Here is a 72089-nt window from a genome sequence, read left to right as displayed (position 1 = left end):
CAAGTAGGAAAAAATGCAAGATTTGGAACGCTTATAACTCGAGCATTTCTCAATAGATCGCAAAGGTTTTTGCATCAATTGATAGGAAATATATCTACGCATCTATCATAACGAATAACATTTCATTTTTCTTGAGATAAATAATTGAATAATTGTGGAATATCAAGCATTGTCAAAATGCACTATGTGCCCATTTTTGATTGGTCCATTTTGTGCTCCTCAAATCGTACCGACCAAAACGGGCAACCAGAGCAGCAGCGAAATAGAATGAAGCACGATTGGAAAGTAAAAAGAAAAAAAATGAACGAAACATTGGTCGCAGTCTCACACATACGTAATTCTCGAGCCAGCCAGTCAGCTTAAAAATCCCCGCTCCGCTGCCGCAACGATCATTCTCATCCAAACCGTACACCACATCGGTTCGCATCACAACACATCAACAAACCAACCCAAGCAGCCATGTCTGGACATGGCAAAGGAGGAAAAGTGAAGGGAAAGGCAAAATCCGGCAACGGCAACGCGATTCGAGCGCGTTGGTCTGGAGTTCCCCGCAAGGGTAGCTAGGCCGAGCGCGTTAGTACCAGTGCACCAGTCCACCTAGCCGGCGTTATATAGTTTCGGTGATCGAGTTAGCTGGCAAAGCTGCTCGCGACGATAAGAAAACCCGCATTCGGAACAGAACACATTCGGTTCGGTGGACATCAAGACAACAGGCAGTTGCAGCGAGTGGCGAGTGGCAAACGCAATCGCAAAACGGCATCAGGTAGCAGAAGAAAAAACAGGAAGTGGGTTATATCTATGGTATAACCGCAATGGTGACGTAGGACTATCGTTGATTTAGTGATCATTTGTTTGAAGTTGAATCTGAATCCATTCTGAATGAAAGAATAAATGAACAGTTGCGGGACTTCGAAAACGAGAGCGTTACGTTGGAGGTACAAGGTTTTATGCATCCAATATTGGATATGAAAATATCCTACTGATGGGGAAAAATAATCTTCAGAAGCTTTCCTGCTAATTGCACTTGATTGAAAAATAACAGAACCAAATGTATTTGGTCGCAAAAAAACAAAAAAAAACATTAAAATAAACTCTTCCGCTTGAATGTTATTTTCAATCCCAAGGGGAACTGGCAGATTGATTTGCAGTAACGATGACATCTTTCTGGATTCTTCTCGAAATCCACAACCAGTGGTTAATGTTAACTTGATAACCACCTGTTAATTGCACTTGATTGAAAAATCACAAAACCAAATGTATTTAGTCGCAGTGTTATATGGTTAGAAAACATTTAAATAAACTCTTTCGCATGAATGTATTTTTCAATTCTCATAGGAACTGGCAGATTATTTTTCAGCAACGATAATATTCTTCCGGAATCTTCTCGATGCTGGATGGCATTTAAACGAAAGAAGTTCCGTACGTATATATGTGTGTGTGTGTGTGTGTATGTGTGTGGCCAGGTAATGAATCTCTTGATCCCTCACCATCCAGCTCGTCCAGCTCGTTCAACTCGTTCAGTAACGATGTTGTCTTGTCGATGTCCTCACGAAAAATGAATGCGTTTCACCACCAGAATATCGCTTAAGTATGCTTTTTGTCCGTGATTGAATCGAGAGGTGTGGTTTACGATGGCAATTTGGAAGGCAAACTAGAGGGGAATGAACTCTCTGAGTTTGAAACTTTCGGCGACTGAGCAATAATCAATTGAAAATTATATAATTTCCGCGATGCGAAACATTTTCCGTTGAGCGCGCATACAATATTGGATACGAAAATTTTCTACTGATGGGGAAGAATAATTTCAGAAGCTTTCCTGTTAATTGCCATTGATTGAAAAATCACAAAACCAAATGTATTTGGTTGCAGTGTCATATGGATAGGAAACATTAGAATAAAGGTGTAGTTTACGATGGTAATTTGAAAGGCAAACTAGAGGGGAATGAGCTCTCTGAGTTTGAAACTTTCAGCGACTGAGCAATAATCGATTGAGAATTATGTTTTTCACGATGCGAAACATTTTCCGTTGCGCGCGCATCCAATATTGGAAACGAACATATCCTACTGATGGGGAAGAATCCTCTTCAGAACCTTTCCTGCCAATCACACTTGATTGAAAAATCCCAAAACCAAATGTATTTGGTTGCAGTGTTATATGGATAGAAAACATTAAAATAAACTCTTTCGCATGAATGTATTTTTCAATTCCCAGGGGAACTGGCAGATTATTTTTCAGCAACAATAACATCTTCCCAGATAATCTCCGATACTCGAAGCCCACCAGTGGTTGATGCTAACTCCATAAGCACCTGTTAATTGCACTTGATTGAAAAATCACAGGACCAAATGTATTTGATCGCAGTGTTATATATTAGAAAACATTTAAAAAAAACTCTTTCTCATGGATGTATTTTTCAATTCCCAGGGGAACTGGCAGATTATTTTTCAGCAACGATAATAATTTTCCGGAATCTTCTCGATGCTGGATGGCATTTAAACGGAAGAAGTTCCGCACGTATATATATATATATATATATATATATATATGTGTGTTGTGGCGGCCGCTTCGATATCTCAAATGGAATCGTTTTTCGGTGCTGATAATTTCTCGGTCGTCTTCTCTTCTTCTGATGGTTCGGCTTTTCTGCGCTCCCTCACAGTTCCAAACAAACTGTATGTGTTTTAAGTCAGGTTAGGCCAGGTAATGAATCTCTTGATCCCTCGCCGTCCAGCTCGTTCAGCTCGTTCAATAACGATGTTGCCTTGTCGATGTCGTCACGAAAAATGAATGCGTTTCACCACCAGAATATCGCTTAAGTATGCTTTTTGTGCGTGATTGAATCGAGAGAAGGTGTGGTTTACGATGGCAATTTGGAAGGCAAACTAGAGGGGAATGAACTCTCTGAGTTTGGCGACTGAGCAATAATCAATTGAAAATTATATAATTTTCGCGATGCGAAACATTTTCCGTTGAGCGCGCATACAATATTGGATACGAAAATTTTCTACTGATGGGGAAGAATAATTTCAGAAGCTTTCCTGTTAATTGCCATTGATTGAAAAATCACAAAACCAAATGTATTTGGTTGCAGTGTCATATGGATAGAAAACATTAGAATAAACTCTTTCGCATCAATGTATTTTTTCAATTCCCAGGGGAACTGGCAGATTATTTTTCAGCAACGATTAGATTTTTCCCGATTTTCCTCGATACTCGAAGCCCACCAGTGGTTAATGTCACTCGATAACCACCTGTTAATGGCACTTAATTGAAAAATATTTGGTCGCAGTGTTACATGGATAAAAAACATTAAAATTAACTCTTTCGCATGAATGTATTTTTCAGTACCCAGGGGAACTGGCAGATTATTTTGCTGAATGGCATCCAAACGAAGAGTTCCGCGCGTGTATGTGTGTGTGGCGGCTGCGGTTCGAAATGGTTTTTTTTTCAAAACCACGAGTACTAAGTTTTCTAAATTGGAACCATTCCATAAAACAAGGCGCTTTTCAGGGCCATTAAACCTTCCAAAAAAGAGTTTAGGAAATACAGTTCAATGCTTTCTAAAACATTATCCAAAATAATAATAAAACACAAATTGATTTTTTCATAATTTGTTTGCTAGGATCTGATGAATATGTGAATTTGGCAGTTGTTCTGAGCTTATTGATAGTTGGGGACTTTCCTGATTATTCAATTTTCACCAATTCTTAAATTGTTTCCAGATTGAAAGTACAGTAATTTACAATTAGTTCGACATTTAGCTAATTGGACGGACATGTAATGCGACTTATTTAGTTGGACATTTTTGTAAACATAGAGATCGGGGTCCAAATTATGACCCCACATTGAAAGTCGACACTGTACCACTGTCATCGCAAATGTTCAATTACAGGTTAAAATCGCCTCCAATGCGACACTGAGGGGCGCTTCGGCACGTCGCATTGAATGTAATTTACTGTACAACATGTCACAAAGCTGGATGGGAAGAAATTTTCCAACTGTGAAAGCTGTGGCGAGTGGCAACAAATCGCTAAACAGGAAGGTTTAGCCGAACAAGATGAGGATATCGAGTGATAACAAAACAATAAACTCCTTAGATTGAAGATAATTTTGTGATCCTGAAAAGGACCCTTTTTAGCCTGCATGTGAATCCAACGAGCGAACAAATCGTAATGAATGTATTTTTCTTTCTTTCTTTCTTTGTTTTTAAGAGGCTTTAAACTTTGCAGTTCATTCGCCTCTAGTGTATGTTTTTGCCATCGCTCCCTTTTAACGCTCATTCGTTCGTCTCGTTGGACTCGCCCCTCTGGCTGAGTCTGCCGATTTGTCTCTATCCTGTGAGTGTGTACCGCTAGAGTATAAAACATTAAACCTTTCAAAAAAGAGTTTATGAAATACAGTTCAATGCTTTCTAAAATAATATCCAAAATAATAATAAAACACAAATTGATTTTTTCATAATTTGTTTGCCAGGATATGATGAGTATGAGAATTTGGCAGTTGTGCTGAGCTTATTGAAGATTGGGGATTTTCCCGATTATTCAATTTTCACCAATTCTTAAATTGCTTCTAGATTGAAAGTACAGTAATTTATATTTAGCTCGACAGTTAGATAATTGGATGGACCTGTAATGCGACATTTTTGTGACCATAGAGTTCGGGGTCCAAATTATGACCCCACATTGAAAGTCGACACTGTACCACTGTCATCGGAAATGTTCAATTACAGGTTAAAATCGCCTCCAATGCGACACTGAGTGTTTCTCCGGCACGTCGCATTAAATGTAATTTACTGAACAACATGTCACAAGCTGGATGGGAAGAAATTTTCCAACTGTGAAAGCTGTAGCGAATGGCAAACGCAATAGCTAAACAGGAAGGTTTAACCGAACAAGATGGGAATATCGAGTGATAACAAAAACACAACACCAAAGGTTCTTTTTAGAACCATCAACATGTTCATAAAGAGTAAACAGTAAACTAATCCATTTTTCAGGTAGATAGGAAAATAAAACGATATATTTAAAATATATATTTAACAAAAGCTGTCCCCTTTGTATAGTCCTACGTCACTCCGATTATGTCGCCGACATTACCCACCCGTCTTTTTGACGTGGGACTACGTCTAACCGGAGTATATGGGGGGTAAAATGAAAACCTAAACACAGATCATGCAGGAAAAAATGAAAGATTCCAAATGCTTATAACTCGAACATTTCTTAATGGATCGGAATAATGTTTGCATCAATTTATAGGGAATATTTCTACGCTTCTATCACAATTAATTAAATGTTATTTTTCATTAGATAAACAATTGAATAACTGTAAAATGTTAAGCGTCATCTAAACGCCGTAACTGCCTCATTTTGATTTGTCCGATCTATGGTTTCCCAAACACAGACTTCAAAACCAAGCAGCGTTGAAGAGATCGGCATCGCAAATACATGTAAGTTGGGAGTCTTTTTGTTCCGACTGAAATGTGTTTCCCTAACACAGACTTCAAATACATGGAGCTTAGGGAAATTGGCATTGCAAATACATGCAAGTCGGGGGTGTTTTTGTTCCGACTGAAATGTGTTTCCCTAACACAGACATCTAATCCAAGGAGCGTGGTGAAATTGGCGTTCCAAATACATGAAAGTCGGGGGTATTTTTGTTCCGACTGAAATGTGTTTCCCCAACACAGACTTTAGAACCAAGATGTCTGGGGAAATCGGCTCACCAAATAAATGCAAACTGCGATTACTTTTGTATTCGCTTGCCTTTGTGCAAACTAGAATATGTTTCCTCAAAAGGTCTTCCGGGGGTACTTCTGCACGCGCATGTTTTTTTACACTCCGAATAGTGTTTTCCTAACACGGATTACAAAAGCGGGTACGAACACCACGCGTTGGCTCGGTATTCCAAGATTGCATTGAAGGATATGCCTTCATATCTTCTGCTCACTGAATTCCTACGCATACCATTTGATGATTATGCAGGATGTTGATAACCAATTGCTGCGATGACGCCTATTGATTAAACAATATGCTTTCGACGTACATGTCAAAATCGAAACTGAGTGCCTGAAGTTCATCAAATCAAGCAAATTCGCGGTTCGAGAAATACGTACACTTGAGAGGTGCAATCTTCAGAAGGAAACGTAAAATAAAATAATCGTTTGATAATTCTTCCGTTCACATATTTTGTCCTAGGTATCATACCAAACGTAAAAGGACTGTCATTCAATTTACTTGTTACGAAGAGCATAATCTATCACAATGCATGAATTGACCTTACATGGCATTTGTTCAATCTTTTCACTCACAAAGCAAATATATTCAATTCAATTGAATACGGGAATTGTTTCATTCAATTGAAAATTCAATCAATACAAACAAATGATTGCTACGCTAAGGTAGTCCCACGTCAACCTTGCGGTTATATCATAGATATAACCCACCCATATTTTTATGAAATAAAGTTAACGTTAATAACTATTTTCGCCGCGAAAGGATTTTGGCGATTTGCATACTAAACGAATCGGAAATTCCGTAAGATTTGTTTAATATGCTATACATTAGAATTCCCTGGTTTGTAAATGGTTAAAAATCATTTTTCCCATACATTTGCTTGTACATTTGTGTGCTTTCCCGAACAGAGCAGTCAGTAACGAGCAACTTATCGATGACCAACGGAGGGGAAGTCGTAGGATTTGAAGTCTCCGTGAACAAAGAAAAAGTAGAAGAATGAAGGGGAATTTTTGCTTAGAGTATAAACAGTGGATCTCGCTGAGGCAAACTTTCATTCGGCATCGGACTGTTGAGCAATCCAGTTCATTTTGCTTTCGCTGCGCTTCGATCTAAGATTGGACCCCACCAGTGGTAATCCAACTTGGATATCGTCGTGTGGTTTTTTCAGTTCGTTTTTGGCGTTATTCGTATCGTGTAAACACGATCTTTCCGCGTCATAAATTGGACACTTCGCGTAGTCTGTGATGAGCAAGAAGAAGAGGAAGGCAGGCTCGAGCCCTGCAAAAAAACGAACGCATTGCCAGGAGCAATAAAATTTCGAGGTAAGCGTCATCTAATGATGCACGCGATGTTGGTGCAGTGAAAAGCGCTCGCACTGAACGAGCCTTCGCGAGTGTGACACCGCATCGAACAACAGCGAAGTAGGCGATTTCGGCGCGTCGGTCGAAAATGTAAACGCCGTTACCCAGGCAGCAACCAAATCAAGCTCTCCCCGCTGGTGGTGAAGGCGGTCGCTCTTGACAAACCCATCAGCGAATTCGCATCGAAGGGTGTTACAGCAGGGAACAAGCTGTGTGGCATAATTCAGTCTTTTTCCAAGCAGTTAACATTGTTTGTTTTCCGTCATCATAAGGGCTTCGTTGGTGCCTTTGAGGATGCATCAAGGCATTAAACTGACGTTATGGCGAAGCAGACGTTAAGATTGTGCGCCAAAGCGTTATAGAATGATATCCGAAGATATAAACAAGCGACTTATATAAAATAACAGCGTAGTTCTACGTCTACAATGCGGTCGTATCTTGGACACAATCTCCTGTAATTTTTTTTTTAAATCCTGCGATTTCCTCTTCGTTGATCGTCGATTAGTTGCTCGTTATTGACAGATCTGTTCGGGAAAGCACACAAATGGACATAGCAAATGTATGAGAAAATGGAAATGCTTAAACTTTTCATGAAATTTAACAATTTACAAACCATGGGATTCTAATGTATAGCATATTAAACAAATCTTAGGGAATTTCCGATTCGTTTAGTGTGTAAATCGCCAAAATCCGTTCGCAGCAAAAATAGTTATTAACATTAACTTTATTTCATAAAAACGTGACCTGTTTCCTGATTTGGCACCCTTAATGAAAGACGTAGTTCTACGTCAAAAATGGACTTTTTTTCGGATGGTGATAGAAAAACTAAGACAGATAATTGAGTTTGATAAATTTCCCATGGAATGTAATATTATCTTACTTGCAAAAAATTATAGGAGGTTGTGTCCAAGATACGACCGCATTGTTGACGTAGAACAACACTGTTATTTTATATAAGTCGCTTATTTATACCTTCGGATATTATTCTAAAATGCTGTGAAATTTTAGAAACAACTGGTGCGTTGTTGTTGAAAGTTGCATTACTTTCTCATGCTCGAGAGAAGCGCAGCTGTCACCCTTAGTGGAGAAGTTTTGCTACTGGCAATCGAAACCTAATCACATACAAAATTCCAGAACGACATTTACTTTCTTGGTGACTAAACAAGCGGAATAAACTCTTTTTGTTAATAACAACCTCGAAAACAGTAGCAATGCTTCATTATGATCAATATTAGCGCAAATGCAATCCTAGTTGAAGGCAGTTTTGCGACTGACACGCGAACCCATTCAAGATGCTTGGTATTCCCCAAATATTTTTTTGGCACACAACCTTAACGCCTGCTTCGCCATAACATCAGTTTAATGCATTGATCCATTCTCAAAGGCACCAACGAAGCCCTTATGATGACAGAAAACAAACAATGTTAACTGCTTGGAAAAAGACTGAATTATGCCGAGATGCAGAATAGAAGGTGGGAAAATTCACGGGTTTTGGTTGTGTTAAACCTTGATTGTATTAGTAGCCAGGAAGATAGGAAGTTCACATACCTGGCATACCAGTCAGTTACTGAAATGGTACAAAATTGAATGTGTCAATGAATAACGGTGAAAGACGATATGCAGAAACTAATTACATGTTTCCAAAACAAATTTTTCGCATTATGCAGAAACATATCACGAACTAAAATGTTTAATTTTTTCTTTGATTTCTTCTTATATCAGAAGTAGTATTATAATGTCTACTATGTTCGGATTTTAGAGCAACTTCATGGAAGTTTATCTCTTGTCAGCAATTGTAATTACTTTTTTCACAATTAGGGTGCTGAAAACTTCATTCGTCTAAAACTAAGATGCGAGCGGAAAACTTTTCGTCTCAATCTAGGTCAAACGGAGTCAATTGAATTCAATTTTCATGTGCGTTTTACATGAATAAAACATGCAACTCTTTTTTCCATGCACTGTTAAATGTTTATCCGTCAAAGGAACAAAATATTCTGTGACTCTGTCTTTGTTCATTTACGTTTTTGGTCGACGTAACGAGAAGTAAAATTGAATTAAAATTAAGTTTAGAACATCTCAAAAATACTGAAATTTCAGTTTCTGCTAAAATGTAAGTTGGGCCCTTATGATTTTGAGCGCTACCTTTGATTTAAGAAAAAAAAAACTAGTTCGTTCATTTCATATGCTTATTTTTACTTTTCATAACAACACTTTTCCTATGTAGTGGACTATTATAAGAAAAGTAACACAAATAAACAAAATCTGTGACGTCACAGATTTAAAAATCTTCCCACATTTCATTTTGCATCTCGGAATTGTGCCACATAGCTTGTACTCTGCCCATCGATGCCGAAATCGCCTACTTCGCTGTTGTTCGATGCGGTGTCACACTCGCGAAGGCTCGGTTCAGTGCGAGCGCTTTTCACTGCATCAACATCGCGTGCATCATTAGATGACGCTTGCGTCGAAATTTTATTGCTACTGGCAATGCGTTCGTTCGTTCAGGCTCGAGCCTGCCTTCTTCTTCGTGCTCATCACACACTACGCGAAGCGTCCAATTTATGACGCGGAAAGAAAAACACAATACGAATAACGCGAAAAACGAACAGAAAACCCAAACGACGATATCCAAGTTGGATTACCACTGGTGGGGTCCAATCTTAGATCGAAACGCAGCGAAAGCAAAGTGAACTGGATTGCTCAACAGTTCGATGCCGAATGAAAGTTTGCCTCAGCGAGATCCACTGTTTATATTCTAGGCAAGTATTCCCCTTCATTCTTCTACTTTTCCTTTGTTCACGGAGACTTAAAATCCTATGATTTCCCCTCCGTTAGTCGTCGATAAGTTGCTCGTTATTGAGCTCTGTTCGGGAAAGCACACAAATGGGCAGAACAAATGTATGGGAAAATGGAAACACTTAAAGTTTTCATGAATTTTAACAATTTACAATCCAGGGGATTCTAATGTATAGCATAATAAATAAATCTTACGGAATTTTCGATTCATTTAGTGTGTAAATCGTCAAAATCCGTTCGCGGCAAAAATAGTTATTAACGTTAACTTTATTTCATAAAAACGTGACCTGTTTTCTGATTTGGCACCCTTAATGAAAGACGTAGTTCTACATCAAAAAATCCTACGCCCTTGCGAGTGGCCTTCCGACAGTTAACTAGAACATTCGCCTTGACGGACGAAAACATGCGTGGAGGCATGTTTTTGGAGTTCGTTCTTCGTTTTATTTATTAATTCCTTCTCAGTTCTCGCGAAAAAAATATTGGAGTAGATCTTACGCTTCAGGTTAGCCCAAAAATTCTCGATGGGACGCAGCTGGGGACGTTGGACGGGTTCGCCAACTTGGGTACCACATCGATATTCAGCCGCTCCATCTCCTCTAACAATCGCTTCGAGTAGTGGGCCGAAGCCAGGTCCGGCCAGAACACCAAGAGTCTCGTCGTCCATCACCACCGCCACGTCGCGATTCGCCGAGAAAATCGACTTGACCATTTTATTCAGCCGCTGCCGCAGCGTCTTTACCTGCAGCTATGAGACCAGTGGACGGGACTTCCGCTTCCTAACATGTATGTCCACGTTCGTCAGGTATTTTTTCACTGCTTGGCCGGCTGCACCGACCTTCCGGCCAAGCGCACCCAGCGATGTAGCCACTTTTCGCTCGATCTTCCTCTTCAGCATCCTTTGGGGCTTCTTATCGCTCAGGGTCGTCTGCCGTCCGGAACCGGGCTTTCTTTCGATGCTCTGATTGTTGTCCAATAGTGTCAAGATGTGTAGATGCCGGAATGGGCGTATCCGGCGTCCACAAAGTACGCGCACACTTCTGAACGGAGTAGCTTCACTGTTTTCGCCATCACGTCTAGAGTTCGACTGATAGAGCAGTGATTTTTTTCTGTTGACTCATGGGTTACTATGATTGATGCTGCATGGGTAGTTACGTCAGTGCGTGTGAAGGTAAACCCATGAAAAATCGGCAATATTCGTCCGTTTTTTTTAATGCAAACGTTACTGTGCTCTGGTGCGCTCTATTTACGAATACATAGTATGATTACCCTTCCACTGAAATGGTGTCTAGCGAATTGGGATCCAGCGGATATTCGTTCATTTCACTCTGCGTGATTTTCGCTTGGATATTATTTCAAATCTACCTAGCTACGAGGATCGCTCGATTTACTGAGCTTACGTAGCGAAGGCAACTTTCATATCAGGTCTGATATCCTCAAAAATTTACTATTCTTACCTTCTTCAGTCGTTCAACTTCAGCTTTCGTAACCTGCTACTCGGGTAACGTCCACATTGAACTACTATTGAAGGACGGGACGGGCGAAACATTCCACACGATTGTGTGTGTGTGTGTGTATGTTTGTGTTTATTGTATCCATCGTATGCGTGAGAAAGCCACTGCGTGAAAGATCTAAAAATGTTCGTGCTTAAGCTTGTACTTGTACATCGCCTTATTTTCGGTGTTGTATAGTTATTTCTGTAGGGATTGTAGGGGTTTTATTAGATGAGTTTACAGGTTTTGTTTCAGTTCATTGTTATTATAATAAACCAGCGAAATGAATTCAATGATTTCGACGTTTTACGCTAATAAAACGGCTATGTCTAGAACACAACTACAACTATATATTTTTCTATTTATTGTTTTATTTCTAAACAAATTTAGCCGCACACAATACAACTGATTTGCATTTTAAACTATTCACACTTGAGAAAAAGAATACATATACAAGACTTATTTTTCATATACACGTCAATTTCAACATGACAGTTGCTATCCTCGTAGTATATTCCGTTACCTACAAAGAAAATATAAATTTACTTATTATTCAGTATTATTTATTTTACAAAATTACGTTACATTAACTCAACGGGAAAGATACGATTTTGATACAAGTTCAAGATATATAGTCCCGTATTTTAACGGCTGTCAAATTTGGATGCGATACAACTTTTGATTTGTTTAATTTGATTTCATAATGAATAATTCTGCCATGGTAACGTTTCGCACTTTATGACCGTATCTGGGCTCATTGCTTGAAAAGTTTAAAAAATTGAGACCATGTGATTTGGAGCGGCAACCTTTTCTTTTTGGAGCTGCCCAGAAGGTCGTACTCACGCTCTGCACAAACCTATCAGCATCTGAGAACCAACGTCAAGTATGGCAGAATTATCTTAAAAGGATTGAGACTTGCAAGCGGTCACATGAAAATTTTTTGAAAAAAAAACCATTTTTTTGCATTTGTGCCAAAAATGGCTTTTTTAAAAAATTCATAACTTTTGAACTACTAGACCGATTCAGATGATCAAATAAAGGCAATCAGCTGGCCTTTTTTTAAAAAATACTATACTTGCAGAAAATTTTAATTCTGCTCTCGTTATTATTGATTGTATTCGTTTTTTATTGATTTCATGGTCTCTGGACCAAAGGCGCTATAGTTTTTTTTTATATTTTTTTCTGGATAGCTGAGGATTTTTCACACAAAATATCTCGAAACCAGGGAAGCGTTTTCTTTTAATTTTTGAGTTATGATTTTTTAACGTTAGCCGATGGTCCAGAAAATATTTTTTTCTCATTTTTTCCACTACAAAAAACCATAACTTTTGATCTACTGGACCGATTCAGATGATCGATATATCAAATTAAAGTCAATGAGCTAGTCTTGTTTGAAAAATATTACACTCTGAATAAAAATGGATTTTGTTTTTGTAATTATTAATTATTGATATTTGTTTTTTTTAGCTTACATCGTTTCGGGTCCAAGGGCGCCATATTTTTTAATATTTTTTCCTGAAACCTGAGGTTTTTGCACATAATATATCCGAATACCAGAGAAGTGTTATTTTTCGTTTTTTAGTTATGATTTTTCAAAGTTAACATGTTTTCAGTTTTCGTTCAACATTTCTATGCGACTAGACTGGATTTATGTGATAAGAATCCAATTAATTGGCAAATGTGTATTTTTTTCAAAAAAAGCTAGCTAGTACGATTTAAGTTGATATGTCGATCATCTGAATCGGTCCAGTAGTTCAAAAGTAATAAATTTTTGAAGGAAGTCATTTTTTGTTTTTTATAGTTTTCATGGTCTCGGGGCCAAAGGCGCTATATATTTTTTATATTTTTACTGGAAAGCTGAGGATTTTTCACATAACATATCTCGAAACCAGGGAGGCGTTTTTTTCGTTTTTGAGTTATGATTTTTTCAAAGTTAAGCGATGGTCCAAAAAATAATTTTTTTCCCCATTTTTTTCACTACAAAAAAAATCATAACCTTTGATCTACTTGATCGATTCAGATAATCGACATATCAAATTAAAGCCAATGAGATAGTCTTGTTTGAACAAATATTACACTCTGAATAAAAATGGATTTTGTTTTTGTAATTATTGATTATATTTGTTTTTTTTATAGCTTACATCGTTTCGGGACCAAGGGCGCCATATTTTTTTATATATTTTTCCTGAAAGCTGAGGTTTTTTCACATAATATATCCGAATACCAGAGAGGTGTTATTTTTCCTTTTTAAGTTATGATTTTTCAAAGTTAACACGTTTTCAGTTTTCGTTGAATATTTCTATGTGACTAGACTGGATGTATGTAATTATAGTCCAATTAATTGTTATTTTTTTCAAAAAAGGCTAGCTAGTAGGCTTATATTTGACATGCCGATCATCTAAATCAGTCCAGTAGTTCAAAAGTAATAAATTTTTGGCAAAAGACATTTTTGGGAAAAAAAAAGGAAAAATGATTTTTGGACCATCTGGTAACTTTGAAAAATTATAACTCAAAAACGAAAAAAAAACCCTCCCCGATTTCGAGATATATTATGTGAAAAATCCTCAGCTTTCCAAAAAAATATAAAAAAATATAGCGCCCTTGGTACCGAGACCATGAAAACTATAAAAAACTAATACAATCAATAATGACAAAACCAAAACATCAAGCTCACACAATAGAGGCAATCCGCTCAATGAAAGTTGATAAACGCTCATCTTATTTCCTAACAAGAATAAGACATCTATTGAGTGTTTTGGTCGAAAAATTATTCAAGATTACCTTAGCATGGGTTCCCTCTCATTGCTCGATTCCGGGGAATCGGACTCGCTAGCTAAGGTGGGCGCTTCAGAAGGCACACTTTTTGAAAGGCAAAATGCCTATAATGAATTTTTTCACATTCCTCGTCAGGACACACTCGTTAGTTGGCAGCGCATGTGGAGTGAAGATGAGTTCGGTCGTTGGTTACACACGATTATCCCTAAGGTCTCGACGAGTGCATGGTTCAAGGGATTGAATGTAGGTCGTGATTTCATTCGCGTGATATCTCGGCTTATGTCCAATCACTACAACCTAAACGCGCATCTCTATCGCATTGGGCTCGCAGCAAACAATCTTTGTGATTGTGGCGATGGCTACCATTCTATCCTGGATTCCTCGAGTCGAGAAAGACGCACCACGCTAGATATGGGGTACAGACTAGGGAGCGTTGCTGATTAATGGTCAGCTGCATCCCAATAGGAAGTAGCCCGTGTCGGGCACACGTACAGAGCATCGAAGACTGCAACATACCAATTACGAAAACACTTGTAATACTAACCTCGAGCCAACCGCGAGTAATCGGTTACATATTACTAACATAGTTGTAAGACAAAAATTATCAAAATATTGGACTCCCGGCCCCGTCAGGCTAACGCCACATGTGCCTTAATAAAAAATATATTTTGGGAAAAAACCAAAACATGGAATTTTTGCAAGCGTAGCATTTTTCCAAGAATGATTAGCTAATTAGCTTTAGTTTGATATGTCGACCGTCTAAATCGGTTCAGTAGTTCACAAGTTATGAATTTTTGAAAAATGTCATTTTTGGAAAAAGGGGAAAAGTCGACATTTCGGTTCAGCCTAAAATAAAAATGGGCACCCTAACAAAAAAATAAAAAAAATACGAGTCCAATGTTTTGCGATAAAGATCAAAACTACCGATTTTCACGAAAATCTAAGAACCACTATATCGGTTTGGCATATATATATATATATATATATATATATATATATATATATATATATATATATATATATATATATATATATATATATATATATATAAGTTATAAGCGAAACCAGGTTTAACCTTCAAAACCATCAACACAGAGCACGTGTTGTCGAGCGGGTAGTCATTGAACGAGGGTAATGATTTAAAGCAGGGTAGTTGAAAGTGTAGTCAACGGGTAGATTAGTCAAGTTCTCGCTGGATATAAAATTTGGAGCAATGTCAAAATAAAGTAGTTCTAGCCTAGAGCTCAACCATCTAACATGTTCTTATTCAACCATCTTTCAGAACCTTTGGTGATTATAACTTTTGGCATCAAAAAATTTTTTTCGAAAACCCCGATTTCATTTGGGTGACAGAGGGATTTCAGTTTTTATGAAAAAGTACCCCTTCGTCTTTGATGATGAATAATAATTCAATAAACAACCATCACATCGCAAATCGAAAGACAGTTTTGAAAACTTCAATAAATTCAGCATAAGGAAAATTAGTTACTTTAAGGAAAAAAATATTGAAATTTTTTGCATCGACTTCAAAAAAGTGCCAAAAACATAATTTTTATAGTGCTTTACAAAATCCACTGTAATTCTGCAAAAATCGCAGTATGTTCTAATGTTTGCAGGCAAATTTTCAGCATAGTGTATTCCCTGAACATCTGTCAACGTTTCATATTGATACGTTCAGCCGTTTTTTCTTGCCGATTTTTCAAAATTTGGAGTAAATTAGAAGAGCATTTAAGCGCAAATCGTATCAGAAGTAAAAAATCCTACGCGACTCTCAGAATGAACGATTCGCAATTTTCGTCTTTATGAGTTTGTGGGTGAAGAGTGCGTGTATGTGTGGAAATGCGTACGTATATGTACAAGTATCATCACTCCTTACAATATTTGTTCCCATCTCATCCGTTCCCACCAAAATTTCTCATCGGCTATTTTCCAATTTTTGATACCCTGTTCTGAAATAAAGCGTGTTCCACTTGAAGCGTTGTGCATCGATCGAAACAAATGGCAGTTAAAAAGGGCAAGGTCTGCTCTATAAGGCGGTTAAACCAGGATTTCCCATCTGATGTTTCCCAATAGTTGTTAACTCAGACAGCAACACGAACCCAAGCGTTGTAATGATTGAAAACTATCGATTCATGTCTTGTCGCATAATATGAACGTTTTTCGGCCATAGCTCGCTTTACACGGATCGAGTGTTGTCTGTAGAAGTCTTCATTGATCTGAACGATGTTATGATGTTCATATTGAATCACACTCTTTTAATCCCACTATATACAGATCATTACTTAGGCACGGTGGATACTCGGCTTCGGCGTTGATGTTCCTGGTTGGTCGGGCTTTACATACGATCTTTTGCATTTTGAATTGTCATGATGAATCCATTTTTCGTCTCCGGTAACGTTTCGATGCAAAAAAGACTTCATTTTGTCCCGTTCAAACAAAATTTCGGGCATGCAAAATCGCCGTTCGACATCTCTTACTTTCAAATTGCATGGATCACAATTTCCTTGCTTTTGGATATATCCTGCGGTTTTGAGCCGTTTAGAAATAGTTTCTCTAGTTACTCTCAGTGATTCTGCAAGTTTGTTTGCGTTTGACACGAATCTTGATCGAGTAATGTCTCCAATTCTTCGTCTTTTGTCTTTAACACCAAAATCACCAGTTTTAAATCGTCCAAACCATCCCCTACAAAATATATTCGATGGTCCATAGTCACCATAAACTTTCACAAGCATTAGATGTGCTTCAACTGCAACTTTCTTCCAATGAAAACAGAAAATCTAAACTTCCCACAAATGGTGCTTATTTGCAACGAAACTCGACATTTTCAAAACAGTAAAAATTGTACTAATTGTGCAAAACTCAAAGACTTGTAAACAATATGTGATTGACAGATGTCAACACTTCACGATTCAGTAAAATCAGCTATCACCGTCGATAGCACCAGCCGGGTGCTATGATTGATGCTAGGATCGTTAGCAAAGTCTCAAGCAGAACTGTCAGTGGGATACCCAATTCATATGAAAACAAAGGGAAAATGTCAGTGGGATACCCGATATGTTGGCTCCTGTCAGTTCAATGGGAGTTCTCTAAAGACGTCACCCGGCTGGATAGCACATTGAACCATATTGGTGAGGGGGAACGAATTAAGTTGCAGACCAGCGCTCGGCATAGTCATAGTCAACTGAGGATAGTCAGCTGACTATCTGACTGACTATATCCGTATTCCACCAGTTCCTCCACCAAAACGACTAAACAGTCAGTCGGGCGTTTAGTCGCTATCTCCCTCTACCGACTCGACTATATCATTTCATTCTTCCCAGTCAAATTGTCCTCATTGCATTTTGAAGTGACTTACCCCAAAACGAATTCGTTCCTCTCTTTCTCTCTTTCATGTACGTGTGCATGCATCGATGTTTGAGTTGAACGTGGTTTGACATACACTACAGGTGAGCTAGCTTTTTTTTTTGTATCGTAAACAAAAATTACTCACACTAATACTAAAGCGAGGACCTTTATAGCATACTTGATAAATGTCTAAGTTCGTTGGTTTGAGTTCACGATGGGTAGAAAATAAACCGTCCATTGATGGGATAACTACATTGTTGCATCAGAAATCATGTTCTAGTTACTCATTATATGGACGTAAAATAATATTGCGTACGTGGGTCAGGGTCAAATGGAAGTGTGGATTGAAGTCAGTTGAATGATGAGGCAGATTTGTATTCATTAGTCGCGTCAGTTAAAATAACCACTGGCTGGACTAGTTCACCAGTCATCCTCGCTAGTCAACACTAGTTAATTTATTTTCTAGGCAAGTCACTTTTTGTTGCCGGCGGCTGCTGAAGCAGTTCTAGTCGAAGCGAAACTGCTGAGAGTAGAGTCGATAAATTCAAGAAAGAATTAAAGTGAGAGCTACTCCGAAATTTAAAGTAAAAGTGCGAGGGAAAACAGGGGTTGGAGAAGTCGCAGTTCCTACGAATCGTTTCGTGTTATGGCGGGTTTACATTAGGGAGATTTATAGCTATACATGGATTTATTCACGTGAAAATAGGTGTAAACGGATGAGAATAAATATGATACACTTATTCGAGGTATATATAACTTGAATAAATTCAGCATATGTAAACGCTTGTGAATTTCTCACTGGTGAGAAATCACTAAAGTTGGATGCAGTTCTACTTCAGGTGAATAAATTCACCGAAGATATGAATATATTCATTATAGAAGTTCACGCTAGTGTAAACGGATGATGCGATTTCTATAAATCTCATCATATTTCTTCACATGAATATATCCCTAGTCTAAACCCACCCTTATCAATCCTGAGCTCAAAATAACCTTTGAGCCAACCGCTACTTACAAAACAACGATACTAGCGAATTTGTGATAGATGATGAAACCTACGCCAAGGCAGCCTTCAAACAACTTCCTAACCAGGAGTCCTGTACGGCATCCGGAAATGGGAATGTGGCCTATTGTGTACAAATGCAATTTCACCGTAAAGTGGCGTTCGTGATCAGGTCCATATATGTATCATAGTTTTAACCTAAATTGGTGTAGACCAGTCTTCGGAATTGAACGCAGTTCTGATGTGCAACACTTTTTTTGCACCCAGTTGAACTCTCTCTCCATGCGCACACCTGCGCCCGGACGAATTAACGCACACCGAAACAAAGTTCAAATGTTCTGTTGTCAACACGGTTCGCTTCTGAGTTCGAACATCCTCACTCACCGTATCCATACACCGGCTTATATTCCCAATTTTAAACCGAGCTCGAATCTAGTCTTTCTGCGTTGCTTTCTCTGTTGATGCGGATTGTATGAGGGTGCGCTGTTGCTTAGCTTAGAACAAGCGAAGACAAAACGGGCGCTAGAATTTTATGTGTTTGTGTGGGTATAGAATGAGGGGGAATTTAGTATGTGAATTCTGCACCGTGCTGATTTTGGGCTCACTTGTTTTGAGCTCGGTGCGCTTCGTGCCAAGAATGAAGTTTGTTTTCAGCGTGCGTTTGTTTTCAACGCACGCTGATTAAAATTGAATTCGAGCGCAACACAGCGTAGGCTTTCTGAAGACTGGTGTAGACTAAGTGAACCGTAGAATTAAAAAAATTAAAGTTTTCTCTCTATAGGGCATTAATCTACTCACAATGAGACATGAAAACTGACGGAACATGAGTCATCGAAATATCTCTCAAAATTTTACATGTACGGTTAGAAAATAACTTACCAATCAAAGCTTCAGTCGAACGACATATGAAAAGAACTTCTAAACAGAGAAGACTATACTCTTCCCTTGCCTGGTTTTTTAACCACCGAAACAGTTTCTTCGATATCTGTATCTTTTTTGTAGCCTTTTGGATGTTTAACCTGCAATGAAAAGATTGAATATATTAAACTGATATAGATATATACGGGGGTGCAAATCGACTCTTTCTCCCGGGTGCGACGCAGATCCTTCCCTGGGGGCAAATGTTTCTACTTTTCTGGCGGAAGAGGGGGTGCAAATCAACTCTTCCGCCTGTGTGCAAAAGCTTTACTCGACGGCACTGTATATATGGCCACGCAATTTTGAAACTCGTTTTTGGAACAACTGTTAGTAGACAAGGTTTGCAATTCTGTGTGCTCATGCAGGGTTACTCCCAGAACAACTGAGCAGATCGGAAATGTTTCGAGCATTTTTTAACTACAAGCATCATGCGAGTCAGAAACTTCATTGACCTTGTGGAGAGAAGGTTTGTGTTGCAAGATACTTCATGGAGCACAGTGACAAAATCTTTCGAAGTCAGAATAGGGCCCGGTCCCGATGAAATCCCCAATGTAGCTTTGAAAGAGGCGATCCAAGCGACCGAGGACATGTTTAGAATACTACTGCAGAAATGTCAGAACGGAAGTCGTTTACCAGAAAAATGAACGATTCAGAAGTTGGCGCTGTACAAACCCATATGTTTCCTGGATACGCTACTTTCTTTAATCTGCCATCCAAAGTTCAGGCAAGGCATTCAATGCGGTAACTATAAAATCATATAAAAAATACTGTTTGGTAAGTAGTTATCGGTATTGAGATATGAAAACCCAAATCCCAAAAGAAAATCACATTGAACCATATTGGTGAACCATCGCTATATCGCTGTTTCCGAGTTCCGAGTTCATGTTCCTTTGAGTCGTATATAGAACAATGTGTAGTATGTATTATTACAAATATGATCTCCATCGCCATCATCCCAGCAGGGGTCACCGAAAAATAATGCTCTTCCTCTGTGCAGAAAACAGCCATTTTTCTCTCAATAATGACACTCATTTTCCAAAATAAAGAACACGTGAAAAATAAATTGGATATAAGTTCAAAAAATAACTAATAATGAAAATATAAATTACCGCAATTTTCGTGAAACAACGATCAATTCCATATCGATTCCTGGCAACAATGAAATACGCTCCTTCATCTGTTGGTAATGCTTCCTTGATTGAAAACCGAATAAAATCGCCGTGCACCTCTTTTACGGTTCGTGCTGCGTTCGTGATATCCTTCGTTCCCTTCATCCATTGTACTGCAACATCCAAATGTTAATGATATCATATGTGAATCGTATATTACTTACTTTTCGGCTTGGGATCTCCAATGATCTTGAATGCCATTGAGATTTCTTGTCCTTGTCGTATTTTTATTTCTGGTTGAGGCCTAGCCATAAATATTGGTGGTTTAGCTCCCTTTATCGCGTTTGGATTGATCACATCTACATTTGAAGATGATTCAGTCTTGCCAAAAGCATTAGTTGCTCTACATGTATATCGACCGGAAGCATCCATTGTAGCAGCTGCTATGCATAGCGCGTGCACACCCGTGCCATCACCGTAAAATCTGAACTTGGGCGGCCTTCCTTTGACTTCATACCTGTCTTTGAACCACTGTACTTCACAGTTGCCCTGTACTTCCACTACCAAGCATATATTACCGCCCGAGGGAATAGAATAATCTGCTAAAGATTGATAGAAGGTAGGTAGGTTTGGATTACGATGATAATAACTGTGTGTTCGCTCAAGCATAATTTTTTCCTTTCCAACAAATTGTACGTTGTGGCTGATGGCATCACTACATCCGCCACTTTCAGCCTCACACGTGTATGTGCCAGAGTCTGCTTCGCCAGGCTTCGTAATGATGAGCTTACATGTTCCGTCCGCATGATCATATTGTTCATATTTATCACCAGGAATCAAATACTCTCCATCCTTGATCCAGGCAATATTAGGACGTGGAGAACCTCGAACGCGACATTCGAGAATGATTTCATCCGAATGTAATGAATACGTCTCTAAATATAAATACAAAAATCAAGCAGATAATTAATATAAAACGATTATATCGAATGAATAATTGTTCCTGCAGTAATTCAGCAATGTAATAGTCATGTTTGTAAACTTGTGTAATATATAGATTTTTGAATCTTTAGCCAAACAAAATTTTCAATCTATTCTTGAAGGCACGACTATTTAAACATAGCCAAAACACACGAAACATCTGAAACAAAACGGAATATTAGGCTGTCAAAAAAGTCCTGCGGTATTTTTTTTTTTTGAATTTTCATTTGTTCATAAAATTAGTTACAATCATCTGTTTTAAGTCAAATATGCGCCGTTTTGTTCGATGACTTGTTCCCAACGAGATGCCAACTTCATAATACCCCTGTTATAGAAGCTAGCTTCCTTATTGGCAAAAAACTCGGATAGCCAATTTTCACAGGCCTCTTTTGTGGCTAACTTCTGACTACCTAGCTCGTTCGCCATGGACAAAAACAGGTGGTAGTCACTTGGTGCAAGGTCCGGACTATACGGCGGATGCAAAAGAACTTCCCATCCGAGCTCCCGGAGCTTCTGGCGCGCCACCAAAGAAGTGTGTGGCCTGGCGTTGTCCTGATGGAAGACAATGCGGCCTCTGTTTATCAAAGATGGCCTCTTCTTCATGAGTGCTACCTTCAAGCGGTCTAGTTGTTGGCAGTTCAGGTCCGAATTGAGCGTTTGGCCATAGGGAAGCAGCTCATAATAGATTATTCCTTGACAATCCCACCAAACACACAGAACCTTCCTGGCCGTTAATGAGGGCTTGGCCACCGTCTGAGCCGCTTCAGCGGGTCGACCACGACCGTTTGCGCTTCACGTTGTCGTAAGTGACCCACTTTTCATCGCCAGTCACCATCCGCTTCAGAAACGGGTCGATTTTGTTGCGATTCAGCAGCGATTCACATGCATCGATACGGTCAAAGATGTTTTTTTGCGTCAACGTGTGTGGCACCCATACATCGAGCTTCTTTGTGAATCCAAGCTTCTTCAAATGGTTAATAACGGTTTGATGACTTATCCCCAGCTCTTGGCCGATGCTACGGCTGCTACTTTGCCGGTCTTTCACGGCTAATTCAGCGATTTTGTCGCAATTTTCGACGACAGGCCTTCCGGAGCGTGGCGCATCTTCGACGACCTCTACACCAGAACGAAAACGTTGAAACCATCGTTGTGCGGTGGAAATGGAAACTGTATCGGGTCCATAAACTGCACAAATTTTATTGGCAGCTTGAGATGCATTTTTGCCTTTGTCATAGTAGTACTGTATAATATGTCGGATTTTCTCTTTATTTTGCTCCATATTTGCGACACTATAACTCACGAACGACTTAACCAAACAAAACACTGTCAAGGACTATATTATAGCGCGCAAAAATACCTTTCCAACAAGCTATAGTATGAATCGATACAATGAATACAACTAGAACTACGCGCTTACAACGACACCTCGCGGAAACACCGCAAGACTTTTTTGACAGCCTAATATATGATTAAAGTGAGAAACTGATTGTTGGAAGTGTGATGCCTCATCTCGGGCGTAAATATTCCACGTTTACTGGACGGCTCACTAATCCCACCCAATTCAGAAAAAGTTGCTTATTTGAAATTATTAAAACAACAGTATCACGTTGGTCCTTCTGCGAGATAGTGGTGTTAGTTGTAGGCCTTGCAAGCCCCATCACAAAAACACCGAGCAACAAACGGTACACAAGAAGATTTGAATCGGACTAATCAAAATAGACTCGAGACGACAAAAACGGACTAACGATTGAAAATGTCATCAAGATCACCATCGGTGATTTCAATGCTCAGATTGGTGAGGAAGAGGAGCTCAAACCGATAATTGGTATGTACAGCGCACGCCAGTTATCAGATGAAAACGGTCTAAGACTTATCGATTTCGCCATATCCAAGAATAAGACCGTACGTAGTACCTCCTTCCAGCAAAAAATCCTCCATCGATACACCTGGAGATCATCAAATTAAACAGAATTCCAAATCCATCATGTTCTGATAGATGGTCGGTACTTCTCGGACACAACTGACGTCAGAACCAATCGAGGCGCTATCATCGATTCGGACCACTACCTAGTAGAAGCGCCTAAAAATCTCCATTGTGAACAACATTTGGCACCGACGCTCGCAACGGTACAATCTTACACGAGGAATGAAGACGACAGGACGAGTGATTCGATAATGAATGTTAGCAAGTGTTATGCGGGTAGAACTGTGCGCGGAAGCTAATTCTACATCAAGTTACCCGTTAACGTGGGACGATATAAACAGAAGCGACAACAGCAAACCCAACTCATCCGGGAGAAGCGTCCTCACGATGCGAAGATGTGTAGGAACTAAAACAGTTGCATCAAACCCATGAGACGCGAAAGCTATACCGGAAACTCAATGCACCTCGAAAAGATTTCGTTCTACGAGTTCCAATGAGTCGGAATAAGGATGGGAGTATCTTGTCGAACGAAGTCGTCTATCTCACTGATTCATGGGATGTTATCAGACCGGTTTCACCGGAGCCTATGAAGTGGTGTTAGCCGCAGGCCTTGCAAGTCGGAAGTGTGCTGGAGAGAATCTTTCGAACTTACGCGGGTTACGTATATCTGATTCTTGATTTTTTTTTGTGGCATTATGTTGGTATTCATGTCTCTCACTTATGCTGACAAGTACGATTATTTTGAATGTTCAGTTAATTTTTGACAACTGATTTTCTTACACGTGTTTTGGTTCATCTTCGATTTTTGCCTATTGTCTCTAGAGAAATCCCTTCGTAGTGCTGAAGCAAAATCGGCTATGGCTATGGAAATGCTTAATGGAATGGGATAGAGTGGACCACTCTATCTACAAGAGTTGTTCTAAAAGTATCACGATTTCTGGATATCCACGGATTACTTATATTCGATTTCAGTTGTTGACGTGCTCGGGCTTCCGGCACGCTTTGCATTGTTTACATCTTTTCGACCCTCCGAGAACATTTTTACGAACTCCGATATACGTTGTTTCGCTCCAAGGTAGGTTCACCAGATGTGACATCTGGTCAACATTCGGAATGTGTTCGCGCACTTAATTTTGGGCCTGATCACGAACATCACTGCCACGTAGGGGAAGTGGGGGCAAAGTGGTCTCCCTAAGGAATATGCCTATTTCCAGCGCCCACATACCGCTTCAATTCCCGTTTCTCGAAGAATATTATAGTTCAACTTATTGTTCTTCAATATAGCAAACGGCTTTTACTATAAAAATTCAAAATAGTACCCTTTTCATCATTAGAAAAAAAAGGTGAAAAATCGAACTTTTTTTTAGCTTGGAGGTAAAGTGGTCACCTAATGGGGGCAAAGTGGTCACCCGCACATATCAAGCTAAATGGGATAGATTTATGCGTTTTTTTTCGTCCAAATTTATTCAATTTGTATTTGATATAGCAGCTACATGTATGAAATAAGCTTGGCGTATTCACCTAAAGTCCCAATTTAAACCTTCTCTTTCATACAAAAACGTAGTAAAAAACACATAACGTTCCGCATAATGAGTTTTGGTTTAGTTGGAGTGGCATATTCATCAAGGGTCAAAGCCACAAAAAGATCTTCTTCAAAAGCAGAATGAGATGAGGTATATCAGCTATAGTAAACAGAACATTGTAAGTTGTTATTCACCTATGACCACTTTGCCCCCAAACATCAAAATAATTTCTATGCTAATTAATCGCTGAGATTAAAAAAAAATATCTGTTCACCTCTACTAGAATATGTGAATAGTCGTCCACACTGATGATTTGTCCAATACATCAGATTAAATAAACTAAATTTCACGAGAAATTCCTCAGATACCATGCGCACAGAGCTACGAGATTTCGGGCTTTTGAACGTTATGTCGGTTGCATAATTTCGGACGTTTGAACGTATGTAGGTAAAATTAATACATTGTATGAGATAATATTCAATTTAATTAAGCGTATGTTTTAGAATGGCAAGTTAGTGATTATACCTCGATAATTCAGTATTTCAATGCCAACTATTCGGGCTCAACCCATGATTCATTTGTTTGGTGCGTTAGTTTGCTGAATTTATTTTTTTACGTTTATTTGTCGTTTATTTGTTCATTAAAAATTATTTACATAATTGTTTTAAACCTCGACTTCAAAATTAAATTTTAATTCATCTATATCAATCCTATCATTGCTGCTATCAATGAAGGTGATATATATCAATAACAATTTCATTATTAGAGTTCTTTCATTCGCTGCTATCCCCTCCAGTGAGGGCCGAAGGAGATTGTCGAATTGAAGAATTCGTTGTCTGCCAGTTACCACTTGCAGCTTTTGCTGTAGCACATTGTAGGCGTCTCGTACTCTCGAGCAGCCGAAAAATTTGTGTTCTATTGTCTCAATACTCGCAGAACAGTGTAAACACATTTCATTGTCCGTTCTTCTCATAGCAAACATCAGTCGTCGGTGTGAAAATTTTTCGTTTGTCCAGATATATAGAATGCTGCGTTGTGAAGGTAATAAGTCCCGAGCAGTGATATTCTTCCACACCCGGGGCCAGTTAATTGTAGGATTCGCTGTTTCAACTTTTGGTTTTGCTGTTCGTTCGGCGAAGAATCGATGGATGAGACTGGCGGTAGGCTGCTGTCGAATTTGGAAGGGGAAAGTTGGGAAGTGGTTCAGGATGAGCTTTAGGCAGGGAAGATCTGAAGGGGGGACGTTTGTTTGGGAGAGGAAGGAATTATAATAGGGAAGGGAAACTATTTCGTGTAAGTGACGGTTGATAAGCAACGCCTTACATTTCAACGCTGGCAATTGCAGGTTGAGGCCACCATCCTTCCGTCGACGCGCTAGTTGCTCCATTGGAATGGTTGCACATGTACCACGGAAAAGATATCTTCGCATAGTGGCCGTCAGTTTCGCCACGTGAACTGCCATTGGGTGCAAATTTGCTGCCATGTACCACATTCTTGACGAAATAAAAATGTTTAGCAGCGTTACCTTTAAGTGTAACGATAAGCTGCGTAATGAATGCAGCCATACTAAGCGCGAGAAGCTGGTCACAAGTAGGTCCCAATTCATCTTCATCATGCATCGTATCGAATTCTCGAAAAACACTCCAAGAATTTTAACGGTGTTTTCTGTGCGAAGCCACGGAACATTTATCGGATCGTTTACGCAGCCGACGTTGATTGCGATGGTTTTGTTTTCATTCAGGCGTGCCCCTGCCACTCTTTCAAAACGCCGGAATAAGTTTCGCATTGCATCGAGCTTATCGACACTGGATACAATGGCACTAATGTCATCTGCATAAGCGATAACTAGATCTGCTCCACACACTTGTTCTAATCGCCGCAGAAGAGGATGAAGGTAGAGCACGAAAAGATGCATCGAGAGCGGATCCCCTTGATGAACAGATCGTTGGATTGGAAACGAAGCGGAGAGATGTCCGTTGATGAGCAAGCGGGAGTAAGAGGTTGCTGCTATACGCGAAAGCAAGTTCACAAACGCTGAATTGAATCCCAAAGCTCGCATCGTGTTAAATAAAAATTCATGGTCCACTCGATCGAAAGCATGATCGAGATCAAAAGAGATCAGCTTCCCTTTCTGTCTGCTTGCTTTCAGCTGTGCAATTCTATCTTTCAAAGCTAGTGTTGCTTGGAAGATATTGCGCTCCGCGTTTGAGCATTTTTGCGAACCAGTCAAAACACCATGGGCTTGAAGCACATTTTCAAGCCGCCGTTTCAAAATACGAGAGAGAATTTTGTAGTCGTAGTTTATCAAACTGATTGGTCGGTAGGAGTGCGCGTCGTCTCCCCCGCCTCGCTTCTTGACCAGCACGATCACTCCATCGACGAACTGGGATGGAAAGTTTGACCTGATTGCGTCATTGATGACAAGGTTTAACTCACGGTGTATTACATCGAATGTACGCAGAAAAAATTCCTTCGGCAGCCCGTCTGGCCCAGGTGATTTCTTCGATGCGCTTGTGCGGATGGCTGAAAATATCTCAGCAGTGGTAATGTCATTCATACAGGCTTCGTTTACGGCATCCTGCTCGGGGATGATTCTGTTACATTGGAAAGAGCCTCCTTCTCCCTCTTCTACATGCCCTGGTGCGTAAAGATTCGTGAAATATTCGACCATGTTATTCTGTATCGAAGTAGAATATCCGATAATTTCGCCTCTCTCATTTCGCAAACGCTCGATAACGGTTTTTCGACGCACACGCTCGCCCAACTGGTAGGTCGATAACGGCTCACCAGCAACGAAGGTTTCGTTTATTCTCACGAACTTTTCGGAAAAACATCGTTGGTGTGCTAGCATTTCTGCTTTTAACCGATTGATAGTGGTGAGCATGGCATGGTTGTTTTGATAGCTATCGTACGCTTGCCGTAGTAGGTGATACAGACGTTGTTGTTCCCGATGAAAGTTGTTGAAAGCTATTTTGGACTTCCATCGGAAAAATGACTTTATTTTAGGCTTTGCGCACGACAGCCACCATGATCCATCCATGATGAATAATTCCACCGTTGGCGAGTCCTATACTGCCACCGAATTTGGAACTCATTTATATTCTCTGTAGTCAGGAGATGGGGACGGAGGGACCAAAAACCACGACCATGCGCTTTGTCAAGGAGAGGAAGGAAAATTCTCGCGGTGACTGCTTTGTGATCCGAGAAACAGCATACATGAACAGCTGTTGATCTCAGCTGTTCTCGGAGACCATCGCTTACGTAGAGCCGATCGAGCCTGGACGACGAGTTGTGTGAGATATATGTGTACTCCATCTCTCGTGGACGAAGCTGCTGCCACACATCATGCAGATGTAGCTGTTGAACGGTTGTTTTGAGAGCTGGACTCGAGTTTTATCCAGTCGCATCGCATTGTCGGATAACACAGTTGAAATCGCCACCTAAGATAGTATGGTCGGTATGGTGACGAAGATAATAAGATAATAAGCGATGGTGTTGTTGAAAAAGCGTTCTCTTTCTGCCCAAAGAACAGAACCAGATGGAGCATACACATTACAAAATGTAGTGTTGTGCACACGGAGTGCGAGTAGTCTGCCGTCCAGGCTCTTCTCTACGTGTGAGAATTTAATGTGATCTTTCAGAGCAATTGCCGTTCCTCTCCTCGCATGGTCGACATTGCAGACAACGTTATAGCCGGACAAGACGAGCTGTTCGTTTTCAACCTCCTGTAGAAACACAATATCCAACTCCATTGAGCGAACAGATGTGCGAAGGGCGTTTGACTTGGTTTGGTTGGTGATGGTGTTGATGTTTATCGTTGCAATATTACAGCTGACGTTCTCCATTCTTATAATATTTCTTCGTCGGAGATTCTGACGTGTTCGTGATCGCTGATACTGATATTTTCTACGGAGTGACGCATTTTCTTGCCCGGCGGTTGTCTACGCAGGCGTCGAGTGTTCGAGGATTGAGATGTTTGCGAGCCATCCGTTTCGTTGCCATCGGGTCTGCGATGCGATGTGATGGCGTTCGAGATCGTGATTGGCGAGAGTTGTACTACAGCGTGTGTTGTGGAATTGATCGTTGTCGCAGTGGCAGCGGGGGGTGGCGTCGTGTTATTCTGTTGTGGTTGTGAACATGTATCTTGTGTCTCACTTACTCGAAGGAGATTTAATTTTTGACCCGATATATCGCTTGATCCGTCTACACGCGGGTCTTTCGTTATCCGTGTTGAGGAAACTGATGACAGTTTACGTTGGTTGGATGGTTTAGCCTGTTGTGGTTGAGATGGTTTACTCTTCGTCACGCTTGCATACGACAGGTCTGCTGCGAGCTTCTGTACAAACAGTTTTTGTTTTGCACACATGGAATACCAATGTGTGCAAATTCATGGCAGTGTAGACAGGTCTGCCGCTGCCCCTTATAACCCACTGCAGTTTCTTCGCCCTGGATCGTCACGAGGGATGGTATGTTCTTCATGACTACCATTCGAGCAACACGAACTCCGGTTTTAATACCACCAAAGACGCTGAAACGGTCATCCCATAGTAGGTCACGAACACTAATAACATCACCGTACTCGGCAAGAAGATTAGCAACTTGTTTATTGGTGACACTTTCTGGTAGCTCAAGCAATTTGACTTCTACCGCACCGTCCTCCATCGTAATTCTTAGCTTGTATGACTTTCCGTCGAATACGAACTCGTGCTTGTTGTCGTGTTGCTCCACTATCTTCTCGGCTAGTTGGAGGTAGTTGACCTTCACGAATGTACATCCAAGCCGTCTGCTTGGCTGAAGCTGGAGAACATTTTCTCGCGTGAGGCCTAGTTCTTTTCCCACGAAATTATGGATTTCATCATGGGAAAGCAGCTTCGGGAACTGCGAATAGTCGACGCGAAATGTATTTTCGCGGCGCGGCATCGCAAAATGCGACTTCTCGAGGAAACGACAAAAAACCGTATAAAATAGTCCGTGATCGACTTCCAAAATCTTCTCGTCTAAAGAACATCGACTGATCGACTCGGAAGTTGAGCGCTGAAACAAACGCTGTTTCAAGCAGGGCCCGAAATCTTCGAAGGTTAAACATTGAGGACCGACTCTACTCTCTCTTCGACTAGAACTGCTTCGGCAGTCGCCGGCAACAAAAAGTGACTTGACTAGAAAATGAATTGACTAGCGTTGATCAGCGAGTTGGCAACAGACCAACCGATATCTGAATGCGAACGGCAGGCTTCTTGATTTGGCATTCGTAGCCTACCAGACCAATTAGACATAATCGAACCCAACTCGCCTCTATTGGCAGTGGACAACCACCATCCACCGTTCGTTCTGCTATTCGACGTGGACAGCGACGATCTAATTGAGCACAAATGAAATAGACGACAATCCTTCCTACGATTTCAAGCTATGCAATTTCGCACAGCTGAAAATGGCTCTGGAGGCTGTTGACTGGGAAACTGCACTGCAAGCCGGATCAGTAAATCAACAACTTTCAGCATTCTATGAAAAACTCTACGCAGTACTGAATGAGAATGTGCCTCGCAGAAAACGTTCATTCAGCTCAATGTCCAGTAAACCTTGGTGGACCCGTGAACTTCGAAACTTGCGCAACATTCTCAGGAAAGCTCGTCACCGCTTCTTCAATTCGAAGTCTACAAACGATCGAAACTACCTCCAAGAGATTGAACTACAGTATAAAACAACGCTATCAGACACCTACGGTAACTATATAGCCACTATTCAAGCTAGAGTTAAGCAAAACCTGGCGTGCTTCTGGGACTTTGTGAAGAAAAGACAATCATCCACTCGCATACCACGTAGTGTGAGCTTTAATGGTGCCCAAGCCAACTCAAACGAGGAAACTGCAAACATTTTCGCTACGTTTTTTGAGGGCGTGTTCAGCAAAGCATCACCCGTACCAAGAGGTGACTGTTTCGCTCACGTTCCCGCGTACAACATCGACCTCCCTGTCATCAAGTTTACCGAAAACGAAATTGTGAGAGCTATCGACGACTTGGATATCAAAAAAGGATGCAGGATGGATGGAATACCTCCCATACTGCTCAAAAACTGCTCCAAAGAGTTAGCAGCTCCGATCACACATTTATTCAACCAGTCACTTCGCCAAAATGACCTTTCCGGATGCCTGGAAAGCTGCTTACATCGTTCCCATCCACAAATCTGGTAGCTGCAAGATGGTGGAACATTACCGTGGTGTTATAATACTCTGCTGCATTGGCAAAGTATTCGAAAGACTGGTGCACAATGTTTTGTATAGCGTGATGTTCCCCATTATTTTTGAAGGCCAACACAGGTTCATGAGGCGTCGATCTACAACATCGAATCTCATATGCTACGTTACTGCCTTGTCTCGCGAAGTAGAAGAGAGACGACAAGTTGACGCAGTATATGTTGATTTCGCGAAAGCATTCGACACGGTTTCGCATGTCCTTCTCATCGAGAAGTTGAAACACATGGGATTTCCGGTTCACTTACGAATTGGATTTCCTCGTACTTGTGTGACAGAGCCCTGTCAGCCATCAATACTTGATGGGAACGGAAGTATTGGAACGTATATCGTCCATTTACGACTTTGGAGTCACAATCGACTCCAAACTCAGATTCGGTAAGCACGTGGCCGCTACGACCGCGAAAGCTTTCTCCGTACTAGGCTTCATACGACGCCACGCAGCGGAGTTTACAGATATACACGCACTGAAAACACTTTATTGTTCGCTAGTTCGTAGCACGCTGGAGTATGCTGCGCCTGTTTGGTCTCCTTACCACACTGCTCCTGTTATATCTATCGAGCGGGCTCAGAAAAAAATCAGTCGGTAGTGATTTTAACTAACTCGGCTAATGAATACAAATCTACCTCTTCATTCAACTGACTTTAATACACACTTCCATTTCCCCCTGACACTAATTCATACCCGCGTACGAAATCTTATTTCACGTACATATAAAGAGGAACGAAAACTTGATTTCTGATGCAAAAAGTAGTTACCCTATCAATGGACGGTTTATTGTTCACCCATCGTGAACTCAAACCAACGAACTTAGACATTTATCAAGTATGCTATAAAGGTCCTCGTGTTAGTATTAGTAAAAATCGTGCATAATAGCGCACATACACGGGGCTCTGGCAACCAAATTGAGCGTAGGCAGCATAAAACAGGACTCGCGTTCAGGGGGCTCACATATTGTTTAATGTTTGGGGTCATATATGTTAATATTTGATTACGTTGGATAGTTTCCTTTGGCAAGCGATGTTTGGATACCCATCCGGAAGCTTTCTTGACGATTTGCAATTAAAATCACAGCTGAAGAATCGCGCGGAGCACTTCATTTTTAATTTTAAGTTATGATTTCTATGCTGATGATTTTCTATGCTGGCTACAAAAAAGCGGCCATCTTAGTAATCCCTTGCACACACACTGCACGCTATTTTATACGTGTGAGTAATTTTCGTGTACGATACAAAAGAATCTAGCTCACCTGTAGCGTATGTCAAACCAGGTTGAACTCAAACATCGATGCATGCACACGTACATGGGAGAGAGAAAGAGAGGAACGAATTCGTTTTGGGGAAGTCACTTCAAAATGCAATGTGGACAATTTGACTGGGAAGAATGAAATGATATAGTCGAGTCGGTAGAGGGAGATAGCGACTAAACGCCCGACTGGCTGTTTATGTGCGATTCACATAGAACGTTACGGAAAAGAACGTCTACGTTCCGTCAACGTCTCCACCAATTCACACATGCAGTCAATGCTTGCACCAGCACCGTCACGTCTAATGTCAAACGAATGATTTATTCAATGTTATTCATGGTGTCGCCATCTACAACAATTTTGAATTGCATGCCTAGAATCAGCCCTAAATTTAGAAAAATTCAGTGAAAATCATTGAACTATATTATTTAAATGCCTAAAACCTGTAGTCCCGACCCTTAATAATAATATATAGACTGTTTTTCTCAGCTAGTCGTGAATTGATTTTGACTGAGAAATTTGAAACTGGGAGATATGTTGGCATAAAAAATGCAGCCAAAATCAAAACAAAAGCTTTTGTGTCTCGGCTTTTGTTTTGACAAAAACCCAACGAGCCGTCCGTCTCCGTCAATTATTCTTTTCTACAAATCCTGCCGGCCGTTTTCGAGTGAAAGGCTTCCCGCATTATCTTGACGATTCAATGTCCTGTGCAGGACCGCTGTCTAGCGTTTGTGTGGGTGTTGAAATCAGGCAAACATCAAACTGACCATTTGGCGTGTTGTGGGACGTTATCAAACAAATTCCCGTGGCACGTAATACAAGCACATACCAGAACCAGTCAGTCAAAGTTAGTCAGTCAAAGGACAGCATTTTTTTTAGGGAGTTCGGTATGAGCAACGTACCGGGTAGGATGTGTTCATTTGTGCTCCGTATTGTTACGTCCGATTAATCGTGTTTTTATTCGTTTCGATGATAGATTCCAATTGAAATGTGTTAAAAGTTTGCCTTCTGCCCTTGTGAATTGAAGTGAGAATTTAAATTATGGAAAAATAATCAAAGTGATGAAATCATAAATCGGGCGGAACCATTTTACGCTTCGTATAATTGGAGAAAACTCTCTTAGTTTTCGGTGTGCTCTCTTACTCAATCGCGTGTGAACGATATTACGAAGCACAATTCGCATGGCTTAGTCACATTGATCGAGACAATCTACAATATGAATGCCATTTTAAATGAATGTGAAGTTTTTGTATCGTAGCGAAAATATAATATTTGTGATAGATGTAGAAAGTGTGCAAATGAAATGAAAAATCATTCGCCTCCGTCACTTTTAGCTGTGAGGAAGTAGCTTTTAATTGAGACTCTCTCGAGAAGAGATAAAAGTAGATCAGAGAAAGAAAATGGAGCGATAATAGTGGAGTGCTGGGAGAATGTTTATGTGTGACAGCGAGAGCGATTTCCGTACTGGGAGTAGAGCATCTATGGTCGTGAGGTTCTTTAATGCCATTATGATGAGAGTGAGCGAAGGGTTGTAAGTGGGAATGCAGTAAAGCAAATGAAACGCGGTCATCGTCCTCGCTCATCATGTGTAGTTTTTTCCTCTTATTATTTTTTATGCATGTGTTGTGTTTGTTCGTGCGGGGGCTTTTTTTTCTCCGCTCATATGGTGGCACTCTTTTCACTGCACTGTGCCGCTCTCTGAGAATGGCGGCCTCGCAAAGCTAAGCCAAGCTAACACATTTAGGGTTGTTCATGTTTTATTCGCAATAATTGACGGTAGTTGCTTCTACATTTGACTTCCCGCAACGATAGTGTAGTGGGGAAATGTTGCTGAACAGTTCAAAATATTTAAGGTATATAGTCTAACATGGTCTATCATGTCTTTGCAATTCGGGCGTCGGCCTCCGTTCTCTCCTGTTCAGTATATAATTTTATATGTTTAGTATGTTTAGTATTCCAACAGGCTTTCAAAATCTTTTATTCTTTAATTCTTCACCGAGTATATCTACATACGATAAATACTAGAATATATTAACCCTTTGTCGTTTGTCTGCTCTCAGCCACCCTATCAAAGAATCATACTCCGACCGAAAAGGGTTAATATAATATCTTACATAAAATGTATCAATTTTACAGGTTTTCCTTCTCAGGATACCTTTTTAGGGTTTTAGGGTTTGTGTTTCATGGAATAGTCAATAGATCACATTTACATAATCACATCACTTACCGCAGTGAATCCTGATTTTTCTGAACCATTCCCACTAACAACTATCCCTTCCATGATAAACGCTAGGGAACCACGCTATAGAGGCGACCCTTCTGGCCTTTGGGCGGCGAATATCATACTAACATTCCTTCCCTTCCCCTGGTGACTGTAAGGACGTGGCCGGCGTCGTTATTGACAATTTAAAGCTCGAATCACCGAAAATTGCACAACGAGAATGATTTGCTAGTCCCAAGCGTCATTCTGTGTGTTCTTTGTGCAATTTGGTTGGTTCAGGTCAATCACGGAGAGCAACTACGAATTGTACAGTCTACCCAAGCTCAAGCTCAAGCTCTACAAATTCTGCCGGCCGTTTTCGTTGAACGTATGCTGACGGGTCGTTACGTTGCCGGTGTATGTGAATGTTTTCATATGAATTGCATGGTAGAATAACTGACGTAACAGAACGTGACGGGACGTGGACGTGACGTGGATGTTGTATGTGAATCGCACTTCAGTCGTTTTGGCGGAGAGACTGCGTGAAGATGCCAAAAGTCATTACTAACTGAATACGGGTATAGTCAGTCAGATAGTCAGCCGACTATACTCAGTTGACTACGACTATGCAGAGCCCTGGTTTCAAGAATGAGGAGGAATACTTGGTTTTTTTTATCCAAAATATATATTCTTATTAAGGCTCATATGGCGTCAACCTGACGGGGCCGGGAGTTCAATATTTCGACAATGTTTGCCTTATAACTATGTTAGTAATATGTAACCGATTACTCGCGGTTGGCTCGAGGTTAGTATTACAAGTGTTTTCGTAATTATGATGTTGCTGTCTTCAATGCTCTGTACCTGTGCCCGACACGGGATACTTCCTATTGGGATGCAGCTGACCATTAATCAGCAACGCCCCCCTAGTCAGTACCCCATATCTAGCGTGGTGCGTCTTCTCGACCCGAGGAATCCTTCAAGAATGGTCACAAAATAAATACTTGTTTGCTCGTGAATAATGTAGTTGTTGAACATATGGGAATGCAATTTTATTTTCTCTTTGTATAATTTACCTTAGAGATAAAACATGACTATTGTGTATAATAATGAACATCTCTCTTTTTCTTAGCTCTGTCATACTCTTTTGAATAGTGAGAAGCATTTAGTATAGGTCAAGGATAGAATCATTTTTAAGAAACATTTCTACAATTTTATTGCATAATGATACCTTCTTCAAGTAATTGAAAACCCGAATTTATCCAACTCACGATCAGTATAATCTGAGCTACTCCCATACTCCCTAATCCCACTCCCATCACTTTTTAACATTCTTTTATCCACAGCATGTCATCAAAACAATATCGTTGGAAATATTTATTACGTAAAAAGAAAAAAAAATAATGGTCTTATTCTTTATAATTATCGTGCGAATGTTTGAATCACAACAAAACTGTAGAGCAGAATAACTTCACGGTTGTTATTCAATACTCAAATCCTCTGGATACGTCAGGATTTCGTCTAAAAATGCCACAAAGCGGGTAAATTGCTGTTTGTTTATCTTTTCTTTCCTAAACAAGACTTGATTCAAAATGTTAGCTAAAAAGCTAAATAAATACGATATTAAATTTACTCCATTCCGCGTGACTAGCTTTCACCATCTGAAATACAAGTGACAAATATACCTGTTTTTGTCCGTGACATGACAGTATCGTGGTATTCGTAATAACACTAAGTTCAAAAAAGTTGTCACGACTGATGAACTCATCCAGATTCTACACACACGGTGGCAGCCGTAATAAGGTTGTATACAATTCACTTCGTTTTCACCGTGAAGTGATGTTCTTGAGGCCCTGTGTTTTCCACACAAAATTTGATACAGATTTTTTGATTCATTTTTGCAATAGGCAAAAATCGAAGATGAACCAAAACACGTATAAGAAAAGCAGTCGTTAAAAATTAACTGAACATTCCAAATAGCCGTACTTGTCAGCATAAGTGAGAAACATGAGTACCAACATAATGCAGACATCGTACACTACGATGGCCATAAAGCTGCGGCAACACAAATAAACTAGGCACAGCTTTCATTGTGACGGGCGATATGTATAAGCGGCCATGAATGTGCAGATTGAGGATTAAGCGCCGATTCTTCCACATCAGCATCATTAACGTGCACAGCCATACAAGTGAGACTTGATGACATAGATGAGTTCTACGCGCAGGTGGAACGCGAATATGAGCGCTTCACCATTTCATCTTCTTCGCTGTTGACGTAGACCTTGTCTGCACAACATTTCAGACGGTAGAAGAACATTACTCCAGACTGAAGTACGAAGCAGTGACAATTAGACTGAGAATTGATGCATTTCAAACCAAATACATGTTAGCTTCTGGATCCGAGCACGTTCGGAACCGATCAGGAGATGAATTCGGGTCAGTGGACCAATTTGATAACGTTTGACAATGATACTAGCCGCGAGATCCGGGAGTCATGCCTATGGTCTTCACAAAAACTTGATGTCAAAAGGAATTAGAAATCGTGCGAAATTTTCTCAGCACAAAACGTTCATTCAAACGTTCAAGGCCGGTTGTTCACTACGGGCACGAGACGTAGACAATGTTGTGTAACTGTTGGTGTAAGTGCATGGGTGAGATGCACAAAACTAGCGCGTCTTGTTTTGAATATTCAATAAATATATATATATATATATATATATATATATATATATATATATATATATATATATATATATATATATATATATATATATATATATATATATATATATATATATATATATATAGATATATATATATAAAGGAAAATATATCTGAGAGTGGATGAGCATGATGGTTCACCGCTTCATGCCACACTCACAACGCCGAGACGACGCTACACACCCCATGCGCGAAGACACAGACACCCGCCACTAGATGGCACTGTTTTTATGGGCGAATGTCAATGGGTTTCTAGTACCTAAGTACGGGTCTAGAGGGTATTCACGAAACCTAAGGTGAATGCCCAGAAACGGAAGAGAAAGGGACTTCTAAAGAAACCATTGAACTGGACGGGTCAATTTGACCGAGCGTCTCGCGAACAGAGGAGAACCACGAGGTACGAGTATACCGAAGAGTCACGAAATATAGGAGAATCCGGTTTGGAAGAATAGAGGCCGTTTGGTGTTCGTGGTTAAAGTAAAGTTCGCGAGTGTTTTAAAGAAATCTCCTCGACGTCAAAGAGATACCAGAGACGCCACTGTCCGTTGTCTACACGCCGCCCTGGCGCAGAGTCCCGGAAACAAAAGGTACGTGTAGGCTATGGAAGTGGGTGGAGAGTAGCATGATTTAACGTGTAGGTGTTTCCCTGACCACGTAGTCTGCTAAGTTTACCGACCCTGAGGTGTTGATTCAGGAAGTTTTGTGTGTGCCACGAGGTACCCTAGCTGACAACTTGCAGGTGTGAGCACATGTTGTAAGCTTTGAACGACGTCTGTTAAAAAACCATTTCGGCGGTGTGCAGCGGACGGCGTATGGAGTCAAAGAATGAACAACGATTTCACGCAACTCACCGGTGAATCCAGTACCAATAAACTGACCAAAGCTAGAAGGATAAGCTGGGTAGGACATTTTCAAGAATACATGGGAAATATCCTGCAGCAGTTTTGTTCATCGAGAATCCGGAAAGTACGAGAAGACGAAGTGCACAGCGAGCAAGGGGGTTAGACCAAGGGGAGCAGGTCCTGGCGAGCACGATGTGGCAGCAGAGTTGTAAAGAGACAGCCACGTACCGAATTAGTTGGAGGAATATTCTGAATCAGGACATGCTGTAAAGAAATGAGGCCAAAATGAATAAACAAATAAATAAAATAATCGTAACCACCGCGTAGCACCAGCAACATCAAGAAAATTAACGAAATGAAGGCACTATACTGCTCATTAGTTCGTAGCAGTGGCGTAGTGTGGAGGAGCGGAGGGGGCGGTCTGCCCCGGTGTCACCCTCAAAGGAGTGACACCCACAATGATAGTTATATATGTTTCGAAGAAAAATTTCCTTCAAACTTCACCCGTTAGTGATTCTTCTTCGAAAGTTCATTCACCTCTATTTAGTAATTGGTGGTATTATTTAGCGATGGATTCACCATGGAAATATTCATATGAAAAATCTTAAGTTGTTTTCGTTTTGGATGGAAAAAGGTTGCTGAGTTGAGTAACGACATCCTTCATTCAATGGACTTCAGCTTTTATGATGTGCCGTTCTCAATTTTCGACAACACTTTAGCTATGTCAGGAGGAGTTCAGGTTTTGTTAAGAAAACAAAACAGAAAAAAGTCGTGTTCGAGGGCTCAGTTTAGTTTGAGCTTGAAGAGTTATCTCGAAGATGATTATTTCACATTTCGTACATAGTTTGTCAAGAAAATTTCAAACCCAAAAAAATCCTTGACCGATCGGGAATTCAACCCAATACCTAGAGTCTTCCCGCTTTATGCTTCCTTTACAATGCAGGCTTTTATTCGCATACGATATACTCACTCGCGATATTTTTCAGAGCAGCTATCTACAATGGGGCGCGATATCGTGCGACAATCTGTCATAATCTGTCTGTCAAAGCTGCATCCCTCTAATCATACTGCCATTATTTGTTATGGACAAGGTCGTACTAGATTGGTGGAACAAAATTATATCGATAGAAGTGTGACTGCAAGTATAAAAGTCCAGATATTAATGATTGTAAAACTAACAAATTCAATCGAATATTAACAAAAATGTGTAAAAATGATTATGATTATGCAGCAACACGCTTGCAATAAGTGATTGACTCAGCTCTCACTGTTTCATAAGGGGCTGTCCACATACCACGTGGACAAGTTTAGGGGGGGGGGGGGGGGTAGGGGAAAAATGTCAAAATGTCCACGTTTGTCCACAGTGAGGGGGTGGGGATATAGATTACATCCACGTGGACACTAATAAATATTTTGAAAAACAAATATATATCTGTATTCAACAATATATGAAAAATATTCTGCATTGCAAGAAAATTTATTCGTATTTCTGCTGTCTGATAATACTGCGCGGTGGAAATTTCATATTTCTGCATATCGTTGAAATTCTTTGCTGAAATTTGTATTCAGAGAGTATCGCACATGAGCTGAGAGCGATCGATTTATTTTCATTGATTTTAAAGAATCTTGCGTCATAATTATCGATCAGAATTGGGACGCTATTATCGGCAGGATTCAGATGCTGCCAAAGCATGTTGGAATGTTGTAATATTAAAAATACACGACATTGTTTTCAATGTTTCGATACAATTTCCGCTCTCAATGTAAAAACCGATTCGTTTATGTTATTCAAGAACTCGAATAACAAATTCATTCACGGGGACATATCTTTAGAGAAGTCTTCCTATCTAAGTATCTATGTTCATGAACACCTGGTGAAACTTGATTACGAAACGCTACAATGTATGAGTTCTACTCCTTTTGACCGAAAACATTAAATGGATCGTATCTCCATCAACAACTCGCTTCATAAATGCAATGAAAACTCGCAGTTTGAAGCAAATAGTGTCAGGCGGAGAAAAATATTATCCTTTGCAACAATGTTGAGAGAAAAAAAATCTTTGAGGTGAGCGAAATGAACCATCATTAGATATCTCCAAAGCCGATCTTCACCTGCAGAGAGTCATTCTTTGTGTCTAGTGAGAAAAGAGAAAAGTTCTGCATTATAAGTTTCTACCAAACAGCCAATCGATAAATTAGAAAAAACGTTCAGAATTGGCCATATCGTCCTCTTCCAGAATTATACCAAACCTCATGTTTCTTTAAAAGCCCTCAAACTCTAAAATTTTTAGAGTTTGACTAGGATGTGATAGTCTACCCGCTATCATCAGATATTGCATTTTTTGTTTATCACTTATTTAGATCCCCAATAGAAAAATATTGAAGGTCAAAAATTTCGACTCCGTAGGCACATTGCACAATGGTCCAGGAGATGCATTTAAGTGGAAATTAACAGTTAGAGCTTAACAGTTATTCTCTAGACAAAAACTGTCTTAGACAAAGTTGTTAGTCATGATAGAGCGCTCTTTTATATGTTGTCAAAATAGGGTGACCAAAATTGTCGATGAAATAAAAAAAATCAACTTTCTTATCTTTATAGATAGAGGTAAACATAGTTCGACAATGTTGTAGCTCCAATTATTTGAAACATCTTCGTAGAACAAAGTTTTTCTTTATCGCTTGAAATAACCGATATAGCGCCTTTTTTCTAGGTTACGTTAGGGTCACCATGAAAAAAACTGTTTTTTTGCTCTATTTTTATATTTCAAAATTTGCATGCAAACTGTCTTCGAAAGACTTTTAGAGCTCACTAATACAAACATTTTTCGTTGCAGAACTTGTCAATATCTCAACTTTACTCAAAGTTATTGATATTTCTTCCCAAAAAACACGCTCTTTTCATTTGTTTGTCATTCTTTCTGGGGCAAACATAAAAAATGTTTGTTGATGGAATTTGACGGAATTTGTAATGTACCATATACAATGGTATAAAAGGAATGCTCTTACGCCTAATATGGCAACTGTGTAATGCGCTATTTATAGATTCGACAAAAACATGTGACATGTTACGATAAAATGCTAATGAACCTAAATAAACAAATGGGATAAAAAAAAAGAATTTCGACTCATTGGACACAGTTTTTTGACGAGAAAACAAAGAAGTTCTGTGATGATGAATTCTGCAAGTTGCATGAAGAAAACGAAAGATAGTGAAACGAAACGGTGCACATAAAAAAAACAAAATGTATGCCTTAGTATTTTGCTTTTGACTTTTTCTTAAAAATCGGCATGATTATTCCAAATAACTCAATATTACCCAATAGTTATTAAGTTGAACGAAGAAGAATCATTGGTAGATGAATCGTGGGGACTTATTGTTGAAGCCCAGGCGAGGAAAGCTTTTCAATAGTAAACTGGTTTAATGGGAGGATCAATTTGCGGATCAGCTAAGTGAACGGCCTCAGTTATTAGGCACTGACTTACATCTATTAGTTTGATTAGCAGTTTTGGAGTTGAACTTGGCAAAACTACATAGCGAAACACAACATGTTTATATCCTTATATATGTTATGATTTTCAATCACTGTTTTCCAATTACGAAGCACTTGATTTCATTGTCTGATTCTCTTGAAAACTCACAGTTCAGCCAGCTTACGTCGGTATATAATAGAAAATTTCCGAGATTAGATTCACATGTGATGTTTTGCTATAACGTAAATATTATGTTTTATAACGTGATCACAAGGTAAATGAATTTTGGAAGAAAACAAACAGCAATACAAATAGCTTCACGAGTTGTTGTTCCCCAAAGCTGTTCAAAGAATTGAAAGAAATCGCCTCCATTAATTATGTTCACATGTTTATGACGTACAAACATAGAATGAAGAATGGAAACAAACATAAACTTAAATTTAGGCGCAATTCAACTATTTTTACGATTATTTTTTCCAACAAATGGGAAAATGTCCACGTGGACAACAGGGAAAGGGGTATAGAAAATGTCCATGCTTGTCTACGGAGGGGGAGGGGGAGTGTCTGAAATCGTACTTTTTTGTCCACGTGGTATGTGGACAGCCCCTAAGTAGAGAACTGAACAGTGTTTGGATTTCGATCAAAATCGAATGATACACAATATGTCATGCAAGTAAACTCTCACGAACATATAACCAAATATGAGAGGATCATTCAGATACTTGTATGAATGTCAGTAATCACTTGTGTAATATTTAGTGATTAAACTAAGAGAGGAACGAAGACTGTTGATTGCATATCCGATCTGTATCAAACATCGCATACCATTTTCGAAGCCTGCATACAAGTTTGAACCACATATATCATCCCATTTTACTATAGCGAAACCCACTGCACAGAAAAGTGCGAAGCAATAAATGATACAAGAAAAATTACGTCACCATTTAGTCACCATTTGCGGAGAGCAGCGAATGGGAAAAGAGATAAAACGCGAGACTTTTTGCTTCTCACTGGAGCGGTGTTGCTAGTAAAACTATGCGGTCTATATGAATATACATATTTCAAGGGATAGCGGCGTTAAAAATGGAAAATATAATCTGACTACCCTCTCTTAGCCTCTATCGAGCTAAATAATCATATAGTTTGCACTCTCTAAGACTTAAAAATCAGGATCTGCTACATTAGCTGAATATGAATCTTTCGTTTTGCGTGGTCCGTACGATCCTGCTGTTTCATGATGCATGGAGAGGTCGATATGCACATGTTAGAGGCAAAGAAGAAAATAAGCTTTCTGACCAAAAGCGTATATGATAGCTTTGCTTGCATGCTGGTGTGCAATAAAGTGCGAGCCGATGGAGAGTTGTCTCGTTCTCTTTTGTGTCGTGATTTGCAACACATAACAACAAAAGAATACCGCTGGGGGAATGTTTCCTGAAAGATCATATTTGAACGAACGAAAGCGATTTTGACGTAGGACTAAGTCTTTCATTTCTATACCGGGGTGTAAAATCAAAGTTTCGAAAACGAAAGCGTTACGCCGGAGACCGAGATTTTGAGTGTTAATAGCTCCTAAACAACTGAACGAAATGGTATGATAAACACTTCATTCGAAAGATAAAATGTCTACGCGTTCTATACTTGTTACTTTCTGATCCAAAAACTTGTTTCAATAGTCTTAAATTTGCTTTCAAAATAGGCTATTGAAATCACCAATCGGTATATAAGCGAGCGCCGCTCGGAAATCCACTCAGTTCTAATTGAACAGCGATTGGAGCATGTTGTCGCTGTTGTGGTGAAGCTCTTCATTTATCATGAAAGCGCGGATGAACGGTGTCACCAAGAGCCTGTTTGTGCACCTTAGGCCAGAAGGGAATCCATCAGGAGGAGAGTGATGCTACAAACGGTTCCCCGGGAAGATCTCGAAGCAGCCGCTACACACACACACATACACGCACGGAATTCTTTCCGTTTGGATCGAGAAAGATCCGGAAAATAATCTGCCAGTTCCTCTAGGAATTTAAAAATACATTCATGTGAAAGAGTTTATTTGAATGTTTTCTATCCATGTAACACTGTGACCAAATATGTTTCAATCAAGTGCTATTAACAGATGGTTATCGAGTTAGCATTAACCACTGGTGGGCTTCCAGTATCGAGGAAAATGTGGAAATATCTAATCGTTACTGAAAATAATCTGCCAGTTCCTCTGGGAATTTAAAATTACATTCATATGAAAGAGTTTATTCGAATGTTTTCTATCCATGTAACACTGTGACCAAATACATTAGGTTTTGTGATTTTTCAATCAATCGCAATCAACAGGATAGCTTCTGAAGATTATTCTTTCCCATCAGTAGGATATTTCCGTATCCAATATTGGATGCATAAAACCTTGTGCCTCCAACGTAACGCTCTCGTTTTCGAAGTTCTCCAAATATTCATTCATTCAGAATGAATTCAGATTCAACTTCATACAAATGATCTCTAAATCAACGATAGTCCTACGTCACCCTTGCGGTTATACCATAGATATAACCCACTTCCTATTTTTTCAATGAGTGGATCATTTGGCAAACACTGTGAACTGAACATTTATTTTGATATATCGTTCCACCCATCTAGCATATAATTTTCCACCTGTATGATGTATGTAGTATCTCCTGTCAAAGCAACGCGATTTTCGCAGAGAGTTCTATCTTTTTTCGCACTGTCATGGGTGATTTCGCGCTTTGCTCTAATTGGTTGATGAATAAAAATCGTTATTGAAGAAAAAAAATTGCACTCATTGTGAAGGATTGTGAATCCGGCATTACTAGAATCACGATAACGCCCTGTTGGTGCGGTCGTTCTCGAGTCCAGATAGCTGAGCAAACCCAACTCTCATTCTAGCCAACACTTCAGGCCCTTCATGATCGGGGTGCGAACATGTCTACTGGAACTCGTAATCAGATCTACCACAACCCAGAAAAAATCTCGTTTTAACCATCTTCTGCACCGAACGGTTTGTGGTTCGGAGGAATCATTACACGTACTTCTTTGAAATGAAGATGAGAACAACGTCACTATCAATGGTGATCCTCCTATCGTGCATCGTGCTATCGACTTTTGACGTGGGACTACGTCTAACCGGAATATATGGAGGGTAAAATGAAAACCTAAACATAGAACATGAAGGAAAAAATGAAAGATTTCGAATGCTTATAGCTCGAACATTTCGTACTGGATAGGAGAGATGTTTGCATCACTTGATAGGGAATATTTCTACGCATCTATCGCAACTAACAAAATGTTGTTTTTCATTAGATAAACAATTGAATAACTGTAAAATATTAGGCGTTATCTAAACGCCCTAACTGCATCGTTTTGATTGGCCCGATTTACAGTTTCCCTAACACAGCCATCAAAACCAAGCAGCCTTGGGGAAATCGGCATTGCAAATACATGAAAGTAGGGGGACTTTTGTTCTCATCGAAAAATGTTCCCTAACACAGACTCTAAAACCAAGCAGCGAAATCGGCATTGCAAACACACGGAAGAGCCTAGAGGCGAGTGAACTGAAAAGTTGAAACCCTCTTAAAGCCAAAAAGAAGAAGAAGAACACACGAAAGTAGGGGGAGCTTTTGTTCCCACCGAAATGTGTTCCCTAATAGAGATTTCTATACCAAGGTGCCTGGAGAAATCGGTATTTCAAATTCATGCAAGTCGGGGGTATTTTTGTTCCGACTGGAATGTGTTTCCCTAACACAGACTTCAAATGCATGGAGCGTGGGGAAATCGGCATTGCGAATTCATACAAAAGGGGGGTATATTTGTTCCGATTGAAATGTGTTTCCCTAACAAAGACTTCAAAACCGAGGTTTCTGGGGAAATCGGCTCTGCAAATAAATGCAAACTGCGAGTACTTTTGTCCTCGCTTGCCTTTGTGCAGAGTGGAATATGTCTGTCCTAACATGATCTTCTAAACTTAGGAACCTGGGAAAATCGTGCAGACACTAGAAGCGAATGAACTTTCCAGTTTCAAGCAAATTCGAGATTCGAGAAATATGTACACTTTTGGGATGTAAACTTCAGAGGGAAATGTAAAATAAAATAATCGTTTGATAATTTGTTTTTGTCTTTATTGGAAAGATTTTCAGCCTTAGGCTGGTTCATCAAACGTTAGATAATTCTTCCGTACATATAGTTTGTTCTAGCCATCATACCAAACGTAAAAGGTCCGTCATTAAATTTACTTGTAACGAAGAACAATCAATCACAATAAATGAATTGACTTTACACGGCATTTGTTCATTTTTTTCACTCACAGAGCAAATATATTGAACACAATTGAATTTGGAAACTGTTTCATTCAATCAAGAATTTAACGAATGATTGCTAAGTTAAGGTAGTTCCACGTCAACCTTGCGGTTATATCATAGATATAACCCACTCATTTTTTTTTATTGCCCAAAACACAGTAGAGTTAAAAATGAATTGTAACCAAAAAAAAAATATTTTTGATGAAAATTATGATTCATCAATACAGAAAAAAATTAACTATCCATCTGTAAGATCGTGTACACCAGTGATCAGATAATGTGAAAGCTATGACCAAAACAAAAGAGCCAAGACTCTGCCACCCACTGAAAATTTTCGAGAAGGTCTACAGAACCCGTTGTCGGGGATTCTACTGAGGTTCTACTGTAGTTCCAAAAAGATGGTGCCTGAGTACACGAAACTTTGGGATTATGCGCAATGAATTTGGTGAGCAATTAACCTCTCATTTTGAAGCAGTGAATTGACCGCATAGAGCGTGAGGTTGAACTGTTTTTTATAAGGGAAGCTTTATTTACAAAATTTCCTGTGCTTTTCACCGTACAACGGTTTTTTGTCTTCGATTTGATTATGGGGAACATCGACTGTCCGTCATTGTTGTCCAGTATTTCATTCTATAGGCTGATTTAGACGATGCCAGTCAGCGCTCTAGTTGAAGTATCCAGTGAATAGAGAACAGACACTCTGTTCAAGGTAGAGGCCAATTACTTGTTCGATACTGGTACAAGTAATTTGAACAGAGTGTCTGTTCTCTGTTCACTGGATACTTCAACTAGAGCACTGACTGGCATCGTCTAAATCAGCCTTATGCGTTTTCCCGTCAACTACGTGAGCTCAAGTTATTGTTAGTAACATGACACAGAACATCCATTTTGGTACCGTCGATGGGGGTGAAAGTATGTCAAAAAAGGTGGTTATCGAACTTTTTGTTGAATAACTATCGTAAATTAGAGTAAAACACAATTCTGATTACGTAGAAATGTTCTCTAATGATTAACACTCGTAAGTGTTCAAGGAATTGTTGTAGTATTAATTTTTCACTGAACTACTATTAAATGAAAGTTGACCCAATCTCACCCAAAGTAGTGAGTATTACTTTCTATTAAGAATTGTGTTTAGAAATAAATTTCTCAATAATTTCAAGATAATTTAACAACATGTGTCTTGTGGGTCTTGAATGATTATTTGAGTTATGAAAATAGTGTCAATCCACTTAGTAGTGCGATGGAAATGTTCATATACAGCCACTTCATGTCAAACCGATATATTGGTTCTCAGATTTTCGTGAAAAGTGGTAGTTTTGTTCTTTATCGAAAAACATTAGACCAGTATTTTTTATCATTAGGGTGATCATTTCCATTTTAGGGTGGCCCAAAAATCATTTTTTCCCATTTTTGCAAAAACGACTTTTTTTTAAATTCATAACTTTAGAACTACTGCACCGATTTAGATGATCGACATATGAAATTAAAGCCAATTAGCTAGTTTCTTTTCTAAAAATATTATACTTACAGATATTTTGGATTATGGTCTTGAAATTATTGATTGCGTTTTTTTTATAGTTTACATTGTCTCGGGACCGAAGGCGCTATATTTTTTTATGTTTTTTCTTGAAAGCTAAGATTTTTTTAGATAACATATCCAAAATTCAGAGGTGTGTTATTTTGTGTTATTGAGTTATAGTTTTTGAAAATTAACCGATGGTCCGAAAAGCTAGGTTTTAAAAATTACTTTTTTTTAAATTATTAACTTTTAAACTACCGGGTCGATTCAGATGATCGATATACCAATTTGAAGCCATATGAATATGTATATGTGGTATGCATATAAAATTGGATTCTAGTCGCATAGATGTTGTCCAGTCGCGTAGAAATATTGAACGAAAACTGAAAACATGTTAACTTTGCAAAATCTCTCGAAAACGATAAAACACCTCTCTAATATTCGGATATGTTATGTAAAAAAACTTCAGCTTTCAAGAAAAAAATATAAAAAATATGGTGACCTCAGTTCCGAAATCATGTAAGCTATGAAAAACTATTACAATCAATAATTACGAAAACAAAATCTGTTTTTTTTTCTCAAGTGTAATGTTTTTCAAACAAAAATAGGTCATTGGCTTTAATTTGATATATCGATCTTTAAAACAGTCGAGTAGATCAAATGTTTTGAATTATTGGAAAAGGTCATTTTTGGAAAAAGGGGGAGAAGTGTATTTTTCGCATCGCCATAAAATGGAAATTGCCATCCTAATGAACAAAATAAAAAAAATCGGGTTTGAGCCTTTAACGGACCGTGAGAACTAGGCATGTAATCAACACAAATCCAATACAACGACATGTTTACATGCTAAAAAACACAAACTATTTTTTCAATACGCAAAACAATCAAAAACATTGAAAAAATTGGTGGCAATATAGTTGCAACTGCCCGGCTAGCGTAATATGTTGGTGACAATATAATTGCCAAACTCCAATACAACGACATGCTTACATGCTAAAATACGCAAAACGTTTTTTTTCAATACGCAAAACAATCAAAAATATTGAAAAATTGGTGGCAATATCAGAACAAGTTACCATATATGGTTAGAAGTGATAATTTATTGTTGAAGTACAGAAAAAAAAATAAAATCGTTGGTGGCAATATATTTTACGATGAGGAAGAAAACTACCAATTTTCATGAAAATCTGACAATCACTATATCGGTTTGGCATGGAATTCAATTTTGTGCTTGTGAAGTATAATTCTATCCAATATTTACAATTTTAGTAGTTCTGTATACTGCTGGGTATGAGATTTTTTCTGAGGTGTTATCTGATGGCTATTTACAGATCAAACTTTGATGAACTATCAATAATAACTAATTGTACTACAGTTAAGTATTATGCATTAGAAGATGTGGAAATATGTCTCCTATTAAACGGCTCACAGCTTTTGAAAATATTCGGAATATTTGTCAAGATATTACTAATAGTACCTTTTTCCATTTTGACCCAATTTCACCCCCATAAACCATGTTCACCCCCATCGACGGTACGTAAATTTTTTTTCAAAATAGGATAATGGTTTTATTAGGTTGAGTTCAATCTGTGAAATAAGTTTTTAACATTCGAGAAATTGCAAATTAATAAATAAATGAAGAGCCTCGACCTAAATGCCTCTTGCTCAACTGAATGGTTCCTCAGAGGTCTTCTGCAAAAATCGCAAATTTCCCGCTCACGATGTTACAGAAAAAGTACTACTGAGATTTTTAAATAAGTTCATACAACACATTATAGATACCAAACTTGATAAGAGTAAAATAATAATCTGATAATAATAATCCATGTATTTCTGGGTTATCACAGAGTGTTATTTCGTTAAGTGACGAACCAGCCAAAAGTTGAAAGTCACTAAAAAACAGAAAAAAGAGTAATTTCGCGCAGGCTTACCCAAGCTTAATAGTACGATCTGAATATATAGTTTGATAAAATTCTGCAACGGCAAAAAAATGAGTGGGTTATATCTATGATATAACCGCAAGGTTCACGTAGAACTACCTTAGCTTAGCAATCATTCGTTTGTATTGATTAAATTCTTGATTGAATGAAACAGTTTCCAAATTCAATTGAGTTCAATATATTTGCTCTGTGAGTGAAAAAAATGAACAAATGCCGTGTAAAGTCAATTCATTTATTGTGATTGATTGTTCTTCGTTACAAGTAAATTTAATGACGGACCTTTTACGTTTGGTATGATGACTAGAACAATATATATGTACGGAATAATTATCAAACGTTTGATGAACCAGCCTAAGGCTGAAAATCTTTCCAATAAAGACAAAAAAAAATTATCAAACGATTATTTTATTTTACATTTCCCTCTGAAGTTTACATCCCAAAAGTGTACATACTTCTCGAATCTCGAATTTGCTTGAAACTGGGAAGTTCATTCGCTTCTAGTGGCTGCACGATTTTCCCAGGTTCCTAAGTTTAGAAGATCATGTTAGGACAGACATATTCCACTCTGCACAAAGACAAGCGAGGACAAAAGTACTCGCAGTTTGCATTTATTTGCAGAGCCGATTTCCCCAGAAACCTCGGTTTTGAAGTCTGTGTTAGGGAAACACATTTCAATCGGAACAAAAATACCCCCGATTTGTATGAATTCGCAATGCCGATTTCCCCACGCTTCATGGATTTGAAGTCTGTGTTAGGGAAACACATTCCAGTCGGAACAAAAATACCCCCGACTTGCATGAATTTGAAATACCGATTTCTCCAGGCACCTTGGTATAGAAATCTCTATTAGGGAACACATTTCGGTGGGAACAAAAGCTCCCCCTACTTTCGTGTGTTCTTTTTCTTCTTTTTGGCTTTAAGAGGGTTTAAACTTTTCAGTTCACTCGCCTCTAGGCTCTTTCGTGTGTTTGCAATGCCGATTTCCCCAAGGCTGCTTGGTTTTGATGGCTGTGTTAGGGAAACCGTAAATCGGGCCAATCAAAACGATGCAGTTAGGGCGTTTAGATAACGCCTAATATTTTACAGTTATTCAATTGTTTATCTAATGAAAAACAACATTTTGTTAGTTGCGATAGAAATATTCCCTATCAAGTGATGCAAACATCTCTCCTATCCAGTACGAAATGTTCGAGCTATAAGCATTCGAAATCTTTCATTTTTTCCTGCATGTTCTGTGTTTAGGTTTTCATTTTACCCTCCATATATTCCGGTTAGACGTAGTCCCACGTCAAAATGATGAATATGTTTCCCAAATTTGCATGATAGTTTGATATTGACATTGTTCATGAATGTGTTTACAACCTGTTATTTACATTTTGTGATATGATACGTTCAACAAAATACCTAGAATTGTACTAGCGAACATTGGGGGCACAAACTTGATATACGGATTTTGGTAAACCGTTACTACAGCAGTTGAGACAATGGCCCCGGCATAATTTTTGGCTTCAATCTTGTATATTCCTGCGTCTTCAGAAGTAACATTCACTACTTCTAGAGTAACTTTACCATCCTTTCGTTGCTTTTGTCGATATTTACGACCCTGTATAATAGGCATATCGTCTTTATACCATGTAAACAGGGGATATTTACCATCAACGTAACATGTAAATCTAATGTTGGTTCCTTCCGGAACTATCTTATCTTGAAGACGTGTCAGAAATTTCAATTTATAACTGTAATTGTATTCCGGTTCATGTTGGTTCCTGCTTTCCGACCATTTAAGAAGATACTCATCTTCCGGTGTATATTGACATTGTTTGGGACGCAAATGTCGACTGCTTATTGGTTTTTCAGCTTTTTTGTGCAGTTCATCCTCGAACTCCTTGATAACTTCTTCATCGCTGTTTTTCCAATTTAGATAGTGAACCATGTCAGTTTTATCGATTGCATTCCTAGCACGACAAACATATCTTCCGCTGTCTTCCTTCCGAGGTTGAAATATTGTTAGTTGTTGTCGTCCATCATTCCATTTTCTGAAAAAGTATTTGGATCCACTATTTTTATGTAAAAAAGTACCATGAATGATCCATATAGTTTCTGGTTCAGGATCACCCCGAACTGTACAATCCAGATATAATTCTTCTTTGATAGGATTGTACGTTTCTGAAAATGAAAAAAAAAGTTGATGAACTCAATGACTAACCGAATTAACGCATTCAAAGATTTTCAACCAAATTTTAAACGTTTTCGACGAAACCGGTCAAAACTAATAGAAGTACCGGTAAGTTTCTTCATTTTTTCTTAAAAATATACTGCTTTATTCTGCAAAAATGGTTACAAATTTAATATTCGAAGTATTGCCCATCGTTAGTCACAACTTCTTCCCATCTTTCTGGTAATTCACGGATCCCTTTGAGGAAATAATCGCCGGTTTGTCGATTAACCAAAAATCGATCCAATTTTTGACTTCATCACAATTGGAGAAGTGCTGGTCAACCAGACCATGTTGCATCGATCGAAAAAGCAATGTCTGGAGAATACAGCGGGTGGGATAAGACCTCCCATTTCAGCGTTTCCAAGTATGTTTTAACCGGTTATACGACATGCGACCGAGCATTGTCGTGCTGCAAAATAACTTTATCGTTTCTTTGCTCGTATTGGGGCCATTTTTCCTTCAGTGCACGACTCAAACGCATCAATTGTCGTCGGTAGAGGTCCCCCGTAATGGTTTCATTCAGTTTTAGCAGCTCATAATACATCACACCCGGTGCACCCGTGGCCGAGTGGTTAGCGTCTCACATTATCATTTTTCGTCAAAGAAATTTCCTTCGACTTGAACTGTGGTCACGCGTATTCTAGAGCTTGCCCCTCGGAATACATTCAAGGCGTGTTATGGCTTAAGAAATCTCAACTAAGTATTAATAAATGACGCTAGTTAGTTAGTTTCACATGGAACGTTAACGCCATTCAAGAAGAAGTACACCACACCCAGCTGGTCCCACCAAATAGATATGTTTTGCTGAGCTACTCCAAGTGTATCCGCAAGATCTTGTTGCGTTTGTGACGGATCTTGACCGTGCAAACCACGTCTGACACGTACGCTCAGTTGGAGCAAGATCACCATAAACTTCTACCAAAATGGGATGACTTTCCGCAGCTTTTTTCTTCATATTGAAGTAATGAAATAACACTCCCCGTAATAACACTCTAGTTGGTAAGAAATTCGACACATTTGAAGTGGCAGTTGTTGTTGTTTACGCTTGAACTTTTTGACATCTACTGAAGAACACGCGCAATGACAGTAGCTTTCCAACGAATGTCTGGAAATTTGATTCACTGGAATAATAATAACACTCCCCGTAATAACACTCTAGTTGGTAAGAAATTCGACACATTTGAAGTGGCAGTTGTTGTTGTTTACGCTTGAACTTTTTGACATCTACTGAAGAACACGCGCAATGACAGTAGCTTTCCAACGAATGTCTGGAAATTTGATTCACTGGAATATCAAATCAAGTTACGCCAACTGTTGTAAACCCGAAGAAACTTACCGGTACACCTAATATATTTTTGTAATTCGGCTCAATTAAATATTCTTACCTGTCATATTTCTTGTAAAAACTGGTTTCTCGCCTTTGATTTGGGTTTCGTATATAGTTACTGTACAGGATTGCTCTATTTCTCCATACGTTTTACTTTTAGCGACACAACTATATACACCTGCCTCTCTGTATTTACATTTCTCTATCTCTAAAATACATGTCGCATTAGGGGTAGTTATATTCGTCAATCTTAGGCTTTGATTCAACACTCGTCCATTTCGCTTCCACTCCGACGTAATATCTTCAGGACATCTAACATAAGCAAAAAGTCTAAAAGTTTTACCGAGCTCCACTCTTAGGTTCGGCATGTGAGATACAAAGTCAAATTTCTTTCTTCTTTCTAATTCCTCGATGTCATAGTCGATCTGTTTTTTCTTTCTTGTGGTAGGGACATCTGATTCCCGTGCCGAATTATCTAATGGCTTTTCCTCGTTAGGCGTTACTATGTCCGTAGGCTGGCTAGGCGTAATTTTTTCTCCTTCAATCTTCTCTTCATTTTTTGAGGAATCTGTCGGTTCTTCTAGCTCAGGTACTTCAATAACGTTAGGTAGAGTGGAAACTTTTGGATGTTTAGAACGTTTTGCAGTCTCTATTGTTTTTTCGTGTTCTTCTCCATTAGATGATTCTTTTGCTTTTTCAGATTCTTGGTCTTGTGAGGTATCTGAAGCATCAGTATCAGCATCTTGTATTTGCTCATGGACGCGTGCTAGAATTTCATCAACGTCAAATGTTGGTGCATCTTCCGCTACTATTATTCCTAGTTCTAGTTCACGAGCTAGCTTTGCAGAAGGTCTCTTTTTAGTTAACCATTCAAAATATTCTTCTTCGCTTGAATAATTTAGTACATACGGTACAGAAGCTTCTCCGTGGGGGTTCGTTGCTGTGCAAACATATTCACCTGAATCCATATAATTAGGATCATAGAACACAAGTGCACAAACTGTATGCTCCGAAATCTCATCAAAATGTTGTGAAATACGAATGTGAGGGTCCGGCCACAATCCCAATTGCATCAATCCTTTAATCCATGTAACTGTAGGCGGAGGATTCGCTCTTATCAGATGTTCAAGAGTTAGTATATTACTTGTTTTATCGAATATCTCTGTCGAAGTATAAAAAAGTGTAAAGGTTAAATAGCCATACCAATTCATAGTTTCTTACCTCTAGTACGATGTGGTACAAACGACGGGGCACGTTCATTTGATAAGTTTCCGGGATCAACAACCGTCAGAATACAACAAGTTTCAATTTGCTCAAATCCGTTTGAAGCTACACATTTATACAACCCAGCATCTTCAGAGTTCAAATCATTAATCCAAATGCATCCATATGCACCTCTGTGCAAATCATTCATGTCAATAATATGGTCATTATATTCAATTATGGTGTCATTCTTATACCACGTTAAATTTGGCTCAAATCCAGTCGCGGCGCACATCAATTTAAACCGTCGTCCGGCTAAACCAGCTCGATTTGTGAGATGTACAGACCATTGGAGCTTGTCTCGATTGTGTAAAATTTTCTTGTGATGATATTTGACCAAGTCATCACCGTACTGTGGCGGTGGGGGTGATTTCTCTGGTTCATGTTTCTTTTTCTCTTTGTCTGTCGTTAATGTTGTTTCTTCAGCTGGTTTTTCCACCGTATCCTCACCAGATACATCAATTTGTTGTTCACTTTTTTGGCTTTGAGGATCATCAGATGGAATAATGTCTGTCGTCGTAGGTGGCAATGCATCAGCTTTTTCAACAACGACCTCCTGAATGGTTTCTGTCGTCGTAGGTGGCAATGCATCAGCTTTTTCCACAACGACCTCCTGTTTCGTTTCAATCGACGGTTCTGCATGAACAACCTCCTCAATTTTCTTTTCAAATAAATCAACTGACTCAACACTTGCTTGATGCGCAGTATGATTGATTACGGGATCCGCCGGCGTCTCAGTTTCATCTTAATTATATGAAAATGTATTACAAGAAATTAATCATCTCAAGTGAGGGGAAATTGTAACAACGAAGAAAACTACAGAATGATTTATTGGATATTTGTTCATCAACGAGGATTATATGGTATAGTTAAGTTTATGATAGATTTGGCAGTTTTGACGCATGAAAAGCAGCAATGGCAACTCGATAATGTGATCTGAATGGGACATGTCACACACAACGGTGCGACTTTAGATGTAGTTTTCATTATGTTATTTTTACACCGGCCTATTAGAGTCCTTCAAGTGCTCTTACGATAAAACTAATTTATTTGAATTCAACTTATTATCTAAGAGCAGTAGAAAATGACCTCTTCGCATTTTAACGAGTTAAAATCGAAAGATATGAAGCACCGGTTGAAAACGCGGCACATTCTTGATACGGGCTCATTGTAACCGTAATTAGTACCTAAGGAGGAGATAAAAGGAACTATGTGAGTGTATCGTTTCTTAGCCTAATATTAAAATTGATTGTTTAAAAAATATCTGAACAGTAAACTCGGGCCTAATCAAACTACTACGATCTCCATAATTTGGAAGATTTGAAGGATCGTTCCAAGGCAAATAACGTAGAGCGAAACGAACTAATTTACGATGCACTGAACACTTGAGTGCCAATGAAAATGGCCATCTCGAATTTCCAAACGGGACATGATTGAAAATGTTGATTCCCACGAAAAACTTCCCTATGCAAAATATCAGCTCAACCGGACTTCATTTACTTGTAATTCACGGCCGTCAAAGTTTTTTTGAAAACCGAAAAATCACCCAGGAGTAAAGAAAGTAAAGGAAATCGGGTTTTTCGAATAAGTTCAAGCTAAAGAGTTTACTTTTTTGTTAGCTATTAATAATATATCACTGCGTACAAATACATTTTGTTTTGTGATTTTTCAATCAAGTGCAATTAACAGGAAAGCTTCTGAAGATTATTCTTCCGCACCAGTCAAATATATTCGTGTCTATATTCTATGAATAGTAATAAAATTTTGCTGTTTGTGTGAAAAAGTGTTATATATTGTAACAAATTATTTTCCTAACATGAGATTACGTACTTATTTGGTGTATAAAAAGATAAACGGAAAATTTTTCGCATCGCGAAAATCATAATTTTCCAACAAATATTGCAGCGATTACATTTTATCTTTCGAATGATTTGATAATTATGTCACTTCGTTCAGTTGACAAACAGGTATTGAAGCTCAAAACTTTGTGCCTCCAATGTAACGCTATCTTTTTCGAATTCTCCGAAATATTCATTCATACATTAATTGAGAATTGATTCAGATTCAACTTTACTCATTTTTTTTTTCATACGGAACTTTCTGTAAAATGTTGATTTGCGTCAAGCGTCGAGATCAATTTTTGACCAAAAAAAATTCGAGATAGAAGTAAATCTCGAAGTTTTATGCAATACTAACACATTTGGCATTATATTTGTTTAACCCCGGTGAACCTTACGATACATTCCTAGCAAAGCTGAGCCTTTTCGCTGAATATTTTTCGTTGGTGTTTTTCGAGATACAATACCGGATCTGTCATCACAAGGCCACAATCGCTAAGGTCGTTGTTCCCCAAACTGTAGGGTAGTCGTCTGTTAACACATTGCGTACCGCTCACGAGATTTCTCGTGTTTCGCGTTCTGTCTGTTATGGATGGATTACGAAATAACCCGTGTTTTCTACACTTGAAGGTTGAATTCTTGGTTTGCCAAGAATCTAACAAGGCCAACCGATGGCTCGCCTTCGTCTCATCCACATCGAAGGAAACGATCTCATTCGTGGAATCCGAACCAGTGAAGCGTTCAAGTTTACCCCACAACGTTCGGTCCTTAATGTGTTAATGATATACGATATATATGATATATCGATTGCAAAAGCTTGATGAACAGTGGGAAAACTTCGTATAAATACATTGTTGGAGATCAGGAAAAATACATTGGTGGAGATCAGATGACTTCGAAAAGTTAGACCTGGAAAGGAACAGGGAGAGTTCAGCGATAAACATTATGAGGCCAAATCATTTCCTTTGGATAAGCTTAGGGAAAGGGAATTTCGCTTGAACAGTCTGATGGGAACCCCGAGGTGTCGATGTTGAGCATGGACGACATAAAGAAGGTGCACTTATTTTGTTGGGTAGGTCTGCAAGGAAAGCCGAAGAGTTTAACTGATCCACTGCAGATAACGGCAGAAAAGTATCTAATTGCGTGGGAATGGTTGCTGAAGAGTTACAACAACAGCAAGCAGCTTCAGAAGAGACGTCAAGCGTTGATAAAGCTACCGACGCTGACGAGGGAATCATCTGATGAAATACAAACACCGAAAAAAATTGGGAGAGATATTAGACCAAAAAGCAGCCTGCAGCCTGATGATTACAAGGATCTCGTCTTGAACAACATTGTCACGACCCAGTGAATCGTAAAGAGCGTTAAAGCGTTGTGAGCGTTAAAGAGCAGTAAACTCATAGAAATTTGATTGATGTTAGATGACATCGGTGAGTTCAGATACTTGATATCAGCAACGTTCACCACTACAGACAAGCAAACACCAGCTCTGCTGAAAGCAATTTGTAATGTGGTGAAAGGGCCTGAGATTCGCTGCTTAGCTTGTACGGGAAAACATTGGCTCAATCGGTGTCAGTTGTTCCAGAGAATGTCGATTGTAGATAAGGATAATATATTGAACACACAGAACCTTTGTCGCAATTATTCCCGGAATGTTTTCGGAAGTTACGGAAAGTTCCAAAAGTTTCATCGTACGAAGAAATGTCCATCTCTTCTATCGCGTATTAAGCGCAAAAACCACACGTTGATATGTCTCAAAACAAAGGAAAATATCCAGCAATTATTACAGCAGCTCCAATGCATGAACATCATTTCATTCATTTTCAGTGGTTAATCAATATTTTTATAAGAATAGACAAAACCGTTTCTAGGGTGAATCAAAGGTTACATGCAACAGTTAGGTATGGAAACTCAATTATTTTTTAGTAATTCCTCGTGACATGAAATTTCCAACGGAACCAGGCAATATTTCTACGTGGACAACTCAACAGAAATACAACTGGTGAATCCCTTATTCAGCGCTCCAATGCCCGTGGACACCGTGCCTAATATCGAATCATTTCTCGACTCTCTCTAGTCTATAAGGAAAGTTGGTCCAGGTATAAAGCTATCCAACGGTTTTCGGCTGGGTAATGTACAAAGGTTTGGTATTTACTGATCGTACTACGAATATAACCTTCAGCAAGGCAACAAGATGTTCGATGGTGAAGAATTTACTAATGAACAAGCAAGAGCCTCTCGAAACGTGATAGGTTCGCTCGAACAGTTGAAGCAAGAGCAGCATAATTGGAATTGTATTGATTCCCAGTGGTGGGTTAGAGCAACCGTGATACGAAGCTTTCAAAATTTGTATAAGCCATATTCTACCCAATTCAATTTCGACATTGACAGAGCAAAATTTGTTGGAGACTTTACTTGGAATATAATTAACCCTTTGCGCTCGAGCGGTGCCTCTCAGGCACCATTGCATGTGATGCAATAACTCGAGCGGTGCCTGAGAGGCACCATTCAGATCGATGTGTCTAAATGTCTTATCTCGAGTGATTCTAGCGCCATAGGAGATGGAAGTTGTACCGCAAACTGTTTATGTCACAGACACAAGCAACCAACCCGACAGGTCCACCAATACATAAGTCCCAAACTATGCGTGGATGGCTGCTTATCGCCACGATATCTAGTCTGTGGCCCCCCTTGATCTCCTATAGCGGAGTAGGACTTTGTCTTCGACATCAGTTCGAACTCAGCCTTCTTGACGATCGCAATATTTCTTTCAAAGTTAGTGAGCCCAATAAATATGGAACACGACGACGAAATTACTTCTAGTGAAGATGCGTTAATAATTGTATATCATTAAGCTAAAAAGTATGTATAATTTTAAAGTATACGAGTTAAAAGTGTCTTATTGTGTCTAAAATTATTTAAAGTTAACAATAACGAACTCATGAAATAAGCGGGAGGGCGTGAGATTACTCTTGAGTTGCTGGTTCACCCGACAAAAAAGCGCCTCGAGCGCAAAGGGTTAAACATTGTTTACGTCTGCAATCTGCGATTGATGCACTGCCAAGAATCTCAACAACTAATTTCGAATAATAGAGAATATGTAAACGAGCAAAATTGACGGTACGGGTAACTGCTCTTGGTACGGACATCCCACCAGAAGAAGTAAGAACGCAACCACTATTGCGTAATCCGTATCCACACTCTTCTCTCACGTGCGAATCGACCATTGAATAAGCCGCATAAGGGACAAAAGTGAAGAGAGAAATTTACCGCTCTGTCGGGACCGAAATTCAAAACCATCGCACAGCGTCGCAATTTAGCTAAAAATGTATTTCTGCAGAGCTCAGGTATTCCAAATTCGTCCATCACAGGATACATATTCTTGGATGGTATTAACGTCCCCAGTGGAACTTTTGCCTCCTCATCGTAAGCATTACTTGCGTCATTTTTATTAGTACTGCTTAGTTGAGATTTCTATACCGAATAACACGCCTTGAATGTATTCTGGATTGGCAAGTTCTAGAATACGCGTGACCACAGTGCAAGTCGGAAGAAGTTTCTTTGACGAAAAATCTCCCGGCCAGAACGGGATTCGAACCGGAACCCGCTAACCACTCGGCCACAGGAGCACTCACCACAGGATACATATGGATGGAATAAATAGAAGTGATAATTTTGTCATTCCATGCCAAGCCGATATAGTGGTTCTCAGATATTCGTTAGAACTAGTAGTTCTGTTCCTGTGAAAAAACAAAAACGATCAATTTTTATTAAAACAAAATCAATGTTTTTGCAAGTGGTTTTAATTTGATATGTCGATCATCTGAACCGTATTTTTATTTTATGCCCATTTTAACTTTAAGGTTGTTCGAAGATTCAACTTTTTCTCCTTTTTTCCAATAGGCGAGGACGGGGTAAGACGGCCACCCTAAGCATAGAATATAATTGAACACAATGCGTACAAAATTGAGGCAATTCATTATGTCAGCATCGATCTTTAGGATGTTTTCCGGAAACACGTTGATTTTCAAAAGTTTTTCTTTTTATTTCGCAATGTTATAGGATAAATTAAAAAAGGTATGAAAAAGGTGCTACGAAAATCATGACGGGTCAAGTTGGCCACCTAAGGGTTGACGACATATCCACCACTAAGGATTGTGTTACATGTCAAGGACGTTGTATTTTAGATCAAGCGTGACAAGAGTGGGAGGTGCTATTTTTCCTGAATTACCTATAACTTGCTCAATGTGCAACCCTTGCGGAATTATCATAACTAAAAATTATTATATTTGGTATCTAAAAAACATCAAATTTATCATGAATGTGCCTTGATTTATTCAACCAACAATTCAAGAGGTGTGATGTTCTCATTCTATTCGTCAATTAGGCGCGTTGTTTATGGTAAATGACATCTCTTACAATAGTGACCATATTGCCCCCGCTATGAGACAAACAAAAGTATCTCAATAATCCTAGAAATGCTTCAAAATCATACCATTTTCTATACAAACACACTTAACAGGCCTGTGTGTTTACTATTGTAGCATTGGTTTCACAGGACATGTCCATATTCACCCCTAAAACACTAAATTTATTGCAAGCAAAATAACAAATCGGTGCTCGTCGCCATCCGAAAAGTTTATTTTTATTGTTTATCATGAAGTTTCTCCTATATACACATGCAAAAATGGGTGTACATGATTGAGTATAATGTAATACACCAAACTAATGTATTATAATTGTCCAATAGTTGATTGTTTGAATAATCTAGAGAACGAAATTAAATATGTCAAGTGACGAAGTGGAGGAGTGTAGCGGAACTGGAATCGAACAGCAGCCTGTTCAAGTGATTCTAATTTCCTCGAACTATGGTTTTCCAAATGGAACGTGCTACTGAGGGTTCAGCTTGCGTACAAAGATGTTTGTCGACGAATGAACGGTTCTGCCAGAGAGTCGTCGAAGGTTACGAAGAGTCAGCTGAACTGTTGAACCAATAACGTGGTCGGATGTGCATACACTTTTGAAATAGTAGGAGTTTGAGAAAACCGAATGCCTCTGTTGCGTACCGTTCAAGCCGAAGTATTTTCTAGACATATTGAAAATCCTAATTGGGAATCGGGATCGTCCCAGGAGAGAGTGAACTCAGTTAGAGAAATCAAACCGACGAACACAGTATAATCAGGATGGAGGGGCGCACTGAAAAGGCTAAGTTCCTGACATTCGACCTACGCTTACCAGTAATTCTGCCCAGAGAGCAGCACGTGACAAGGATAATAATGCAGTATTATCATGAACGCTTTGGTCATGGTCATTTTCAAAGATTTCAAAGACGTGTCAATTATACAAAGTTCACCGCGGTAAACCACAGGAGAGAATGAACCACATTGTCAATGCAACGACTACAACCTTATCGACGACCGCTCAGTTTCGTCGGCGTCGATTACTTGGGGTCGGTTAGCGTCTCCATGGAGCAAAACAGTGGAAAGCGTAGGGTGATATCTACTTGGGTTGGGTTGTCACCTATTTCGTTATACGTGCCGTCTACCTGGAGATGAGCGGAAGCCTAATGACACAGTTCTGTCTGATGTTTCATGAATCGCAGATGATCACCACAGGATTATTTCTCCGATAACAGAATGAATTTGGAAAAATCAAGCAAAGAATTGACGAAACACATCTACAATATTAGTTTTAATTCACCGCCTACCCAGGTGTGGGGCAGTTAATCAGTCGATCGGATCAGTCAAAGAGGGAAGTCAAATGACGGGGAGCAGTCGACAGACGAGATTCTACACACATCAGTGAGGGAGGCAAAAAGAAGTGCTGAGTCTCAATCACTTCTTGGGGGGAGTTCCACCGAACGAACGGCATACGGTTTCTCCCCTGTCGCTACCGGCAGGATATACACAAAGGTTGGCAAAGGAAATGTGGATCCGATGGATAGAGAAATATGTTCCATCGCTGAACCAGTCTCGCACCAGATCAACAATTGAGCGTCTAGCGGAAAAATTTGACTGTGGATTCAAATTTTACAGTACAAAATGTTCCCGTACCAGTGAGACAAAGAAGTGTCGAGAATATTGCTGCCGCTAGCACATCAATTGAGGAAGACCCATATCAGACTTTCACACGTCGTTGGGCATCTCTATGACGTCGTTGTGGCGAATTTTGAGAAAAGATCTTGGCCTACATCCTTACAAGATTAAATTGACGCATGAACTGAAACTGCTTGACTACCAGAAGCGTCGTATGTTCGTGAATTGGGCTGAGCAACAACTTAAAATGATCCGGATTTTCATCGGAAAATCATCTTCAGCGATGGGGCTCATTTCTGGTTGAATGGCTTCGTCAATAAGCAAAGTATGCGTTATTGGTCAGGCAGCAATCCACAAGTACTTCATGAGTCACCATTTCATTCCGAAAAAATACGGTTTATGGTTTTTGGTTTATGGTCCGGTGGCGTCATTGGGCCGTATTTCATCCGTGATGATCAAGACCGGCACGTTACTGTGAATGGGAATCGCTACCGCTCAACCGAATTATTAACCGAATATTTTTGGCTCGAATTGGATGATATGAATGTGGTTTCAACAATATGTGGTTTCAACAGGACGGCGCCAAAAGCCACACAGCGAATTTAACAATCGATTTATTGAAAACGAAGTTTGAAGAGCGTGTTATCTCACAAAATGTATCAGTCAATTGGCCGCCTAGGTCGTGCGATTTGACGCCGTTAGACTATTTCCTGTTGGACGTGATATCTATGGTCTATGCCAACAAGCCAGCGACGATTGATGAACTATGTACGAATATCGAACGCGAAATTCCAGCAGTATCGGTCGATTTATGCTTAAAACCTTCAAAAAATGGGTTCAGCGTCTAGACTTCTGTAAGCGTGCTCGTGGTGGCCATGCAAAAGAAATCGAGTTCCATACATAATGGCATCAAATGTACTTTCACATGAATAAAGAATTTCATTGATATCCAAAACCGTTTGTGTTTTATTAAAAAAAACCTCTGTAGCGCTCTTATTGAAAAACCTTTTATATGATCGAAGGGTCTAAGTGGAGATCCTAAGAGGGTGCGAGTGATGGTCAAGTGCGGTAGGCGTGGATCAGAACGAAAAGTGACTTTTTTCGGTGAGCTGATACGCAGTTGGTAGTGGTCGAGATAGGCGAATGAGACGGCCAGACTGTAAGTGGCTTCGGACCAGATTTACGAACCAGGAAAATGTTGGTGCGCTGCACTGAGAGCTAAAATCCCGCCGCTAGAAAATAGTTTATTACGTGATCGCAGATATTAATGGCATGGCGACACGTTTTTGCAGAATCACTTGCAGTTGGCTCGTAACATTACTCCACGAAAGAAATCTGTGTCCAGCTTGAAGCATGTATCCAGTTTCAAATCTACTTAGCACTCCACTCCTTGCGTCCTCGATAAACTGTAGAAACTATCAATGTAGAAGTATCTTGCTATCAATGCATACAGCAGCCTTAACGCTACTATCTACAAATTGTGCATGCCCGTGTCTAGACAAACCTGCGTCAATCGTCATCACTCTTGAATTAGTCAATTCCAAGCGGAAAACTACATATATCTCATCTAAGGAGCTTTTGGGTGATTGGGAATCGTCCTCTGTTCCTTCAACATGTGATTTAATTTCAAAACACTGTATTTGTCGCTGATGCAGCCAAGCCGAGAGTGCTGCAACTAACGTTCCGGAGATTTCAATAGGTATATGGTAATTCGTTGTTACTCCACAGAAAAGGGTGCAAAAAAGTTGAAACGTTAAAAATTTCTTGGCCCATATGGTATTCAGTAGTAGTATTTGCCGCTGTGCAACAGATTTGGTTTCACCAATCTCCCGTATCTACATAGCTTCGCGAAGTCCTTGATCAGCTATATTCTATAATGATGTATCGCTTATTTTAGCATCCGACTGTGTCGATCTACGCAAACGATTTGAAGACTTATCTAGTCATCCAAACTCTTCTGTCGGCTACAGAGCCCAGTTCGTGAGTTGAATAAACCAACCATCTACATCACTAAGTGTGTGATCATGAGTTTTTATCGAAAAAAAAACAGTTAATTATATTCGACTACACGATCGACGGTTTGATTTTAGAGAGAGTCAGCTTGGGTTTATTCCAAGAATCTCTAGAACTTCACTGATCCCTACTGCCTGAAATCACTCTACGTTTCTCTTGTTTGACTCAAGTCATACATGTCCCAAAATGTAGAGTTCCCGGATTGAGCGGATTCAAATATGCTTTATCCGCATAGCGCTCGGGCATCTTGGTAAGTGTGATTCGTGGAACCTGCCATCATATGTAGATATTGCTTACTGAATCGTGAAACACTTGAGCGATGTTGAAGATGACTTCACATCATGCAGCGCTTTCTCAAAATTAAACTAATTTTGAAATAAAAAATTATAATTCAATCTAATTAGATTGAATTATTATTTTTTATTTAAAAGCATTTAATAATATGAAAATCCAAAGCATGGTCTAGATCTATCTCAATCGAAATAAAGATGAAATAAATACACGATTCAGTAGATTATCCACATATTCTCCATCAAAGAAAGATCAAACATCACCGCACCAATTTAGATCTTCATACATCGTATGATCAACAGACCATGATTTAACGGGGTTCATTTTCTTCCTCTACATGGATGTTCAGATGGACCATGATGCACTTATCGAAAACACAGGATAACTCAAAAGACTGGGGAAAGGGTATCTACTCTCATAACACATTGATATTATTCACTCGAACTTCATTATTTCATAACCAGTACTAATTTATACATGTAATTATGTAAAGACATCGTATCAGCAATAAGCATATAATTCCAAACAATATACATACATGACCATAAACTGCAGAAACACATGTATTTTCTAATTTGTTGTTACCTTTGATTGAAATGAAAGTCGGTGGGATGGGCTTTGTATCGACAGATTCATACACAGTCACAGACGTTGATGTCGAGGTTTCGCCGTTTTTATTTTTTATGGCACAACTATATTCGCCAGCATCGGAAAGTTCTACGTCTTTAATTTCCAAACTGAGTAGACTTTCACTAACTTTGAAAGTATGTCTCGGACTTCTTTCAACCGGATTCCCATCCTTAAACCACCTTACAGTGATCCCAGGTCCCGAAATGGTACATGTCAACCTCACGGTGGAATTTTTCGGAACAGCTCTTGATTTTAGATGAGTAATTATCAATGGGGGCCTCATCATCTGACGTTGACGTTGCCATTCTAAATCACGTTCTCTTTCTGTCATTGCTTGCAAGGATTCTCTTCTTGAAGTCTCCTTCGATTTTACTTTTTTTGATCCTTCTTCACTATCATGTAATTGTTGTTCCAAATCATCTACACTTTTCCACACTGATGGATCAAACTCTTCTTTCGGTGGTATCAACTCAACGTCTGAATCATATTCAGGTTCGGGCTCGACTATTATTGGCTCTGGCTCGGGTGTTGGCTCCTTTGGTGGTGGTGGAGGTGGCGTCGGTTCACGAGGGGGCACGATCTCTTCTTCTTCTTCCTCCTCCTCCTCCTCTTCCTCCTCTTCCTCCTCTTCCTCGTGTTTTTCTTCTTCTACTGGCTGTGCTTGAGGTTCCTCTTCCACTGAGGGCTTTTCTGGTTCCGCAGACTTACCTGATTCTTCTTGGGCTAGTTGTTTCAACCGTTCTGCTTCAGCTGCGCCGGGTGAGGTTTCATGTTCGACAGCAGGAATCGGTGGGGCTGGGGGAGCAGTTTCATCTTCGACTATTTCAATTTTTACGGTCGATATGTCGCCACAGCTAGCAGGATCCAAACTACATGAGTCCGTGAAAAATAATGAAATATATTCATCTACATTCGTTACTCCTCCGGAGATATCCATTATAAGCGCTTTATCTATTATGGCCTTTTGAGACGCAACTTGCACGTCTGGTTTTTCACCTATCTCGAATGGGGATTTTTCTCGATGCAAACTTCTAAAATCTCTCGGCGAGTCTCCTCGCTTTGGAATTTTTAGAAAATCTATTTTCTGTGGCTCAGGGGTTAACGATATGACAGGGGGCTCGGCTTCTGCCGAAGCCCCTTTTGCACCTCGCCTACCCTTTCTTTCTTTTCTACCCGTCATTCTGTTCCCTCTTGGTATGAAATATTAAACTGACAAATGATTTTCGATTCCACTTCACAAATTGAGATTTTGATTCGACTTTGAACTCGAAGACCGGAACGTTCCACGTAATAAATTATGAATATTTTATTCGAAGTGTAACATCCCACTGCCACCGTTTTAATGCTAAATTACATTTCATTTGCAATCCCCAGCGGATATGTTTCTGCATTATTTCAATGCACATATCAAGGGAAAGTGAAATCAAATCTCAAAATAAATACCCACGTTCATCGTTATATATTTAGCATACGATTTGCATCTATAATTAGATTTCAATATCGTTGATCGCGAATTGAGAAACCCAAAATACAATGGTTTATAACAAGACAACATCATCGGTAATTGAATCACTACTTCTGCACACTGATTCAATCGATAAAAGTGGATAAATCAATGTTGTGAAATCAAATTGTTTATGCTCCAATGATTCTGTTTGTAAAAGAAAAAAAAATGTATCACCTCATGGGCCGTAACTTATAAACGACTAAAACCTATAGCCTATAACAAACACGTGTGAATATAAGATAAATGATTTTGGATTGTCCAGTCGAGTATATGATCATGGTTTGTCCGCTTCTTTGAATGCTCTAATTCACCACACCTTTGTCAAATCAGGTATTCGAGTGTTTCAAAACATATAAATGAAATTGGTTTTTTTCATGGTTTACAGTAGTTTTGTAGTATACTAGCTGACCCGGCAAACTTCGTCCCGCCCCAAATTTTTTTTTTTTATCAAATACTTCCAAACATTCACGTTTTCTTACTTACGATCATGGGTCCAATCATAGAACTGTTCATTGATTCATCTTCTAATATCTTGATTAATAATCTAATTGATTTAATCTTCTAATTAACACTTTACAATTTACTTTCAATATAAATTTCCTATGACATCAAACTCGTCAGTATAATATCAGATTATTTTCAGACACAATTCTCGTTCCAGATTTTTCAACCGCTTGCAAATAACGTGTTTCTCCGTTACATCGAATAAATTTTACAGAAAATATGATAGAATGAAGAGAGCCCTAAATTGGATAATTCTTCCTTCGAGTTTTGCTCTTATCAACGCATTCGGTGATCCATTTTTATTTATATAGATAGAAGAAGATATAGGAATGCATTTTATCACATTAAAATCCACTTCAACTTTCGAACAAAAATCAATTTCGTTGGCGCAAACATCAAATGGACAAACAACGCTTGTCACTATGTAAATATAGAACATATGGGAATTGAATTTTCCGAATTTTTAAATGGACCCCCTCTCCATTCTAGAGGAGGGAGGGGTGTCATACTATTGTTACGGTTTAAAAATAAAAATAAACCGCATCAAAAAAACGAACCATTGAATCTATGGTAAGAATGGAAGAGTTAGTTCAAATCCCTTAATCTTACTAACACTTACTCATATCCCATGACTTGCTACCTACATGTAAGGCATTGCATGCTGCATCGCGAATTGAAAAAAAAGAATCTTTGTAAAAAAATTAACAATCCTTAACAATGATGGATGAGAGATCTTTAGTCCTAAAGGACGATAAAAGAAGCTTTAGATTCATATGGGGAGAGAGAGAGAGAGAAAGCGGATAGAGAGAAAGGAAGGAGGAGAGAGGTAAAAGAGGGATTCGAGCCGTAAAGGAAGATTTGGGAGGCTCGAATCGGTCTTAACTCACGGACCGTCGAAGAAATGATACCGAAAAATCGTCAAAATTAAAGTTGTACTTTTTGAGTGAAGTGCGAGTGACAATAAGGGAAGAAGGAGTTGCACGTCCTAGGAACCGCGCAAGCCGGCGACATTCACCCTCCTCGCTGGATTCAAACGACGGAAGAGGTACCTCGGAGAAAACGCCGGTGGTCAGCGAGCCCCCAACGTTATCGCTGCTCCATACGTATACGGGTGAGTCGATCGAACGTTTCGGAGGTTGCAGTGCGGTGAGGTCTGGTCGAGCCTAGCCACCGCTCATCGTCACTTGGACCGATGAGACCGATCCCCGTGTGCGGGCACCGTGAGTAGAATAAAAAAAACCCACAGAAACCCTCTCTCTCTATTATCAACCAACATACTTACCTGGATTCAACCTGTTCCTGTTCGGCCGTAACGATTTTCTAACCTACTAACCTGAAAATAAAGAAAAAAAATATAATAAATTTAAAAAATATACTTACCATTCTGTTCTTATTACGATCATATTCTTATCATATCCATCACCAACAGCTTCCGTTGTATTCGTGAACCTCGTTCCTAGGTAAGAACCGACCCTGATGTAATTATACAAACCAGTACCACTGAGCTAGCCATAACTTACACTATATAGAAACATTTCTCGTACCCAAAAACCCTCACATCCCAAATTTGGCTCCATTTGCTTGATTAATCTCGTGTTATGCAGAAGTTTGTGTTTCATTTGTATGGCAGCCCCCTTCCCCTTAGAGTGGGGAGAGGAGTGTAACCACCATAGAAACATTTTTGAGCTATTTTATTTTTACTTGACTACTAAGACGTTTCAACAACGACTCTATTCAAGACGATAACTGTTTGTATTGTTTATTGTGTGAAATTTTGTTCGTAGAGTATAAGAATTGAAATGTTCAATAAGACAAAAAAAAAGTCAGTCGAAGAAATATGAAAAAAATAAAAAAATAAATGGTTCTCAAATGGGGATCAACACTAGGGTAGGAGCCTACCTGTTGGTCTCAAATGTTCCTATCTCACGCCTCCACGAAGATCATATGACGACATTTTTAGATCGGGCGTGAACTGGAAACACACACCTGGTCTTGGCTCCGAGAACGGGTGTCGAAAGTGGCTAAGTGAGGGGGTGCGAGCGAGTCAGAGCGCTATATCTCTCCCGGGGAAGGCCTCCCGGGTCATGGAGGCCTTGCCAACCCGCTGTCTCCCGGGCAAAGGAGATACACCCAGAAAATGGAGCTACGTTCACGAAGAATACTCAGAATGCGATCGCCCGAGGAGGGTCCCCGAACTGGAGCTGGTCCTGGAACGGGCGTAAGAGCGAGCGGCCAGCGGCTGGAGGGCGATGTGCAAGAGCGGGCCACCAGCCGGGTTCAACCCGAAGAGCTACCGCCACACGGAAACAGCAGCCATCGACATCACCAACGAAACGCTGCGCCTACGAGGCGTGTTGCGACTGTCAGACGACAGTCGTCCACACTTGTGGGTACTACTAGGCGACGGATCATGTGGACACATGAAATGAATGAATTCGTGATCCGCGCCTATTACATCTGCACTGCTTTGGAGACGGACATGAGCGGTCGCCCTCGAATACTCGCAATGTTCGAGGAAGCGTATCCAGAGTTCGTCGGGAGGCTTGACCAAAACGCGATGAACGCGAGGCGTAGAGCGATTGTACGCAACAATATGCTCTCCCAAACGCAAGTCGACGAGATCAAGCAGCAGGTGCAGAGAGAACTAAGCTCCAGAACAAGCAGAGCAAGGGATGTGTCGAGACGAAGTTCAGTACGGCTGAGCAATTCATTCGCGAGTGGGGCACGCGAATCAGCACCAGTGGAGGCCACAGTACAACAACCCCCTGAGCCGGAAGATCCACAGCCAGATCAACAACTACTACGCGATCTGGTCTTCCATTACGACGAGGCGATCTCACAGTTCCGCGACACGGACCCTTTGTCGCGCCCCAGGATCCCGAAGTTGCAGCATTCCCGCAGGCTGACAAGTGCAGTAAAGCTCATGAACGAGCACGTTCTTCCGCTGCACTTGGTTGATGCTGAGAACATGGAGGAGCTGCAACTGAAAGTTTACTGTGCTGCTGTGGCGACCGCCAAAAGTTTAGGATACCGTATTAGGCCAAGAGGCGGACTGCTCCAACATCTCCGTGAAAGGCGTGAGCCTCCATGGCGAAGGAGATTGGAGCAACGGATCCTAAACAAGCGCGCCGCAATTGGAAGACTGATGGCGTACAAAAGAGGCAGCAGATCGGCGAAATTATGTCGCCAAGTTGCTGTGATCGTGCGGCCTACTGAACTTCGCCAGCTGGGAGCTCACCAGCTGACGGAAAAACTCGATACACTGGTACAGCAATTGAGCGTCCTAACTAAACGGCTGAAACGTTACTCTGACTCTGCAAAGCGCCAGGAACAAAATCGGATGTTCAGAGATAACGAAAAAGCGTTCTACGACCACATTAGCGACGAGAAGCCCGACTACCGCGAAGGTTTGCCAGATATTAGCGATGTGACGAACTTCTGGGCTGGTATTTGGGAGACCCCAGTAGAACATCGCGACGGGCAAATGTGGTTAAGACGGGAGGAGGAGAGTTGTGGTGAAATTGGAGAGATGCCAGCTATCATCGTCGGAGAGAACGATGTCCGCGAAGCCTCGCGGTACCTGAGGAACTGGGCAGCACCGGGCCCCGATGGTGTCCAGAACTTTTGGCACAAGAAGCTGACCGTCGCACATCCAAAGATAGCTGAGTGCTTCAACAAGGTGCTACGTGACCCACACAACCTTCCTGAATTCGCCACCCGTGGCGTCACCTTCCTCCTCCCGAAAGACAGCAACACATTGAACCCATCAAAGTACAGACCGATAACGTGCCTATCGAGTCTGTACAAAATACTGAGCAGCATAATTACCGCCAAAGTTTCTGCTCACTGCGAACAGCATCACATCATCGCAGAAGAGCAGAAAGGATGCAGGAAAAATACGCATGGCTGCAAAGACCAGGCCATCATCGACGCAGCCATAGTCGGCCAGGCGGTATATAACCAGCGGAACCTAAGTATGGCCTACATCGATTACAGGAAGGCTTATGACTCCATACCTCACTCGTTTCTCGTCCGGGTATTGGAGCTCTACAAAATTGATCCCGTCGTCGTTAGGTTCCTGCAGCATGCGATGAGGCAGTGGAGTACGTCTCTGCACCTCAGTGATGGGGAAAATGTGTTGCAGTCTAGAACGCTGCAGATAAAGAGGGGGATATTCCAAGGCGACTCTTTTAGCCCGCTTTGGTTTTGTCTGGCACTGAACCCCCTCAGTAGGACGCTCAATAGAAACGGTCATGGCTATAAAATAAGGTATGGCGACGGCGCCCACGAAGAAGTGACCCATACCTTTTACATGGACGATCTCAAGGTCTACGCTGATTCACGTCAGCGTCTAGGTGTAGCTATCCGGGTTGTCGAAGACATAAGCAGGGACATCTGTATGGAGTTCGGCCTCGACAAGTGTCGCTGTGTCCACCTGCTGAAAGGACAACTTACCGAATCCGGAGGCTACGAGGTCTATGACGGCGAGTTCATAAGAGACATGGTTCGTGGCGAATCCTATAAATATCTTGGATTCCGACAGCTCACCGGGATTCGCCACTCCGACATCAAGACGGAGCTGCGAGACAAGTTCTTGAGTCGAGTGAACTGTGTCCTGAGGACTTTCCTCAACGCGGGGAACAAGGTACGCGCGATCAACACATTCGCGGTTCCCCTGCTGACCTTCAGTTTTGGTGTAGTCAAATGGAGCAAAACTAACCTAGAGGACCTTGAGAGGAGGATGAGGAAAGCATTCAAAGAGGCCGGAATGCACCATCCTCAATCGGCACTGGAGAGAGTTTCACTACCACGCAAAGAAGGGGGACTTGGAATCGTCGACATTTCTGCACTGTGTGTTGCCCAGGTACGACAACTGCGCGAGTACTTCGCAGAACGCGCCAACCAAAACGCGCTATACCGGGCTGTCTGCGCCGCCGACAGAGGATACAGCGCTCTGCACTTGGCGCAAGCGGAGTACCAACTCAAATGCAATCTGCAGACAGTGGAGGAGAAGATTGCAGCT

At 39.9% G+C, this 72089-nt stretch overlaps 1 protein-coding gene across 2 annotated transcripts; it reads right to left on the bottom strand.

Annotated features, from left to right (window-relative positions):
• Positions 1-11733: 11733 nt before the first annotated feature.
• LOC129776116 (muscle M-line assembly protein unc-89-like) lies at positions 11734-66417 on the bottom strand. 2 transcript variants are annotated; one of them, XM_055781532.1, is made up of 8 exons: positions 65011-66415; positions 54207-54992; positions 53044-54147; positions 50845-51606; positions 20755-21465; positions 20531-20703; positions 19383-19522; positions 11734-11903 (listed from the first exon to the last, which is right to left on the bottom strand). In XM_055781532.1, the coding sequence occupies exons 1-7, from the start codon at positions 66233-66235 to the stop codon at positions 19436-19438; spliced, it is 4848 nt and encodes a 1615-aa protein (XP_055637507.1). In that variant the 5' UTR covers positions 66236-66415; the 3' UTR covers positions 11734-11903; positions 19383-19435. The 2 variants fall into 2 exon arrangements, with proteins under 2 accessions (XP_055637507.1, XP_055637508.1); XM_055781533.1 differs by lacking the exons at positions 11734-11903; positions 19383-19522; positions 20531-20703 and adding an exon at positions 39183-39348 and having other exon boundaries at positions 21326-21465; positions 65011-66417.
• Between the last annotated feature and the right edge of the window lie 5672 nt (positions 66418-72089).

This window comes from Toxorhynchites rutilus, chromosome 3 (genome assembly GCF_029784135.1).
Source record: "Toxorhynchites rutilus septentrionalis strain SRP chromosome 3, ASM2978413v1, whole genome shotgun sequence".
NCBI lineage: Eukaryota > Metazoa > Arthropoda > Insecta > Diptera > Culicidae > Toxorhynchites > Toxorhynchites rutilus.
This window is presented reverse-complemented; position numbering and strand designations above follow the sequence as displayed.

Bases quoted from the DNA above. Each gene is read 5' to 3' on its own strand.
- LOC129776116 (XM_055781532.1), bottom strand. From the start codon at position 66,235: ATGACGGGTAGAAAAGAAAGAAAGGGTAGGCGAGGTGCAAAAGGGGCT. The intron at 54,993-65,010 runs GTAACAACAAAT...CATATAATTAAG, and splicing joins GACTTTCATTTCAATCAAAG to ATGAAACTGAGACGCCGGCG. The intron at 20,704-20,754 runs GTAAGTAATATA...TGGATGTTGCAG, and splicing joins TGGAGATCCCAAGCCGAAAA to TACAATGGATGAAGGGAACG.